The sequence below is a fragment of the Mytilus trossulus genome, chromosome 12, assembly GCF_036588685.1.
Source record: "Mytilus trossulus isolate FHL-02 chromosome 12, PNRI_Mtr1.1.1.hap1, whole genome shotgun sequence".
Classification (NCBI taxonomy): domain Eukaryota; kingdom Metazoa; phylum Mollusca; class Bivalvia; order Mytilida; family Mytilidae; genus Mytilus; species Mytilus trossulus.
Genome location: NC_086384.1, coordinates 34,565,838 through 34,637,926, shown reverse-complemented (window position 1 = coordinate 34,637,926; position 72,089 = coordinate 34,565,838). Strand labels below are relative to the sequence as shown.

The window sequence follows — 72,089 nt, the reverse complement described above, 5'->3', positions numbered from 1 at the left end:
ATTATACATTTCTGTGTTATGAATTTTTATACGACCGCAAATTTTGAAAAAAATTTCGTCGTATATTGCTATCACGTTGGCGTCGTCGTCGTCGTCGTCGTCGTCGTCGTCGTCCGAATACTTTTAGTTTTCGCACTCTAACTTTAGTAAAAGTGAATAGAAATCTATGAAATTTTAACACAAGGTTTATGACCATAAAAGGAAGGCTGGTATTGATTTTGGGAGTTTTGGTCCCAACATTTTAGGAATTAGGGGCCAAAAAGGGCCCAAATAAGCATTTTCTTGGTTTTCGCACTATAACTTTAGTTTAAGTTAATAGAAATCTATGAAATTTTGACACAAGGTTTATGACCACAAAAGAAAGGTTGGGATTGATTTTGGGAGTTTTGGTTTCAACAGTTTAGGAATTGGGGGCCAAAAAAGGGCCCAAATAAGCATTATTCTTGGTTTTCGCACAATAACTTTAGTTAAAGTAAATAGAAATCAATGAAATTTAAACACAATGTTTATGACCACAAAAGGAAGGTTGGTATTGATTTTGGGAGTTTCGGTCCCAACAGTTTAGGAATAAGGGGCCAAAAAGGGACCCAAATAAGCATTTTTCTTGGTTTTCGCACCATAGCGTTAGTATAAGTAAATAGAAATCTATGAAATTTAAACACAAGGTTTATGACTATTAAAGGAAGGTTGGTATTGATTTTGGGAGTTTTGGTCCCAACAGTTGAGGAAAAAGGGGCCCAAAGGGTCCAAAATTAAATTTTGTTTGATTTCATCAAAATTGAATAATTGGGGTTCTTTAATATGCCGAATCTAACTGTGTATGTAGATTCTTAATTTTTGGTCCCGTTTTCAAATTGGTCTACATTAAGGTCCAAAGGGTCCAAAATTAAACTTAGTTTGATTTTAACAAAAATTGAAACCTTTGGGTTCTTTGATATGCTGAATCTAAAAATGTACTTAGATTTTTGATTATTGGTCCAGTTTTCAAGTTGGCCCAAATCGAGGTCCAAAATTAAACATTGTTTGATTTCATCAAAAATTGAATAATTGGGGTTCTTTGATATGCCAAATCTAACTGTGTATGTAGATTCTTAATTTTTGGTCCAGTTTTAAAATTGGTCTAAATTAAAGTGCAAAGGGTCCAAAATTAAACTAAGTTTGATTTTAACAAAAATTAAATTCTTGGGCCTCTTTGATATGCTGAATCTAAACATGTACTTAGATTTTTGATTATGGGCCCAGTTTTCAAGTTGGTCCAAATCAGGATCTAAAATTATTATATTAAGTATTGTGCAATAGCAAGTCTTTTCAATTGCACAGTATTGTGCAATGGCAAGAAATATCTAATTTCACAATATTGTGAAATAGCAAATTTGTTTTTAATTAAGAGTTATCTTTCTTTGTCCAGTATAGTAAGCAAGAAATATCTGCAATAATTTTTTTTAATTGGAGTTATCTTTCTTTGTCCAGAATCAACTTAAATCTTTGTTATATACAATATACAATGTATATTCACTTTTTACTACCAACTGATAAATTTAAATAATCTTTACCATTCAGTGATAACAAGCAGTTTTTTACATCTTAATATTTTATGATGTATTTAAATGAGTAGTAATTGTTGCAAACTCCATTAGAATATTTTAATTGAAATTAGTTTTGGAATAAGGGAAAGGGGGATGTGATTAAAAAATTGGGTTCAATTTTTCTCATTTGAAATTTCATAAATAAAAAGAAAATTTCTTCAAACATTTTTTTGAGAGGATTTATATTCAACAGCATAGTGAATTGCTCTAAGAGAAAACAAAAATTTTAAGTTCATTTGAATACATTCATTCTGTGTCAGAAACCTATGCTGTGTCAACTATTTAATCACAATCCAAATTTAGAGCGGAATCCAGCTTGAATGTTGTGTCAATACTTGCCCCAACCGTTCAGGGTTCAATCTCTGCGGTCGTATAAAGCTACGCCCTGCGGAGCATCTGGTTATATATGCTAAAAAAAAGAAGGAATTTTATAGTTTTTGGACACCTATAAGTGCAGGAGTTTCTGGCTACATTGAAAACCCATTGGAGGCCTTCAGCTGTTGTCTACTCTATGGTTGGGTTGTTGTCACTTTGACACTTTCCTCATTTCCCATCTCAATTATTCACATAAACACTTCCACATCATTTTATAAAACTTGGGTGAATTGTCTATGTCTGTTAACTTCAGCTACATTCCAAAATTTAAAACAAGATTAACAACTACAGGTCCCCAAATAGCCTTCAACAATGACAAAAGCTCATACAGCACAGTCAGCTATAAAAGACCTTAAAATGACAAATATAAAACAAATGAAATGAGAAAACAAATAGACTAATAATTGTACAAAACAAAATAGTTCAACCTTTAAGCAAGCTTAAAAGGAATGAAGACATATCATGCGCTTACAGTGCAGCTATTTATTAACAAACTCCATATTCAAACACTCAAACAACTAATCCACAGAGAGGGGTGGAAGTTGAAGCCCCCCTTTTATCAGTCAATGCATTTGAATGAAGACATGTACACATCAACTCAATTTGTTAATACACATTTCCAGTCTAGCTTTCAATACATTTGTAACGACCTTTAACCCCACTGACAATTTGCGTCTGTGTCCATACTTGTATATTCTACAAAATAACTATAATATAGTTAATAAATTGTTATTTGAAATAGATTTCATTGTGTCGTTTTATGTCGGGATGTATAAGTACCCGGCCACGTCCACTTGTATTTTTGTCCATCTGATGAGTTAAACCTTTTTCAACTGATTTTTATAGTTCGTTCTTATGTTGTACTGGTATCCCACTGTCCCAGGTTAGGTGAGGGTTGGCATCCCGCTACCATGTTTAACCCCCGCAACATTATTTATGTATGTGCCTGTCCCAAGTCAGGAGCATGTAAATTCAGTGGTTGTCGTTTGTTTATGTGTTACATATTTGTTTTTCGTTCATTTTTTTACATAAATAAGGCCGTTAGTTTTCTCGTTTGAATTGGTTTACATTGTCTTATCGGGGCCTTTTATAGCTGACTATGCGGTATGGGCTTTGCTCATTGTTGAATGCCGTACGGTGATCTATAGTTGTTAATGTCAGTGTCATTTTGGTCTTACGAACGTTTCGTCTACAAAAGACTCATCAGTGACGCTCGAATCCAAAAAAGTTAAAAAGGCCAAATAAAGTACGAAGTTGAAGAGCATTGAGAACCAAAATTCTTAAATTTTTTGCCAAATACAGCTAAGGTAATCTAAGCCTGAAGTAGAAAAGCCTTAGTTAAAACGTCATGAAAGTCTAAAGGAATTTCAATCATTCAACACTGGTCTGATCCATATTATTCATAAGCCCTTTATTTTAATTTGGCTCTTGAAGTTTCTTTTCCACCAAGTGACTTGCCTAGACCAGCAATTTAAGTGGCCTTACATTTGAAACACCTCTTTCCCAAAGGTAACCAGCAACAACTTCACCATGCTTTTGTGAGTTATATGTCTGTTACCTGATTTTAACAAATAAATGACTGAAGGTCTAAGGTCAAATTCCATTACACTTACACCATTTTTTTCAATAAGAACTTTAATATTTTTAAGTGAGTCATATTCGTGCCATAGAATGGGACCTTCAGTTATAAATTTTGCATTTTATGTGAAATATTTATTTCAGTCTTATTTACTTTTATTTGGTCTTCCTTATCAATTCGATAAGTCAGGTATTAGGTTATCTCTGAAAATTGGAGGACGATCGGACATAATAACATGTCTTTGATTAAATTTGTTGTTATTCATGTGGGTGTTTTCCAAATATGGCTTAAATGCTGTAATTCCCTTACTACAGATAATGGAAATGATGTTATATTACGACGACTTGGTAAGTTACATGTAGTTCGTAATTCTATTCTTTAAGTTTGCAAATTTTAACACGGCTTGTACTACCAGTGATGGGCTTAGCACGAAACCCATCACTGAATAATCAATATACATTACACGCAAATAATTTATAAAGTGTTCTTTCGATGGTAATTTGTATCTTGTATCAATAAATTCTTGGATCAAAATGTTGTACATTAGACGCACGTTTCCTTTTATAAAAGACACATTATGTGATCACTGTGATGCTTGAAAAGAAAAAGGACAAAAAATTGTGTTAACACAACAGTTATGACAACAAGATTAGTGATACCCTCAGTAAGAAACCTTCACCGGCAACGTCATATTACCAGGATATCAAGTTCTAAGAACAGTCTCGAGATTGAGTTAAGTAGTGAATAAACTCATTATAGATACCAAGACTAAATTATGAATAAACGCCAGACGCGCGTTTCGTATTCAAAAGACTCATCAGTGACGCTCGAATCCAAAAAAGTTAAAAAGGCCAGATATTAAGATGACAACAAATAACATTCGTTACATTCTAACAACAATGAGTATAGATCTGAGAGTACTCACATCTACAAAGAGCTAGATCAAGGCCACTAACAACTAATAATAAAAATTATTCTTGTAAGACTTATTTGCTTTCATTTCTCGAGAGTAGAACGATTGCACAATAATCCATGCTAATTATCGTGCATAGTGTTAAATCATAAAATTCCAAAACGTTTAGTTAGTCTCCGGCAAAAACATGAAGGGAAGACAAGAATATATTTTGAAATAAGTGATGATTTATCGGTGCTTTTTTAATAGATTTTCTCGAAAGGAGGATGGAGCGTTTAGAGAAGGAAAATTATGATCTTAAAAAAGAAAACGAACACACCAGTACAGTTTTACAGATATGTTTGAGTACCGTCTGTTGTGCAGTTAACAATGTAAATCCCCAAAACAGAGGAAATCAAAATCATTCATCCAGTAATAGCACACTGGTCCAAACGCAAAACCAGAATTCAAGTATGGTCAAACCGACAGTTACCCAACAAGATATCAATGACAAATCAGGGATTGACTCAATTGGGAAAGATTTCAAAAAGAGGCTTTTGTTGGGAAGTATGTAAAACCTTTACCATGTGATTAAGATGTAATTCCAATGCCGGCTCAATTAGTTTAAATCTGTTCAAATGTAAGAGTATTGTAGATATTCGATTAAATAAAGGTAACAGTTATACTGTAGTAAACCGTTGTACGAAATTCATAAATCGATTGGAAAAAAAATCCGGGTTACAAACTAAAGCTGAGGAAACGCATCAAATATACGAGGAGAACTACGACAAACAGAAACACATTAAAATGTAACACACACAGAGACGAACTATAATATAACAATGGCCATTTTCCTGACTTGGTACAGGACATTTTAAGAAAAAAGAAATGATTGGGATGAACCTGTTTGGATGAACAATGTTAAAAAATGTAACATTAAAATGACAAAATTACACGAAAGCTTAAATGCACATAAATGGGAGAAACTTATATTATGCTTTGGAAAACAGCAATCATATTCATTACAACAGTTGAGCTAACTTTCCTCTTAACTGTGTTTTGGCTACCTAAGTTACACAGAAAAAGTCAATATCGTTTCTCGTTGTGCACGGCCGACACTCGGCTAACCGAGAGATAGGTCGGTTAATCTATATTGAGTATGCGGCTATATCGGCGGTGGGTCTGTTAATCGGGTTGGTTATACGTCTGTTAAGAGTAAAACTCACAATTTATTGTTAAACTCTATTAAATATACTGATTTTTTGGCACATTATGAGAATCACATCAAAAAAAGAAAAGTGTCTGACAAAATGATATCTATCATAGAACATTTTTCACCATTAAAATGCATAGCCTGCGCAATTTTTAGTAAAACGAAAAGGCGTCGCGCAAGTATGTGGTTGTAATGCTTGTACGCATAGCAATTATATTTTAGATAAAAGGCCAAAAAACATTTTTAGATATGATTTAAAGGAAACAAAGTAGTACTTTGGTTCTAAAAAATCAATTGTCATTGATAAATATTTCATAATTGTTATATAAGTTGAGTTATACCACATTTTAATGAATATTAGGGGTATACAGTCTGTTAATGGGTTGGACAATTTAAATCGTGTCAGTTAAGAGTTATTTAGTCACGACAATAGCCTTACTACCTTGAGTTTATATTTTCACATTGAAAAAATGAGATGTACTTATGACGAAAAAATTACAATACGGTGCAACAGTATCCTTATAGAAAGAGCACTTTTTTTTTTTTTTTTTTTTTCTCTGCATTTCATTAAAAGGGTGTGTCACTTCAAATTAGCGTTAACTGGACTGATTGGCAGCTCGAATTCGCATGAATATATTATTTACGCCAAGTTATCAATCAGCCTAATTTTTTTGTCTGTTCAAAGTATGTAACATCTATGAATCTGTCATGTGTTGCAATTCGGCTGGTTAAATTCAATGCGTTTTCTTCGCTACCTCAGGAATATATTACCTTATGCCGGCGTCACACATTGGCGGATAGACCAGCGTGCACCAAAACGTACAGAGAAAACTGACAAAGTCGGTATACGTTAGTTGCACGCCATAGGAACGCTTAACAATCGTTCAAAGCGCGTTGCATATAAAGTTTGAATTACGTCGAAATACAAAGGTAAAATTGAGAAAGGAAATGGGGAATGTGTCAAAGCGACAACAACCCGACCATAGAACAGACAACAGACAAAGGCCCCCAATGGGTCTTCAACGTAAAGAGAAACTCCCGCACCCGTAGGCGTCCTTCAGCTGGCACCTTAAAAAATATGCATATGTGTTTTTTCCATTTATTCTAGCCACTAATCTTGGACCTATCTCTTTATTCAGATAACACCCCATATAGCAATTAAATTATACTTTTAATGTCATTCATAACTCTTAACAGACCAATTAACAGACCGAGTTTTATACATCCGACCCATAAACAGACCATATTTTTTTTATCAAAAATTGATGTGTGTCACCAAAATACAGTTTTTCGTGTAGATTTTTCACTTATTGATGTTAATATGGTAAACAAACATAATACCAATCTTTTTTCGATGTTCAAAAGATTGCATGCAAGTAAACTTAACCAACTTGTCATTTTTGTGTACATTTTGTGTGTGTAAAATGTGTATAAATTTACTGATGAGCAACACGCCTTTTCATTTTATAGATCGTCTATTGAAGCTAGAAAAAAAATAATTACACCACTGGATTCAGTTCTCCAAATCATTTTGTCAGACATGAATAGTTTTTATGATATAAATATAATTAAAAAGTTATACAATGAAACATGCTGACCTTGCACTGATTTCACGATAACACCTGATTAACAGACTTTAGCCAACCCGATTAACAGACCCACCGCCGATATAGCCACATACTCAATATAGATTAACCGACCTATCTCTCGGTTAGCCGAGTGTCGGCCGTGTTGTGATACACCACTACATTGTGTAATTTGCACCCGGTCTAAAACAACATACCAGAGGGCAGTAAATATTTAATACTCACTAGTACCTAAGTTTCGGTGTAATTTTCAAATATGTCTATTGCACGATTCTTTTTCACATTTAATAGGACAATATTTCGTTTACATATATTGCTTTGTTTCAGGTCCTACTCCAGATACTGTACAACATGTGGCATTCAGAGCATACACGTCTAAATCCATTAGTAGCCTAGGAGCACATCAGATTGTTGAATATGACAATGTTCCATTAAACGAAGGCAATGCTTATGACGCCCGACATGGACATTTCATAGCACCACTTAATGGGGTGTATCTGATTTCATTCAGTGTCATTGCTGAGCCATCTAAACAGATTGCACTAGATATAGTGCTTAATGGTAACCCGATCGACGATCTTTTTGCTGACGGACATGGTATCAATATATATACATCACATACCAAAGTTTTTCCAGTTCTTCTAAAGAAAGGTGATATGGTTTGGGTTAGAACACATCCTGGATATGAAGGCGAACATGTGTATGGATATCTTAAACACCAACATAACATGTTTGCCGCTGTACTCTTGTTTTAATTATAATTCCACAAATATACTTATTAACTCGAATTAAAGATTATTAAACATTAATAATTCCGTTACATTTTGTTTAAGATCTTCCAGTTTCGCCTGGATTAAAAAAGTGAGCATACCAGTTCTCTATGTTTCATTTTAGAGACTTTAGCTTTCCTCTATATTTGTCTCGCTACTGATAATGATTGACCTTGCATGCAATCGATAACATAAAAGAAAGTTGAAGAGTATATGTTAGTAACTAGTGGGAGAATTGATTCTTTTAGAACTGAGGGGTTTTGCAGTAAGCTGTTTAACAGCTTGCTTTAAAAAGTATGATTTGAGTTCTTACATCTGAATAACATGAATAACAAGGATATAAGAAAGACCCTGTATGTATCGTATTAGGTAACTATCACATTTTATGTAACGAATTTATCTTACCGACTATCTTTTTTTTATGAATTAAGACTAGAGTTGTCACATTTGCAATCACACCACATCTTCTTATTTACATATTAAAGTGTTCAAGTTTTCAATTTTAAGAACCTACTTCCATTGGTCTGCGCACGAAATACTAATGTCAACAATAACAATTTTATATCAACAAGCTTGATACAACAATATGAAAAAGAACAATCAATACATTGCAATCAAATAGTGCCAGTCGTAATTCCTCTACTAACCGTATATTGAAATAAACCTTGCCTCCCTACTAACCTTATATGGAATATACTTGGTTTTCACGCAACCGCTTTTAACCAATCATATTCCACGAAATGTATAGGAGGTACGATTCACTTAATTACAAAAAAGGTTCTCTTTTCTAGTTTTTAATTATCCGTCCTTTGTTTTATTTTAAAATGGGTAACATCTTGTTCAAGTTATTATCCTTTGATCAGAATTTTTCTGGACTGTTTTGTGACACAAAATCAGAATTGATTGAATTTCCTTATCATAACTTTGGTATGTGTTGGTATACCTAGATATTTGAAAATTTAGCGTTATCAACACCTGACAATAAAATCTCTGAACCCGGAACAAGGAGTCGACATCGATTTGATGTGAGAGTTCAGCTTATGTCTTGTTTTAGTGACGTTGAAATAAAGATCCACATGAGTTGCTTTTTCCTAAATCAAGTGTACCAATGGATTTTTATTCCATGAAGTAGAGAAACATATTTTTATCATTGTCAACGACGTGCTATTTTCTTGGAAAAGGAAAGTTTCAATTTCTTTTTTTTTTTTACAATCTTTATATTTTTTCCTGCGGACATTGGCTTTCTTGCTATTTCAAATAATACTTATTATTAACTATTTAGATTTTAATCGACAAATGATAGGGTTTCCTACAACAGACATAAGATATCCTGTTAGCCTCGGTCACACCTTCCGGATATCACGAACAAACAACTAAAGGATGAAAACAAAAGTTGTCTGTTGACAGAATTGTTACCTGTTGGGAGTCCGTTGATATACTGACCAAATAAAACGGACGCGTAACGAATGCATAACGGACACACAAATGGATATGCAACGTACGATAAACAGAAACGGATGTCGAACGTACATCCAACGGATGAGTACTGCATAAAATGGACATCTAACGGAAGCATACCAGATAAAACGGATGGACAAGATGAATGGAACAAGTAAAGGCCACAATAATGATACATGTAAATCTTATGATTATTCAAAATGTTTCTGTGAAGCTGGTTTTGGTTTGTATTTCAAATGCCAACAAAGAACAGTGTCTGGCCTGAATAAGAGCTGCTTTATTGAGAAGACGTAAACTTATTCTAAGATCGATTATGAATAAGAAAAATTCACGAACCATAAGAAATCTGACATAACAATAATTGCCATTTCTTTGTTTTTTTAATTGTCATTTATCTGATTCAGATCCGTTCATCATTCGTTTTATCCCTTATACGTCCGGTAAAAGTTCGATTCACATTCGTTCAACGATCGTGTTATCCATTAAACGTCTGGTAGAAGTTCGTTTTCACATTTGTTCAACATCCGTGTTATCCGTTCAACGTCCGGTAGAAGTCTGTTGGTGAATTTACCTGCCAGACCTCAAACTGATGTATAACGGACACATAACGGATATAGCAGAAACGAAACGGAGGAGTACCGTACAAAACGAACTACTACTGGACTTTCAACGGACAGTTAATCCGTTGGACGTCCGTTTAAAGTTTTTAACTTGCTCAAAATTATCCAACGGACAGGACGGAAGTCGACGGATAAAATATACACTAAACGGACACAAAATAGATATGGACGGACGTCTAACGAATGCGAACGGATTGAAAAAAATATTCGTTAGGCGTCCGTTCGAGATATCCGTTGAGGTGTGGCCGAGGCTTAAGGATCAATTAAACACATAATCTTGTGAAGATACATGATAATTGGTGTTGTCGAACTTAAGTATATGTCATGGTTTTGAGTTTTGGTCATGATTGACCTTTTTAGAAAAAGAGATAAACGATACAAACTCATTTCATTTCCTAGTTTATGATTACGACTTTTTCTAAATTACGATCGTAAACACATATTTGAAACCAATATTTGTTTAGTCTGATTGGTTCATTTTCACGTAAAATAATGAGCAAAAAGCGAAATCCAAACTTGATAACACTAGGATGAAGATAGGATGCTCTTAAGACACCTTTTTGGGTGTCCTAAAGTTAGGACGAAAAATGAGATATATCATAAGTAAAAAGAGAGGTTCGAGAACACGACTTAGGACAAAGACTTGTCATAAGATAGACTTAGGACACGTCCTAATCCTAAGATAGCTTCGAGAACACCACCCCTGTATTTTACACTACTTGATTTGTACTTAAAATTTAAGTACTACATATTTATGGTTACAACGTTACATTTTAAGCATTTTGATAGTACATGTATTTCTGCTTCAAATCTCTTAATATTATGATTTTTAAACATGGAATATTGTGATCGCTTTTGGTATTACTTCTGTACCAAAATTTTAAGTACAAATCAAATACTGCAAAATACAGGTACGTATATTGTACAATAATTTTAGAGTAAAGAAATAGTACTAAATATCAAAAGTAAATTTTCAGTTCTACAGATTTTAAGTACAAAAATAGTACCTATGCAAAATTGGCTGTGTAGGCGATTCCTATACTTACCGCAAATGAATTTAATAAGGCGATATTTTTATAAAGAATTTGACTACACATTAGTTTGCAAGCTAAACGTGCAAATTAATCCTTATTTTTTTTAACTACAAATGGAAATTAACTGGGGTATACTATAAGACAGAAAACAAAAGCTAGATTTGCAAAAAGTAAGATCATAAAAATACTGCGCCCCGAGAAAAATTCAAAAAGGAAAGACACTAACTAAATAGCAAAATCAAAAGATCAAACACATCAAACGAATGGATAACAACTGTCATATTCTTGACTTGGTACAGGGATTCCACAGAGGTTTTCCTAGAATAATAATTACACTTAAGCAGAACTGAAATAAACCACTGTAAAGCGTTCTGTGTTTGGACCAACGTACGGGTATCACCAGCCCAGTTGTCAACACTTAATCGCTTAAGTGTTGACATGAATATCAATAACGTGGTCATTTATAAATTTACTGTTTAAAAAACTTTGAATTTTTCGAAATAACTATGGATTTTCTTATCCCAGGCATAGATTACCTCAGCCGTATTTAGCACAACTTTTTGGAATTTTGGATCCTCAATATATTAATGCTCTTCAACTTTGTACTTGTTTGGGTTTATAAATATTTTGATATGAGCGTCACTTATGAGCCTTATGTAAACGACACGCGCGTCTGGCGTACTAAATCATAATCCTGGTACCTTTGATAACTATTTACAAATCATAAAACGTTGTTTTGTTTACGTAAATAAATATTAACACTTTAGTATTTTAAACTAAAATGACTAATTTGAATATGTTTATAGCAACAATGTATAAGCAGTATACCGCTGTTCGAAAGTCATAAACGGATTGAGAGAAAATAAATCCGGGTTACAAACTAAAACTGAGTTAAACACATCAACTATAAGAGTAAAACAACGAGACAACAGAAACACTGAAGTGTAACAAAAAACCAAAACGACATTGCAACACACACACACAGAATCATGGCCGTTTGTGTCATTTGTGTTACAGATTGCGGAATAATTCAATGCACGCATAATTAACGATCCGAAATGGAACAAAATTAAACTTTATACTTTATAATTTGATTAAAACGCTATTCTGGATTCACATGCATTAAGAACACTCAAACATAAAATATTGAAAGTTTTTATACATCTGAAGGGCGATATGATCATAAGATGTCATGGAAATAACAATCTAACATAAAGGACATGTTTGGTTAAAAATGACGGAACCTTACTTTTTTTTTTTTTTTTTTAAAGATTTACAAAATGCAGCAACGAAAAACTTGTTTGAATTAATATAGAAGATAAGCAAAAGATACCAAAGGGGAACTCATTTTGATAAACCAATCAAATAAATAAAATGGCAACGCCAACTAATAAATGAAAAGGACCAAAAAACAATCAACAGGTCACTTAACACAGAAAACAAATGACTGAGCAACACGAACTCCATAAAATAAACAACCGGTGGTGATCACGTAGATCGTGTTCCACATATGGCACCCGTAGTGTAGCTCACGTTAGTAAACATTCGGTGATAAGGCTTTTTCAATAGATTACACTAGAGGGCAGGCGGGATGGTGTTTTCGATCATTTGAACATATCCGTCGTCATCTATGAAAAACAGATATTAGATAACTGTAATTCTAACATGACATCCTTCCTTTTTGGACTAGTTTTAATATCGGTCTATTTCTGTAATTTATTCTCACATACCTTTGATTTTTTTAACCCTGTATGCTTACATTGCCTATGTAAATTTTAAAATTGTTTGTATGCACATTGAATAAATTTTCTGACGTCAGACACTCAAATCAATTAATGTGTTCGTAGGTAATAGATGTTTTTGTGTTCGGTTAAATTGTCCCCTTTTAAAATTGTTATACGATGATGACTGATGTACCCATATTTGACTATTTTATTAATTGTGACTGTTTATTTAACGCACCATGTAAATATTACGGAATTTGATGAGACTGTTATTAAAGTGAGAGGGTTAGCGCTATAGAACCAGGTTTAATCCACCATTTTCTACATTTGAAAATGCCTGTACCTAGACAGGAATATGACAGTTCTTGTCCATTCGTTTTTGATGCGTTTTGTTATTTGATTTTGTCATGTGATTATGGACTTTCCTAATTGATTTTCCTCTGAGTTCAGTATTTTTGTGATTTTACTTTTTTCAAACACTTTGAGAACACACCCGTGGTAAAATATAAATATATTGCATTGGCTGTTCCGATCGTACTCCCACGTCATATGTTTTTTATGAATGAAGTACCCGACGTCATAGAATGATGACGTAATAATTTTAGCATTTAACGGGAAAATACACGCTTCTTATACCAAAAATCATCACAAGAAAGCGCAAACAAACGATGATAAAATGTGGTATAAGCCCATTTTGTTTTATACATAGAAGACATATAAGTAAATCATCATTAAAATTCATCCAAATCTATCTAAATAAGTTTTGTAAATAGTTTGAGCATGTCACTTATTCTTTTTGCTCCGTTCTTTTACGCCAATCTACAGGTGCGTTAAATTATGCGAACGACAAATATTTGCCTCCACCTAGAGCTCTTCGATTCAAAAGAATTGCCGTATTTGTCCTATTAGAATTGAAATAATTCATGGCGGCTTGAATATATCAAGATTTTACCACGGGTTGTCCCTTTAGGCTAACATTTTACCCCTCGCTATCGCTCATGGTAAAATATTTGTCATAAAGGGCCAACCGTGGTAAAATCACGATATATTCAATCCCCATGAATAATTTCTAAACTAGTGATATCGCCATTAAATGTTTCAGAAAGAATGACTTCAACTTATACCTGGAAGACGAATGTTGTTACTTTGGTGCAGATTGGAAATCCAATGTCCCTGCATCAGCAATCTAACATTTCACCGCTATATGTGTTTACATAACACCAGAGGCAATTAATTAAGGAAATCCGGATTTACCCGGACACCAAAACCTAATGTAGAGGTAACATGTGTATGGGTTCGACTTTTGTTAAAAATTGTATATACCCAAAATTACTAGTGTAAAAACATACAAACGGGTATGTTTACATGATACCTGTAACTTGGCATTGTACGAGAGCATGTTTTTTCTCTGCCTGTTTATGACACCTTTACACTTAATCCATTTAATGATGGATGTGTACGGGTTGATAGTTAAGTTTTAAATGAATGATTTGCTATTAGTTGTTAATGGCTTTGAACTAGTTGTCAGATAACTGCAAGTACTCTTAGATCCGTTCCTAGTGTATTTTTGTTGTCGGGATGTACAAGTAACCGGCCACGTCCACTTGTATTTTTGTCCATCTGATGAGTTAAGCCTTTTTCAGCTGATTTTTATAGTTCGTTCTTATGTTGTACTTTTATACCACTGCTTACATGTTTAACCCCGCAACATTATTTATGTATGTGCTTGTCCCAAATCAGGAGCCTGTAATTCAGTAGTTGTCATTTGTTTATCTGTAACATATTTGTTTTTCGTTCATGTTTTTATGTAAATAAGGCCGTTAGTTTTTTCGTTTGAATTGTTTTACATTGTCATATCGGGGCCTTATATAGCTGACTATGCGGTTTGGGCTTTGCTCATTGTTGAAGGCCGTACGGTGACCTATAGTAGTTAATGTCTGTGACATTTTGGTCTCTTGTGGACAGTTGTCTCATTGGCAATCATACCGCATCTTCTTTTTTATAACTACATGGTACAATTTTCCATCCGATTTTTTCCGATTTTTTTTTCTTGTGATGTCCTGAAGTCAAAAGTCGCATCGTGTGAACGCTTAAATCGGATGTCGTTAGATTAAATAAAATGTCGTTTAAATATTGGTTTTAAAATGTCATCCTACAAAATGGTTATAAATCTCGCCGTGTTAACAGAGAAACGATACAAGTGTGTGAGGTTTTCCTAGTTGGTACTATAAAATTAATATTAAAAGAAAGAACAAAATTGCCGAACCTTCCACTTTTCCTCAACATGTCAAACGTCTCATCTCACAGGAGCACTTTACTGTTGAAAGATAGAGTCGTAGTAATCTTTCGTGGAAGATATAGAAAATGAAAAAATAAATAAAAAAAAGATTAACAAGTTCGGATCAAGTTTGAGTTAAAGTTGCATAATGAACACCAATATTACATGTATATGCAACACCTCATATTACGAACGTTTAAGTCTGTATGGATAATAATTATTGATTTGACAAATCGTCTTTTCAGAAAACAGAAGATTGTTTAATATTCGAAAGAATGTTGTTTTAGAACGACATTCATATGTTATACATAGCTACTTATTGCTTATATTATGTAAGTAAGTTGTCTGGAAAAAAATATCTTGAAAATATAAGAATACCGACACTAATGGCAAACCAAATTATATTTCCAATTTCCAATGAATTGTTTTAATATAAAATCTTTTTCAAAATGTTTTAAGACTATCTACGACAAAATATATATAGATATGACAAAAACCAGGCTTAAAAAGACATGCAAGCTGGAGGTTTCGATAATGTGTTACTTGGCTACCAGGCTTATAATTTAACATGTCAGACGTGCATTTTGTCTTCATTAGATTCATAAGGTATGCTCATTTCAAAATAGTTATTATCCAAACAAGTACAAAGTTAGAGATCAATGAGGACTCAAAATTCCAAAAAGTTGTTTCCAGTACGACTAAGGTAATTTACGCCTTTGATAAGAAAATCCTTATTATTTAGAAAAAATACTTTTGTAAATAGGGAATTAAACATAAAAAAACAACATATAATTGATATTTATGTCAACACAGAATTACGTCATATACGTGCCCTAATCATTCGACAGAATTCATAGGATGTTGCATTTAGCACGTTTGTTTCTAAACACGATCGTTGTAGTTCTAAATAACAAGGGTGAGAAGTATAACATTAACTTTTTATTTTAACTTTCCCATTTACATTTCATACAATAGAACACCTGAAAATGAGTTATATAAAGAACCACCATGACCAGGTAGTTCGTGACCTTCATAACCTGGATATGTACGCATCCATACCATATCTCCTTTCTCCAAAACTAAAGGTAATGTTTTACTTTCGGAATCATTATGATCTCCTCGTCCGTCGGGGTAAAAAGTTGCAACCGAGTGGCCGTTTTTTACTAATTGAAGTGCGACATATTTGTTTGGGTGAACAAATACACATGCTGACACAAGGTATAAACCTTTTACAGGGGCCACCATATGACCATGGAGAGAATCATATGCTTGTCCTTCATTGGTTAAAACTAAGTCGTAATCTATAGCTTGATGCGACCCCAAACTGGTTATAGTTTTAGAAAGTCCTGCCAAAAAAGCCATACGTGTAGTTGTTGCAATGGTAGTCGATGGTGCATAAAAGACAAAAGTTGAATTGTGTTACTCAATTTTAATGTGTAAATATTGACACGTAATATGAAGTACATTAATTTTTGATATACTAAAGTGTTTTCAAATTTTTGCATCGAATTAGTTGTTACTTGCACATTACAATTTTTATTGTGTAGGTGATAAAGTTTTAGGAAGCTGGTTTGTCATGTTTTGGATTTTTTTGTCAGATTTTGGGAATCCTCTGGTTTTATCCAATTGAATGCCTTGAAAAAAATTGTCCGGTGAACCCCATTTTTCTTTTTGTAAATCTTTAACATGTAGAACGATAGGCCATCTGTAAAAGTTTTATAAAATTTAATTATTTTTAATAGTTCAAGAGAACTTCAACTTGTCTATGACAAAGCTATGAAAAGTCAAGAGAGAATATTTTCCCGTCAAAATTTCAATGGCTTATATCTCGAAAACAAGCACGGTGACCTTTATATTTTGTTTGCTCTTTTGATTCCTTTTTTAATCCCCTATTAATATAAACTAATGTTTTGAAAAGTTGATTACTTTGAAACTGAGAAGCGAACTTCCTTAATAAAAAAAATCGTATTTTCGGTTAAAATATATATTTGTTTTCATGTATTTGATATACTCAAGAATGAGGAATTGCAAATGTACTCAACGTACTTTGGTCTTAAATTGTGCTGCTACACCATTGTGTAAGATTGCAGGTGAGTATTATGCGCATAATATCATTTTAATGTCCGCAACATTATGTGTGTGTGTGTGTCTGTCATGTTACGTTTATTTTAGTACATGGTTGTCGTCTATCATATAAGTTTTTAATTAATTGATTTTAAAGTAAATCAGGTCGTAGGATTTTGTTTTAATAGTTTCAAAATTCGTCATTTTGGGGACCTGAATAGCTTTATCTATAACGCGAGTTTCACTAATTGTGTGCACTATTTCTTCCATATAATTAAGCATATATATATAAAAAAAAAAGCAGATGTGGTATGATTGCCAATGAGACATCTGTCCATCTGTCCACAAAAGATCAAAATAACACAAACATAAACAACTATTGTTCACCGTACGGCCTTCAACATTGACGAAAGCCCATACCGTATAGTCAGCTATAAAAGGCACCGATGAAACAATGTAAAACAATTCAAATGAGAAAACCAACGGCCTTATTAATATAAAAAAAGGTTTATTTTATTTACGTCATCTGGTTTCCGATGGATAGTTGTCTCATTTGCAATCATACCACATCTTGTTCTTTTTTAAATAGTTTAATACGTCGAGGTATTTGATAAATATGAGTAAAATGGCAAGATTTAGGGAAATATCGTTTGAGAATTTGAACAATTTTCGAATGTCCGTAAAAGTCTCACCTTTGTAAACTTTCAAATAATATAAGCAGGCATGCTTAAATCGTTTTTTAAGCAAATCAAAACCATAATTATATGATTCATTTAAAATTCAAGGAGGAATCAGGGAGTCAATATGTGATATGGGCCAAAATCAAAGAAACGATTCCTATGTGTTAACATAAAAATTTGCGAAAAACAACAAAGCAAAGTATTTACAGGCAAGTTGAAACGTTTTGATTTTTTGAAATAATCAACGTTGCTTCTATCCTACTTACTTCCAAGTAATAACCGCTTTCTAATATTCCTCCGTTGGTCATGGAAAGTCAACGTCTTCATGTGTTGAATAAGTACTGGTGGTGGACTACTTGTTAGATTCAATTTATTTTGATTGGTATATTTGACTTCCTCTAGATCTGCTCCAACAACTTTGTCAATGTCGATATCCGTTTGGGAGTTTGTACACTGACAAGTTTCCAGCTTCTCGTTTATTCTTTTGTTTTCTTTTTTAAGTGCCTCATTTTCTTTTTCAACTTGTTCAACCTTCTTCTCTACAACTACTACAAACAAACAAAATTATGCAGTTAGAAGATAATGTCCATTTTTTTCAAATCAGCGCCTGGTCTTTATATTATGTTTACCCTTGAGAATAATCTTATTACATCGGGAAAAGAACAGCTGCAAAACAATTATAAAGTGCGTTAGTCCTTCTAAGAAGTTCACGACCGTTATAACCAGAAGTGTTTGTTAACAAATCATATCACCTTAATTAAGATTGTATGGGAATGTTCTGTTTTGTGACGAAAAGTGACAATCTGATCGAGAACCAGTAAACATGACAGCAATTATCTGTCCTTTGGAAACTAACTCTAGGCTTTCATTTAAACTGAACCGATAAAACTTTGAATTATCATTATCATTTACAAATTTAGCGATAGTGTATTTTGTTTAAAACAACAATGCATATGCGAAAGAGGTAATAAAAGTCAAAACTCAGAGAGAGAAAAAACCACCCTGGTGAAAATAGAAAAAGACAAAACAAACAAAATTGTTGGCCGAACAAACCTTATCAAAACCCTGCGAGGAATTTAGCCACTGTGGAGGACGTTCAATCTGATGTTGCATAAAGTAGAAAGAGTGTAACATTCTCTTGACCATCTTTGCAAAATCTACATTTGAGTAGCATGTTGTAAAGTAAAAAGTGTGTATCTTCCAAACTTCTTTAACTGTCCTGTAGTGGTTCAACTTCCTCCCGATCAACCAACCGAGCTTTAAGAAAATATATTTTAGCTTGATTTTTCCTTTAAATGATTTTTTATGTCAATTAATATTTAGAAAGGAGAATATTACAGTTTTGAATTATGTTTTAGTTTTGTTATTTCAAAACGTAAATAACTTATTTGTTTTTTGTTCATTTTTTTACATCAATAAGGCCGTTAGTTTTCTCGTTTGAATTGTTTTACATTGTCTTATCGGGGCCTTTTATAGCTGACTATGCGGTATGGGCTTTGCTCATTTTTGAAGGCCGTACAGTGACCTGTAGTTGTAAATGTTTGTGTCATGTTGGTCTTTTGTGGGTAGTTGTTGCATTGGCAATCATACCACATCTTCTTTTTTATATTATGTCTTTATTTATTATAATTTATATATTACTTGGTATATACAGGAAATTATTGATAAAAAGACAGAAAATATTCTTCTATGTTCTGACTATATTTCTCGCGCTTAAGTTGACAACGACAAAGCTTCCTTTCGAATTTCTTTATTTATATTTAAACATTGATATGTAGATCAGTCTATGAAATGATTCAACAGAAAGTATTTTTTTAATAACATGAAACTAGAAAAAGTACATTGAATTAAACATGACCTGTATTTCATGCTTCATAACATTGTTTTACAATATAAAATGATTTGTCAAAAATTACCTAATTATCACATAGATTAAAAAAAAAGTTATTTCCATAGTATTCAAGAAACTGTCGTTTATAAGGTATGTTCATGTATGGATACAACCTTTTTAAATGTTTTCCTCGACTATTAAAAATACACATGTCTATTTGTATATAGTTGTTGTCACTATCATGGCATACTTTTTCCAAAGGTGAAAATAAACAAGAAGATTAATTAAGCAACTGTATATATCACATTATATTCATTGTACAAAATCTTACCCAGTCGGTTTAACATGGCAGCTATTTTGTCTTCATTAGTCTCTGCTTTGCAATGAGGAATCAGGATTAGCAATCCTTGTACCAGAACTGGTAGCGCGACAAACATAATGTCGTTCAGTAACACATTAAATCTAAATCCTATTTCTTGAGATAAACCTGTGGTTGATTACAGAACATTTAGATAAGAGCACACTTATTATATCGAATGCATATAGCTTTGGGGTTTTGTCTTTATGTTAGTTTTGGTCTGTGACAATTTAACAATCTGTTGAGTGAGGCCATACCAAACTTTTTTTACACTATGTTCTTTTGTTGGGCTATTAAACCACTATTCCAGGGAGATTTATTCCTGTCAATGAATTTTATGTTTTTCGTCACGATACATTAATTGTATGCTTGCAGTCAGTCATATTTGGTTCGCATTTTTTCGAAAATCAGTTTATAGGTTTTGCATTGTCAATTAAACGGTGTGCATTATAAGCATTGGTAAAAAAGGGTGTCATCTAATTAACTGTTTAATTTTCAAAAACAAAATTATTTTAACGTCTTGTGTTTTTACAGGTTTGTTTATTTTTAATTTGTTTGTGTGTTGATATATTTGAGCGTTTGGGTTAGCCAGTTTTATTGACTATCCATTGTGGATATAGGACAATATTACGGATTACAGATGTGTCAAGGTTTGTGATTGGATAACAACACAGAGATGTCAGTATATATTCAAGAAACTGCCGGGGTATATACGACGTTTTTATCCCCAATCGGAACCTCTAAAACGTCATCATAACACCGGTTACTATGTGACGTAGTCAAAAGCTATCAGACTGTCAGAGGCTCACAGAGGGAAAATAATGACGTGCTTCAGGCTCAGGGGATATAAACTCTAAGCCGGGAATGTCACAGTATATATCCTGTCTGAGACCTGAATAACATATAAAGTATAGGATTTTTCCCTCTCTTCAAAATTTCTGTCTGAAATATTTACATTGTTGCATGGTCCATTTTGAATATTACAAATTTACATATTCAAGTTCTAAATATGAAATTGGCACCGTAGGACATGATGTAATTCCAGCTGTTCATTAATAAAGGCAACAGTATTATACTGCTGTTCGAAAAGTCATAAATCGATTGAGAGAAAACAAATCCGGGGTACAAACTAAAACTGAGGTAAACACATCAACCAAAAGAGGAAAACAATAAAATAACAGAATCACTAAATTGCAATAAAAGACGATAATGCAACACACGAAAAACATGTAATTTCCCTGGCTTGGTAAGAAAAAGGGTGGTTTGAACCTCGTTTTGTGTTTAACATAGTTTTATGTAGACGAAACGCGCATTTGGCGTATTAATTAATAATTTTGACCTTTTGATAACTATTGACACCACTGAGTCGATGCCACTGATGGTGGACGTTTCGTCCCCGAGGGTATCACCAGCCCAGTAGTCAGCACTTTAGACTTGACATGAATATCAAATATATGATAATTTTTATAAATTTCCTGTTAAAAAACTTTGATTTTTTTTTCAAAACAAAGGATTTTCAAGAAAGAAATTACCGCAGCCGTATTTACCACTATTTTTGGAATTTAAGGTCTTCAATGCTCTTCCACTTTGTACTTGTTTGGCTTTATAACTATTTTGATCTGAGCGTTACTGGTGAGTCTTATGTAGACAAAACGCGTATGATCAGGTTCAGAAGAGTTTTCATAGGTTAGTACGTTTGGCGTATTAAATTATAAGCCTTATAATTTGATAACTATTTGTTTATGAGCAGAAAGTGGGTGGCTAATTGTAGACTGAAACATTCACCGACGGAGCATACGTAATTGGAATGCGAGTGCAATACACATTCTGAGGTCACGAATGTTGATACAAGACTCATAATCAGTAAAACAAAAACAGGCCATCATTGATCTGATCATTAAAGCAATATCTATTTAGTATGCAAATGCAGGCTAGCATATATATTTGGCTGTTAATGTATGACAAGACACCTAATTGCAAGGTAAAGTATAATAAAACATATATTCTTTTTTTCGTCAAATCTACATCATGGATCCACGTTTTCTTATTTTTGCCATTTCATTTGATGAGTACCATACCATTATTCCTTCTATACATGTTGTAAACAATATCTGATTGGAAAGTGTGTTTTCCAAATCCTATGGATTTAACCAAGAGTTTCGTTTTTGAACTTTTGGACATAGGAGCGACAAGAAAAAAATATTCCCAATGAGAAAAAATTGAAACATACACATATGTTATGCAACACATATTTTTTAACCCTTTGAAAATAAATGATGTTTTTTTTTGTTTTTCCCTGCAGAATAGCATTTGCTTTTATTGGTCTGTATCATATTGCCAGCTACCTGGGTTAATATTGCATCATGTTAACAAAAAAAAGATTAGTTAAACACACATGTGTCGAACCTGTCACATTTTCTCTGCTCTACTAAAGAAACTTCTCCCCTCAGTATACTGTTTAAAGATAGAAATGCCGGTTTTTTTTCGTGGGTGATAAAGAACCTAAAAAAATATTGACAGGTAATGATCAAACTGGATGAAAACCAATACTATATGTTACATTTCATATTACAAAAGCCAAATCAGTGCATGGGTTAATCATAACTTTTGTAGTGGCAAACTTTCATTTGCAGAAAATTTTAACAAAAGATGGACAAATATTCGATTTTTTTTTTTATTTAGAACGACATTCAAATGTTATACATAGCTACTTATTGCTTATATTATGTGGAAAGTTATTTGTCGAGAACACTAATATGAAAATTGAAGAATAACAACACTATTGGCAACCCAAAATCAGTTCCCAATTTACTATGCATTGCTTTAATTTTAAATCATTTTCGAAGTGATTTAAGATTAAGATATGACAAAACCTGCAAGACGGTTTCAGTGAATTATTGTTACTTGTTTAATGTGACGGATCAGAATTAAGTCATATACGTGCCATAATTATTCGTCAGAATTTATAGGATGTTGCATTTAGAACGTTTATTTCTAAACTCGGTCGTTTTAGATCAAAATAGCAAGTGTTTGAAGTATAAAATTGACTTTTTATTTTAACTTTCCAATTTACATTTCATACAATAGAACTCCTGAAAATGAGTTGTATAAGGAACCACCATGCGCAGGTAGTGCATGACCTTCAGAACCGGGATGAGTACGCATCCATACAATATCTCCTTTCTCCAGAACTAAAGGTAATGTTTTACTTTCCGAATCATAATGACCACCTCGTCCGTCGGGAAAAAAGTTTGAAATTAACTGACCATTTTTAAACAAATCAAGTGCAAGATAATTATTAGGATCAACAAATACACATGCTGAAACGAGGTATAAACCTCTTACAGGGGCAACCATATGGCCACGGAGAGAATCGTATGCTTGTCCTTCATTGGTTAAAACTAAGTCGTAATTAATAGCTTGGTGCGACCCCAAACTGGTTATAGGTTTAGAAAGTCCTGCCAAAAAAGCCATACGTGTAGTAGTTGTAATGGTAGTCGAGGATGCTGAAAAGACAAAAGTTAAATTTTGCTTCTCGTTTGTTATATGTGTTATTTTGACACGTAATATGAAGTGCATTAATTTTCTAAAGTGTTTATCGACATCATAATTTTCAAATCATTGCATTGGTCCAGGAATAATTGTTACTTGCACATTACAATTTTTATTTTGTAGGTGATTAAGTTTATTAAGGATTTCTGCTTGTCATGTTTTGGGATTTTTTTCAGATTTTCGGAATCTTCTGGTTTTATCCATTTGAATGCCTGAAACAAAATCCACATAAACCCCCATTTATCTTTTTATAAGTCTTTTACATGTATAAATATAAGTCATTTGTAAAAGTCTTATAAAATTTTATTTATTTTTTAATAGTATTTGAGAAGTATTTGAGAACTTTAACTAGTCAAGGATGAAGCTATGAAAAAATCAAAAGAAAACGTTTTCCCGCCAAAATCCCAATGGCTTATATCTCGAAAACAAGCACATTGACCCCTATATTTTTTTTGCTTTTTTGATTTCTCAAATTATTCTCTATCCATGCATACTAGTTTTATGAAAAGTTATTTATTTTGAAACTAAGCTGCGAACATCCTTAAATACTTTTCGTATTTCCGGTTACAAAATATATTTGTTTTCATGTATTTGATATATTCAAGAGTGAGTAATGATAAACGTACTGAACATACATTTAGTTGTGCTGTCACATCATTGTGTGAGATTGAGGTTGGGTATTGTGCGCACACTATCATTTTTTTTTCTCCGAAACATTATGTGTGCGTATCTGTCATGTCACATTTATGTTAGGACATGGTTGTCGTCCATCATATTATTTTTCTATTAATTGATATTAAAGTAAATCAGGTCGTAGGTTGGTTATTTTGTCTTAACAGTTTCAAAATTCGTCATTTCGGGTCATGAATAGTTTTATCTATAGTGCGAGCTTATTTTGCGCACTTTCTATTCCATAGTTCTTAAATTTTAAGCATAGTTTATTTAATTTACGACATCTGGTTTCCGGTGGATAATTGTCTCAATAGCAATCATACAACATCTTGTTCTTTTTCTAATTTTATAATGCGACGAGGTATTTACTAAATATGAGTAAAATGACAAGGTCTATGGAAATCTCATTTAACGAATTTGAACAGTTTTCGAATTACCATCAAAGTCTCACCTTTTTACAAAAACTTTCAAATAAAAAAGCAAGCATGATGAAACCTTTTTTAAAGCACATCAAAATCCATAATTTTCAGTTCGAATTTAAGGAGGAATCAGGGAGTCAATATGTGCTATGGAACCAAAACAAAGAAACGAGTAATATGTGTTACCATTAAAATTTTCGGAAAACAACAAAGCTAAATATTTACAGGCAAGTTAAAAGTTTAGATTTTTTGTATTAATTAACATTGTTCAGATCTTACTTACTTCCAAGTGATAAACTTTTTCTATAATTCCTTTTATGGTCTTCAAAATTCAACGTCTTCACGTTTTGGATAGGAGATAATGGTGGTCTCAGACTAGTTGTTCCATTTAATTTAATTTCGTTAGTGTATTGGACATCCTCTGCTCTAACAGGTTCTTCAAAGCCAATGTCCTTTTGGGAGTTTGCACACCCACAAGTTTCAAGCTTCTCGTTTATTCTTTTGTTTTCTTTCTTAAGTACTTTATTTTCCTTTTCAACTTGTTCAACCTTCTTCTCTACAACTTCTACAAACATAGCAAATTATGCAATACGATGACATTGCTTAAATTCCTTTAAATCAGCGTCTGTTCTTTATTTTATTTTTACCCTTAAGAATAAACATAGTTTGTAAAGTTTGTTAAAACGCTAAATCATCATTATATATTTTTGTTTTAAACAACATGAATATGCGAAAAAAGTAATAAAAGCCAAATCTCAGAGAGGAAAAAACCTCCTGGTGAAATAAAAAAAGGCCAAACAAACAAAACTTTAGCATTACAAACACAATCAAAACCCTTTGATTAACTCAGCCGTTGTGCAGGACGTTCAATCTAATTTGCAGAAAGGAGGAAGAGTGCAACGTTCTCTTGACGATCTTTGCAAAATCCATATTTAAGTAGTCTGTTTGAAGGTCAAGTTGACGCATCTTGCAAAATACCCCAACTGTTCTGTAGTATTTACCACTCTTCCTCCGATTGACCGACCGACTTTTCAGAAAACATTTTTTAATGCTCGATTTGTCCTTTAAGTTCATATCTTAGGTCAATTAAGTTTATAAAGGTGAATGAATATAACAGTTTTGAACATGTGTTATAATTTAGTTATTCCAATATGCTTATATACAATGTTTCATAACAGCTATCTTTATTGTTATTTAATAATGCTTTAGCAGTATGTTGATTTTCTTCAATTCCCATATTTTTTATAGATTTTCGCGCGAAAATTAACACGATGAAACTTCCTTTTGAACCGCCTTCATTTATATATATTTTTGAGAGCGATTCAAAAGTAAGGATTTTTTTTCACGATATAACTAATAAAAAGTTTAAAATGTTAAAAAAAGAAAAATAAGGAATATATATTTTTAGAAGTAATTAGAATTAGTTATATTTCTAAGTTTCTTGATAAGACGATATATTCTTATATTGCAGCTTATATCTTTTCCCCATCAAGTTATAAAGTAGTCGGAATATTGAAACAGACTGAACATAATTATCGAAAGAAGGGATGAAATAAAAATTGACCGATTTATAATAAAGGCTATTGCATTTATAATCGGGATCAACACTTTTGATGGCAAATTTTTTTTGAAAGTTGCGTGTCTCTCATTTGGAAAAAGGTGGTTGTATCTTTGCAATGCCATGATGAACAAGTGAAATAACTCATGAACTGTAAATGTTAAAACCATCAAAAAATGAAATGGAACTGTAGAATCTATGACATTGTATTCGGATAGCATAATATTTTATCAAGTACTTCTTTTTTAACGCCCGAATAAAGGTAACTAAGGGACATGAATCTTTAACAGTAAATATCAAAATCATAAGAACAGATCTTCGACTGTATTTCATGAACTATGAAGTAATGGTACATGTATATTAATTGTCACTTAGAAACCGAGCCTGTGACGGACAGACAGTGTGATAGACAGAGTCATAACTTATCACCTCATCCCATTTTCTACCGGCAGCGGAAATATAATTTATCAAAAGTTTGCATATATCATCTCTTATTTAAATTTAGACCGAGGGTACAACACGGTCGTAATTTTGGGGTTAAATTTCAATCATATAATAGGTCATTTATAAAGTATGGTTAATGTTGGTACAACCTACTATTCGTTTTCCACGAGCATTAGCAACACGTGTCTATTTTAACATATTCATCGTAGCCGCTATTATGGCATAATATATCTTATTTTACATTGTAGAAAGCTTACCGAGTCGGCGAAACATGGCTGCTATTTTGTCGTCAGTAGTTTCTGCTTTGCAATGAGCAATAAGAATGAGCAACCATTGTACCAGAATTGGTAGAGCGACAAACATAATGTCGTTCAGTAACACATTAAATCTAAATCCTATTCATTGAGATAAACTGTAGCGTGTATATGTATACACATGTGTGGTTGATTACAGAACCTATAGATAAGAGTACACTTGTTGTATCGACTGTATAGCTTTGGTTCTGGTCTTTCTGTTCATTTAAGTCGGTGACAATTAAACAATCAGGCTTTGAAGTCATAAAACTGTTGATTCTGACGTCAGCTATGATAAATTACCCGGCCACGTCCACTTGTAATTTTTGTCTATCTGATGAGTTAAGCCTTTTTAACTGATTTCTATAGTTCGTTCTTATGTTGTACTGGTATACCACTGTCCCAGGTTAGGGGAGGGTTGGGATCCCTAACATGTTTAACCCCGCCACATTATTTATGTATGTGCCTGTCCCAAGTCAAGAGCCTGTAATTCAGTGGTTGTCGTTTGTTTATGTGTTACATATTTGTTTTTCGTTCATTTTTTTACATAAATAAGGCCGTTAGTTTCTCGTTTGAATTGTTTTACATTGTCTTATCGGGGCCTTTTATAGCTGACTATGCGGTATGGGCTTTGTTCATTGTTGCAGGCCGTAGGGTTACCTATAGGTGTTAATGTTTGTGTATTTTGGTCTTTTGTGGATAGTTGTCTCATTGGCAATAATACCACATCTTCTTTTTTATATATAGATACCAGAATTTACATTTTGTACGCCATACGCGCATTTCATCTTCCAATAGTAAATTGAAGGCATTTATATTACTTATTATTGCAACGTTTGCGATTTTTCTATTTAAGTCATTGTGTATCCATGATTGTTCCGTAATCATACTAATTATATAATGAATAATTTATTATTATTTCTTTTCAAATCACATTAAGAAAAGAAGAACAGCTGCAAAACAATTATAAAATGAGTGTGTTGATCCTTCAAGTTCATGGCTACTATAACCAGGGTACGTACGTAACCAAACCATATCACCCTGCTCTAGAACGTATGGCAATGTTCTACTTTGTGACGAATAATGACTAGCTGATCGAGAATCAGCAAACATGACAGCAGTTCTCTGTCCATTCTTTACTAACTCAAGTGCAACGTACTTTCCTGTTGCTGCTGTAATAGTAGCTGATATTAAATACATCCCTTTCATTGGAGCGATGAAGTGTCCATGGCGGGCGTCATATGCGTTTCCTTCATTCGTAATAACTTCATCATATTCGATAGCTTGGTGTGATCCTAGACTGTTAATAGTCGTTGAGAGGCCAGCTGCAAAGGCGACTTTCATCGGTGGTGTTGTCGATGTGGGTGCTGAGGAAATAAAAAATAATAATCTTTAAATGCAAGTATTGTAATGATTTTCAAAATAAACTTAATTATCATAAAGTTACGTAAGATGAATGTTTAATTGTTATACGTTATTTTGATTGGCTTACAGCAATCTCGCGTCGTTGTGAAATTGACCTTTACTAATGTTTTATTTCCACACTAAAGTGCACAGGTAAATAAACTCATCATAGATACCAGGACTAAAATTTGTATATAGGCCAGACGCGCGTTTCGTCTACAAAAGACTCATTAGTGACGCTCGTTAAATAAAAGTAACACTTGATAGTAATTGTGTTGTCATTATCATACCGAAAAATGTAATTGAATGCTTCTTTTAGTAATAACCTTTCCTACAACCTTTTTGAAAGTAAACACTGTTTGTAAGAAAGTCATATCGTCGCTGGGCTTCTAAAATGTTATAAATTACAAATTTTTCAAGAATTGTTTTCCTCACAAACAATTTTTTAATATGTCTTTTTTCACACATTTTGATTGGTCTAACTGTATGCTATTTTTTTAATATCAAAGATTTCCTCCCGCCCAGACCATTGGTGTCAAGAAGTATTTTTAGCCAAAAAAATGCATATACAACATTTTAGAAGCCCAGCGACGATATGTTTCTATCGACTTTTGAACTATTTTACAAGATACTTTTTCTCTCTATATTTATCATTTTACTGATTGAAAATATGATTTTGTGAACATAGTTTATTCAATGACTTTAATTGACGTTCCTATGAATTTGTTTACTTTATTTGAATAAATTTCTCATTAAAACTTACTATCTAATAGCAATCGCTTGATGATTGAAGCTCTCTTGGTCTCCTTGAAGGCGAATTGTGTTCTAAAATAAGTACTGGTCTCCTCTTTTGTAGCATTTTCCTTACTAAATATGGTATGATTTGAATGGTCATTTGAAGAAAGGAAATTAACATTATTATCTCTAACTCCATCTGTCCGGTCATGTAACAGAATATATTCCTTTAAAATGCGCTTGATGTGTACATTTTCATTTCTCAGATGTTCATTTTCTGCTTCAAGGGTATTTACCTTGCTTTCAACATGTTCTACAAGAAGAAAAAAAACATTTGACTTAACTTTGTCGTTTTTTTACAAAAGATTTGACTATTCGTCCAGGAAGTCTATCCAATACATGTGACAGCAACTTGCATCGTTATTAGCAGGGTAAAATGTTGACAGTACATTGATATGTCCCCGTCCTGAAAATGCATTTATTATACCACTTGACGCCAGGTGGCATTTATCATCAAATTATTAGATTTTATATTTCGAAAGTCAAATATTAAGAGTTTAATATCCACTAAACAGATTAAGTTTACTCACCAAGACGGCGAAAAATTTCAGAAATTTCTTTTGCAGTATTTTCTGCATGGCATAAGGTTATAATTGAAATTAGAACAAGGAAAACCAAAAACTTAGACATAGTTGTGTCTAATATTGTCCTTATCAACAAAGGAACAGATAAATGTAAGTAGTTAGTGTGATACGATAAAGTCAACTCTATTTCAAAATTACCTTATCTTTAATATAAACCATACTTCCCACATTATTTTTCCTTCTTTAAAACCATGCATGCATATTGTAATTATCTATTGTGCTGGGTTTTTTTTTTATTTTGGAAACAAAATATGATCTTTGAATTGAAATCAGATAATTTTAGAAAAAGTAAATGCGATCATTTGAATAAGGCATGCAAGATATAAAATTGGTTATTTGATTATCATGCTAAATATTAGCACGATTTATTTTACGAATTGATTCTAGTCTAAATAAAAGAATGATAACAAGTAAAATGACAACAACACTAACAAAAGTAAAAACGAGTATTGAGATGCCTTCAATCATAGCACACTATTTACTCATCAGACAAACAATAAGAAATTGAAAGACAACAGTTCAGAGATCCCATGAGAACAATAGAAACCATAGGTTGAATAGTTATCAAATACCCTCGGGGACGAAACGTCCACCAGCAGTAGCATGGACCCAGTGGTGTAAATAGTTATCAAAGGTACCAGGATTATAGTTTAGTACGCCTAACGCGCGTTTCGTCTACATAAGACTCATCAATGATGCTCATATCAAAATATGTTTAAAGCCAAACAAGTACAAAGTTGAAGAGCATTGAGGATCCAAAATTCCAAAAAGTTGTGCCAAATACGGCTAAGGTCATCTATGCCTGGGATAAAAAAATCCTGAGTTTTTCGAAAAATTCAAAGTTTTGTAAAAAGGAACTTTATAAAAATGACTACATTATTGATATTCAGGTTAGGACCGAAGTGTTGACTACTGGGCTGGTGATACCATCAGGAACGAAACGTCCACCAGCAAGAAAGACAGAAAAAATAATAGATATAGAATTTATGAACTAGAGCTATTTAGACAAAACGTACATCAAACGAAGATCTCGGTTGTTTCGTGATTTAAACATTGCAGGCTGATCTTAAACCACAACTTCTCATTAGTTCAGGTTTGTAGAATTGGATTACAATCGAATTGAATTATTAATTCACAAAAACACGAAGATGTGATATGACTGTCGATGACACAGCGCAGTAACAAAAACCAAAAGATAGTAATGCTTATATTAAGCTGTCAAATATGTGAATCAATTTAAATGATAAAACGAATGACTTAATAATTACTCCAATATTGAACAAAAAACAGTCATGACAGAAGAATACCACATGATTACAGGTCCCTTGGGACAGGTATCTCCAAATATGACTCGGGTGGCTTTAACTTGTTCAAGAGCCCCGATAGTCGTAGATCAATATAAGAACAAACTGAGAATCGTTTTTCATGGCTGGGCTCACAAAATGACTAATACATGTAAAATAAACAGCATAAGAAAAGAAAAAAAACACAAAATTGTATGACTATGAACATATTATCTTTAACCATTATACATAAAAATTGAATATATTAAAATTGAATATTTTCATGAAAATTAAATTGTGAAATTCTCAAATTATTGTTGATATTTCCAACATTCACTTCATATCTTAACTGTATCTTTCTTTGCAGTTTGAAGATGATAAAACATAGCATCAATCAAGTGTTATTTATGGAATAAGAAAAATTTCAATATAAATAAAATTGAGAATGGAAATGGGGAATGTGTCAAAGAGACAACAACCCGACCAAATAAAAAAACAACAGCAGAAGGTCACCAACAGGTCTTCAATGTAGCGAGAAATTCCCGCACCCGGAGGCGTCCTTCATCTGGCCATATTCAAAAAATATTCAACGAGTAACATAATAACACATTAATTCCAGAATGCTCGTACATGTTTGAGGTAGAGCATGAGTCAATTATCAGTGTTGTGCGGTCACGAGTAATTTTCTTTTCGATATTTTAATCCTTTGATTACTTCTTTTTATTACATTGACAATGGGCCTTTCAATAATATTAAAATAGAAAAAGAGTGCCACATGTGGAGCAGGATCTACCTATCCTTCCAGGAGCACCTGAGATCACTTCAATTTTTTGTTGCTCAGTCTTTAGTTTTCTTATGTTGTTTCTTGTGTACTATTATTTGTCATTTTAAGCCATAGCGTTGTCAGTTTGTTTTCGATTTATGACGTTGACTGTTTCTCTTGTATCTTTCGCCCCTCTTTAAGGAACTATATCTCTTACTACGCATTCGATATTTGCTTAAATGCGATGTCGACACGGTTTTATTTCCCTGAGTAATTCATCCCAACCGATGTGACTATTTCATTTATTGATAAACCATTTGGCGTATGAATATTCACAAATAAGTGTTAATAATGGTCATTAAATAAAGTGTACGATACGAGTTCAGTGAACTTTTAATTCAAATAAAGTACTTGTCCTGCTTAATTATCAAGTTAAGTCTAATAATGATAACAATGTCATGACACAGAAGGTGCTTTAATGACATGACACAAAAATCATGTCAATACAGCTGTCATCAATCACCAACTAATTAAAACTTTATTCGAACAGGTGACTGATAAAGATAAGAACCATAAGATAATATTAACTTGACCTTCAACTAGTAATTTTGTGATCATTTATGCATAGTTATAGTGGGAGGGGATTGCAATTTATCTAAACCATAAGACATAACTAGCAAAACAATAATGACCTGACTTTAATCAAATCTGGGTTTCACGAACAGGTATTGAATGGAATTCACATCCGATGAATACATAACTATGGAGGAAGAGTATATGGTCACCATTCAAAATATCAAAATGCATCAGGTATGATTTATTCAATGTATTCTTTATAAATGTGCATGGTATTATACATTTTAAGTTGAGATTTCAGTGCAGCAAGAGGGGCTGATCTAGATTATCTTTCATAATGATGACGATGTAAAACTAAGACATCAGTATATAGTCTGTTAACAATATATTTTATTCAGCTTTCATTGATGTATGTAGAAGATGATTTAATAAAAAATATCTAGGCCAAATCCCCAAAATGTAACCAAAAATGGACTTTTAGACCGTTGGTTTTCCCGTTTGAATGGTTTAACACTAGTATTTTTTGGGTCCTTTATAGCTTTTTGTTCGGTGTGAGCCAAGGCTCCGTGTTGAAGGCCGTACATTGACATATAATGGTTTACTTTTATAAATTGTTATTTGGATAGAGAGTTGTCTCATTGGCACTCACACCATATCTTCCTATATCTATTTGATACAATTCTTCGCAAATTTTCCTATAATGTATCTATTGATATGCAAAGTTTCCATAGACTTTTGTAATTTTGTTAAAAATTTCAAAAAATATAAAACACAAGTATGAATTCAGAAATTCTAAAAAAAATAAGATATTTAAATAAGCACCTTGTAAAGATCAATAATAGTATAATCGTTTATTTTTTTTTACTGAAATTTTGGACAAAGGGACCATTTGACAGTTTTTCTGCATGCATGAGTTCATGTCTTTTTTATGTTGATATCAAACCTAAAGTTAATTTAAAATCATATTCGTTAGAGTTACTGGATGATAAGTCATCATTTGTTTTTCGGGCATAATGTGGAAAACAATTGATATTTATATGTGAAAAAAGTATTTCATACTGGTTCTAACAAAAAATATTTAATACCAACTTCACCATGTTTTATATCTGCTTTTATCTTTTCAGGAACAACTGATATACAATAATTATAGTTCGATTAAAGCGGCAGACATGAATCAACAAATACCAACAGTTATCTACATACTTGTTCTTATTATTACCGGTGTTATAGGTAATTCCACTGCTTTGTTTATATTTACAAAGTTCTACAAAGAATCAACGTATAGAGTATTTGTTCGCAGCTTGTCCTTTGTGGATTTGATGGTTTGCATAACACACATGCCTCTTGAGATCATGTACCTTTTAAAACTCACATGGTTTTACAACGAAGCTGCTTGCAAGACTTATCGTTATTTCGATTATTGTTTGAATTATTTATCAATTGTATTAATAGTTTTAATTGCAATTGAACGTTATTTGAAAATTTGTAAACCTTTGTCGAAGTGGCAGATATCAGCAAAACTTTCCGATAAACTGTCAGTTTTGGGTATTTTGATTTCAGCTGTAGCCGCTTTACCTCGAATCTTTACAAATGGAAATCACGTGATAGTAGTTGAAAACGTCACATTGATAGCTTGTGGTGTTGATCACGAGGACCAATATGAAACTGTCAGCTTTGTGATATATTTTTCTATTGTTGGATTAATGTATGTTTCAGTCACCGTTTTTCTAACGTTTGCATATAGTTCGATCATTAAAACGATTTTTCAGAGACAAAATAATTTGTTTCGAGGACAGCCTTCCATACATTTATCTACAATCGTGACCAATATTAGACGGTCATCAGACCAAAACAATGAACAAGAGACTTCTTTTGATCAAGAAATCATTCAAGCCAAAAGAGCTTCCGTGCGAACAACTAAAACTCTATTTATCATAACAGTTACGTTCGTATTAGCACATGCGCCATTTGTGATATTGTCTTTCGTCGTTGGCCTGGACTCGTCAATTTCAGCGAACTTGAAGAACCCTAAACTTTCATTCTATCAAATAGGAATGAGATTATACATGGTAAACAACGTAGTTAATCCAATAGTTTATGGGTTGACAGACACTAGATTTCAACGTGCTGGTCGTTATATTTATCAGAATTGCAATTGTAAAAAGGGAATTGTTCACGCCAATTCTTCAATATCATAATTCATCTATTAAAGTTTTTAAAAAAATACAATAAATTATATATTTTCAGAATTCTCTTTCGGAATTTCAGTAAAACAGTAAAAAATAGAAAATAACGAACAAACAATACAAATGACAAAATCAAAAGCTCAAACACATCAAACGAATGGATAATAACTGTCATATTCCTGACTAGTTCAAGGCATTTTTCTGGATTGAAAATGGTAGATTAAATCTGGTTGTATAGCTAGCTAAACCTCTCAATTGTATGTTAGTCGCATTAAATTTAATTATACTGACAACAATGTGTGTACAAAACAAGCAGATATAAGCAAAAAAGTGTCGGTAATAGGGACACAACAGTAAAAATAGTGTAAAAATGTTTATCACTATAAAACGTTTTTTTATAAAAGCACACCAGCCAAAACTAGAGATAAGAACACAAAAACATACCATAGCTAAATAACACAATGACGAGATGTATAAGTACCGACAGAGTCACGTCAAATTAACATCACCAAAAATAGACATAACAGTAAGAGTAATATTATATTCAGACAAATAAAAGAACACTAGAATATGCTAGTAAGATGATAAACAACATCAGTACCAAGAAGGTATACTTCAAGACCATCGTGTATTATTTGTGACGTTGATACGGAATGTTTATCAACAAGGTCTTAGTATCTCCCTAAGATATACTTTTTTTTAGAAATGTTATAACCCTGGTTCATCAACTTTTGCCTCAGAGACTGTTAACGTTATGAGTAGCAGTTGCAAGCTCTTGAATACCAAAGAATTGTGAAATGAATGTCCCATATGCAGGTGAAATCAATATTTTACTACTGGTGAGAGGAAAACTAATTATTTCAAAATTAAAATCGTTTTGTTTGTCAATTCCAATACTGAAAAGATAGCTTATGTCAATTCGAGTCTAACAAGAGGCTGTCACAACGACAGCAAACCGGATTTATTAACATTTATTTGTGTCCTGGCAATATCACAAGAACCATTACTGATGAATGGTGAAAGTGAAAATCGTCAATATCAAATTTGACCTCCATTTTGTCGTCAATATCAACATATTAAAATTTGAAAAGCTTAGATTGAACGGTTCATGAGTAATAATGCAACAACTTGAATGGAAACGCCATTTTACAATCTTTCAAGAACCATAACTCCTGAACGGTAAAAGTCAAAATCGTCATTATTGAACTTGACCTCTATTTTGTCATCAGTAACAACATATTAAAATTTGGGAAGCTTTGGTAGAACAGTTCATGCAAAAATGCACTGACACGACTAGCAACTCCATTTTTCATTCTTTCAAGAACCATAACTCCTGAACGGTAAAAACTTGACCTTCAATTAGTTGTCAGTAACAACATATTAAAATTTAAAAAGCTTTGGTTGAACGGTTCATGAGTTAATGCACGGACAACATTTGATTGCCGCCTGTCCGCCCGAACACCCTCCCGCCCGCCGTACATCTCCAAATCAATAACCGAGATTTTTGTCACAAAAATCCGGTGAAAAATGAGATAGAGGAAGCCGTGTATGTTGTTTCTTTTACTTCTAGTTCTAGCGTATATTAATGGAACCCAAACTGGAAAAGGTTGGATTGTTAATAGAAAGAACATTATTAATATATCTGAATGTGGAATGAAATAATATGCCTTCTTTGGTCTTCTTATTTTTGACAAGTGTCTGCAGGAGCTCTAACTCATATGAAATTAAGAAGAGGTAGATGATTTTTCAACTTCACATGTGGAACGCTTATATTCAGGATTAAAAATTATAAATTTTGATGAAACTAATTTCAGAGGAATATTGAGATTTAGAAATATCCTAAAGTTCCTCAAGTTTTATTTTAACTTACATGTAATTATTATCAATAGGCGATTAATAAACAGTTTTACGGTCTTTCTGAAGACTCTCTTGTAGAAGCGTGCGATGGATGAAATATTGATTAAAACAACACTGACGAAAGTATTTCACTGATCAAAATAAAAATAAGAGAAACCGTCTATCTTGTTTTTATTTGTGCATTACATGGAATTCTAAAAATCAAAACGATGGCCAGATTTTGACACATTTGATTTTTTGTTTGTTTATATTGTGGGCAGTTTTTGTGTAGCACATTGTATTATTTCTTTAATTTAACATAGGACCAAAAAACCGGTCGGATTGACAGAAAAAAATGTGAAACACTAGGATGAATATGTGTCTGATAATTGTCTATATATTCTTAAGGGAGTTCGTTTCTCAGTTTCAAAATAATTAACTTTTCAAAACACTAGTTTGTATTGATAAGGGATAAATAAAGAAATCGAAAGAGCAAAAAAAATATATAGGTCACCTTGCTTGTTTTCGAGATATTAGCCATTGAAATTTTGGCGGAAAATTTTCTCTCTTCACTTTTCATAGCTTTGACAAGTTGAAGGAATCAAAAACTGTTAAAATAAATTAAATTCTACAAGACTCTTACAGATGGCTTATCAATATACGTAAACAAGATTAACAAAAAGAAAAATAGGGGTCGCTGTGCAAATTTGTTTAAGGCATTCAAATCGATAAAACCAGAGGATTCCGAAAATATGACAAAAAAATCCAAAACATGACAAGCCAGCTTCCTTAACAAATGGGTTTTGAATACTTGCATCATACGTACAAATGAAAAATTATTAGGACAAGAAAGCTATCGTTGGTAAATCGTGTGAGTATTTAGTGTCAATACACAGTTTACCTTAATTTATGATAAAAACTGGTGTTCATACAGCTCGTAAATATCTGGAAGCAGAAACATAAATTAGAGCACAAAAATACTGCATTAATCTATCAAACTTTTAAAAAAAAGTTAATTCAGAAAAATACTGACATTCGAGGAAAGCCCCTAATCGAACGGTAAAATCAAAAGCACAACACATCAATCGAATGGATAACAACTGTAATATTCCTGAATTGGTTCTTATGAAGAAAATGGAAGATTGAACCTGATTTTAAATGTTTAATTTTATTGTGTCAAAATCTTGTTAAGATAAAACTTTGGAAGATATTCAATGATACCAAACTCCCCACGAAGGATGTCATCACAATTTCTGAGTTCGGGCTCATTTATCAAGCTTCGTTCACACAAACAGCTATTTGTTTTGAAAAAAAAAAATAAAGTATTTCTTTAATATCCGATGGACGAAGTCACATTTTTTTTTAAATATGAAAATTCTATTTCCGAATGATCAAATCTTTATATTTAAGCGTTCTTGGTGTCAGCTAAATCAGGAAAACCCTTCGGACGCACGAAATGTATTAAGTGATCACTTCATTCAATACAAATTTACAATTGACCAAAATTTAGGATTTCAAAATGATTGAATTTGTGCGGGTTTTTTTTCTTTGAAATTGGCTTCGTCATCAGAATTCGGGAGCATTTACATTTAACATGTCTTACAAAAGAGGGGCGAAAGATACCAGAGAGATAGTCAAACTCATAGATCGAGAATAAACTGACAACACAATGGTTGAAAATAAAAAGACAAACAGACAAATAAAATTACACAAGACACACAATTGAAAAATAAAAACTAAGCAACACGAATCCCACCAAAATATGGAGGTGTCAGGTGCTCCTGAAGGATATACAGATCCTGCTCCACATCTGGCACCCATCGTGTTGCTAATGTTATTACAAAAACACCGGTAAATATTCTAATTCGGTAGGTCACATTCGTGGGGGAAAGGTGAAGTGGATTATAGCTACGATATAAGAAACATATCCAATATCATCTGTAAAACGGTTATTCCATAACGGTCTACCAACTCTGGTTGTATTGTTTTGTTTTACGTAAACATTGAGCTACAATGTCTCATAACGGTATGCGAGCGTTAGCGCATGAACGATCTGAAGGTTTAAAAGAAGTAGCGTACACCCTCCAACATTTTGGAAACATAAACTTTATTCAAGTATTAAAATTGCAAACATAGATTGCTAGTGGTTGAATTATTTAACAACTATTGGCAGTTTCGTTTTTCAAATCTATAGTATAACATAATGCAATAACAGAGGAAACTGGAAAAGCATTGCTATTAATATAGAGACAACAGAACTCGTATCAATAAATGTAAGTATGAAAATAAATAAAAAGTCTGTGATATTGCATAGTAAATTACTTATGTGCAAGTATGTTAATTATATGAGAACTTTAAGATTGGATATTATTGAAAATCGAATAATTCTTTTCACAACAGCAAGGATGTAAGTATTGGTTTCTTGCTTATATGTTTTATAAGCAATTTTTGGAGAAAAACAAATGTTTCTCTTATATTTGTTTTATTCATCGATTTATTTATTTTTTTCACATTTCAACCGGAAATCTTTTTTTTCTTAATTGAATAACCAGCCCAGGAGTCAGCATTTCGGTGTTGACATAATTATCAATTATATGGTCATTTCTATAAATTTACTGTTTGCAAAAGTATGAATTACTCGAAATAATAAGGATTTTCTTATCCCAGGCATATATAACCTTAGCCATATCTGGCATAAACTTTTGGAATTTTTGGGTCATCAATGCTCTTCAACTTGTATATTTGTTTGGCTTTTTATCTATTTAGATCTGGGCATCACTTGTGAGTATTATCAAGACAAAACGCGCGTCTGATGTTTGTAATTAAAAAAAAAAGCCTGGTATCTATTGATAAATACCCTTTATGTTTCAAAAAGTTTCCCCACATTTGTTGTTCTCAAATCGTGCATGTACATAAAATAGTAGTACTCCCCTGGGAGGACTGTTATAAAAAAACCATGAGTTTGTTATTCAAAAGCAAAATAAGAAGATTTCCCCATTCTTTTATAATTGTTTTGCTGCAAGCACTACTGAACAAACATGCATTGTCGAAATGCACATCTGGTGCAGTATAAAGTGTACCGTTTTTATCATTAACCGAGAAATCTCAAGATAAATTAACCAATAAGTTTTGATTAAGTTGACAGTTTACCAGATAAGAAGTGTGTTTTAATAATGTAGCCCCATCTGAGTAAACTATTCGATGACAGATAATTAGTGACTTGGATTTGGAAACAGTTGTCCAAACAAGCCAGTATAAAACTGTTCCCATTCTCATCTTAAGTACTACTGAAGTTGAATAAGTCATGTATTATTGTATAGTTACCTCTTGTTGTCTTTTATTAGAATTACTAGGTTTATTGGTCAATTCGTATTTTATCTGTTCTGAACGTTTTTTTTTAATCCATTTTGACCAAGTAAGCGTACAATAACAAAGCGACAACAATGTGTTAAAAATACAAAAGGTTCGCAGAAAGAAGATGGAATCTGTTTTTACCAAGGTATGTTTAAAATAAATAAGCTAAAAATTAATATTTTGGCAATATTCAATTCAACTATTATCTTAAATTGCATAAAAAGTAAAAACAATTGTATAAAGACTTTGTTTCGTATTATATTTGGGTTTATTTATTGTTTTATTTCTTTTCTGTTTTGTTTCATGTTTTTTCGGGGAATAATATTCCTTTTCAGGAGGGTGGTGTTTGAAAGGTTTTTACTGATTTGTATATATCGGCGCGGGTTATATTCTATTTTGCATTCAGGGTATAGAACATGTATTCTAAATGGTTTAATATTTGTTTTAGAAGAAATCAGATGAAAACACAGTAGAAAATGAAATATCAGAAATTATTACCCAGCGGATGCCATCTGTAGTCTACATTGCCATTCTAATTGCAATCGGAGTGTTTGGGAATGCTAATGTCTTGTTTATCTTCACCAAATTCTTCAGACAGTCAACGTACAGGGTCTTCGTAAGAACATTGGCGTGTGTGGATTTGTTGGTTTGTGTGACGCATATGCCGTTAGAAATTTTATATTTATTGAAGCCATTCGGATTTTATTCTGAAGGTGTATGTAAAACATATCGATATTTCGTTTACTTTCTCAATTATTTGTCCATTCTTTTACTCGTAATAATAGCCGTAGAACGTTATATACGGATTTGCACATCCCTGTCAGGATGGCGGATGTCAACCAAAATTTCAAATATTTGTTCATTAATTGCAGCCGCGATAGCATTAGTTTTAGCCATTCCAGGGGTTTTTACAAATGGCAATCATATTGTTAGAATAGGTAATCATACTTTGATTGCTTGTGAGATGGACGACGAAAACTATGAAACAGGACTTGTTATTATTTATTTTGCTGCTGTAGGTATAGCCTACATGGTTTCAACTTTTGTTCTTGTTTTCGCTTATACGTCAATTGTCAGAACAATTCGAAACAGACAAAAGAATTGTGTTTTGGAACAACCGGCTATATCGTCTCTAGCAAACAATCTTACCCGAATGTCGGAATCCACGAACGATGTTCATTTACATGTTCATCATAATAATCCAGAGAGTCAGATACATTTGGAAAGAACTACAAGGACGTTGATAATTATCGCAGCCATCTTTGTTATTGTGCATGCACCATACTTTTGCTTGTGTATAACTGTCAGTTTAGATACAAGTCTCAAAGACAATTTAGAGGGAGTGAAATTGGCAATGTATGAAATTGGTCTCAGACTTTATCTTATAAACAACGTTGTTAATCCAATGGTTTATGGGTTTACAGACTTCCGGTTCCAACGAGCGTGTCGTTCCCTTTACCGTAAAGGGCAGTGTAAAAGACAGATTGGACATGGTCACTAAAGTGAAAGTGTTTATATATAGCGAGAGATAACTTTAAATTAGATTTATATTCGATGGTTATGTTGTTAAATTGCTATGTTATTTATATAAAGCATATTTTTTACGAATAAACGTATTTAATTCAGTAAATCGGTAGGGCGTGACTATATATAATATGTAACATTGATGGGCTATGACACATGGGAGGGTGGGATTGGAGATGAAAAATTGTACTCCATGACTATCACTATTTAATCTTGGAAGGAGGTAGAGTCAGACTGCTCATAACAACTTCTGATGTGGAAGCTAGAGCACCAGTTTACGCTACTCCCATTATTTGCTATTCCAACGAGATGCGGTTAACAGCGGTTTTAGAGAAAGCAATAACTGAATAAAGGCAACAGTAGTATACCGCTGTTCAAACTCATATATCCATGAACAAAAAAACTAAATCGGGGTAACAAACTAAAACCGAGGGCAACGCATTAAATATAAGAGGTGAACAACGACACAACACTAAAATGTAACACACACAGAAACGGACCAAGCATCAGACAAAATCCCACGAGAATAACAAATATAACATCAAAACCAAATACATGTTTTTTGGATAGACAAGTACCGTGACACGTCTTATTGCAATGTGAATTTACACTAAAAAAAAGAGAAAACAAACGACGCAACGTTAAAATGTAACACAAAGAGAAACGAACAATAATATAACAATGGCCATATTCCTGACTTGGTACAGGACATTTTTAAAGGAAAAAATGGTGGGTTGAACCTGGTTTTGTGTCATGCAAAACCTCGCACTTAAATTGCAATGTTACATATAACATTGAAATGACAACATAATATTACAGGACTACAATACAAATAAATTGGAGATCGTATTAGACAAAGAAAAACATGATTAATAGATAACAAAAAGCATCAGGTTTAAACACACTCCTCTAAAAATAACCAACCATAACTTGAAGATTAAAGGAAAATTTACCATTCATGTTAAAATTTTCAATTGTCGTAACCGCAAACACGTCCTCTAGATCTTTTCTCCTATCAAAGTGACCTACGCAAAGATTTATAAACGCGTTTACATGAGCATCATGACGGGTGCTAGGATATGCTTATACTTCCAGAGAACCTTTGTGTTAGGATTGGTTTTGCCAAGTCTTCTGTCTTCTAAGTTGTGTTTGGTATAAACTGTTGTTTATCTTTTTAGTAGTTTACCTTTTTTCACAATGGCGTGGTCGGTTTGTTTTCAACTTATGAGTTTGAATGACCATTTGGTATATTTGCCTCTCTTTAACACGTGATATATAAAGTTGCGAACCAATTTTTTTTCGTGTTACGCTCAGATATAAAACTGAAACGATGTTTATAAAAATTGCTAGCCTAGTGACAATTAAAATCATGAGCAACAAACATTATACATATAATTGTAATGGGACTTTTATAAAAAAAAATATAAAAAGGTCATAAAGCTGTACATTTTTATAATTTTATTTCAAAGGCGTTTTCATACAAAATATAAAAAATATATCAATGACAATATTACTGTACATACAATTTGAATAAATAAATATTGATTTGCCTGAAATGTTTAATTTTTTTAATAAGTGAGATTCGCTAAAAAAATACTTACAATGATAATAGTTTTGTTTTTTATTTATGCAATGAAGTGAAACAGTATTTTAAACATTAAACACAAGACAGCACCATTGGTTTAATAGCATTCTCTGAACTAAAAACCTACTCTTGATCTATATACAATTTACAATGTATGCTAATTGGAAGATATAATGGCAGAGCTCGTATAAATAATTTGAAATCCATGAAATGTCTATGATATAAAGTTATTTAAATCGATATGTGAAAGTTGCCATTAAAAGTTTCCTTCTGATCTGTCTTTATGACGTCATTAATTTTTTTTCGGTGATATTGTTGATACCTAAAATGGAATAAAAAGATGCAATCTCAATTAGACAGAACTCTGGAATGCTATTTACTATTGAATATTTGCATTCAATTGTCTCGAATGATATATTTAGTTTAGAAATATGGATTTAATTAGAAAATAATCATTAAATAACATAAGATTCTAATTGCATTTGTACATATAATATAAATACACTTTCCTTAAGATCATTTTCCAATATCGATAAATCGATCGTTTCACTGTAAAGAAATATCGATTTGTTATTCTCTCTTATGATATTGGTATATCTGCTGTGCTGTATCAAAATCGGCCTGTTTGTGGTATCCTGTGGTTATCTATTTTCAAATCTTACCAGGCCAAGATATTTAAAAATCCTCCTGGACCATATAACCTCTTGGAGATTAAATGGGGAATACCATTTTTTTCTTTATTCTGCAAACAAGCGGTTTTTTTTTTTGTCTCGATCTCGTGCTTGAAGTCTTTTTCAACTGCGTTTATTTGTTGTTATGTTAACTTGTTAACTCATGTTTTAGGGGAGTGTTGGCGCACCCACAAACATGTTTAAGCCTGCCACATTTGTATGTGCATGTCCCAAGTCAGGAGACTGTAATTGAATATCGTTTGTTGCTGTCACCATATTGGTTTTTCATTTATTGTTTTGTACAGACATCATGCCATTCGTGTTATCGTATGAATTGTTTCACATTTGCCGCATTTTATAGCTTGCTATGCGGCATCGAATTTGCTCATTTTTGAATACCGTACGGTGACCCGTAATGCTGATGTCCACTTATTATTGGTCACTGGTGAAGATATGTTTCATTGGCAATACTACAGCTTTTTCTTATTCTTTTATATTTATAAATTTAGTATATTGTTTAATACATAAACTTAACATTGACACACGAAATCTTTAAAATATGAATCCACAACAAAATCTACAATCTTGATTATTTATATATTTCCAATTATTATAGATTAGGAGTTTATATGGCCTTCTTAAGTAGACAAACACTAATCATTGAGTCACCATATTCAAAGTGTAAGTACTACCTTGTATATGACTCTTAAAAGGTCATTAGGTACGCAACACTAATAAACTCTCCTTGTATCTGTTAAAGTAGTTATTACAATGACTATTTACATCCCATATATAGACTGGAAGGTTAAACACTGTCACTTCTTCATTTCTGTTTATTTACATCTTATAGCGTGAAATGATCACAGGGATATTGAGTCATCTGTTTTGGTTTTCTATGGGTGTTTTTTGTGATAATTGACTATTCGGATCAATTCTGTCCCAAATAGTATTAGCAATTGATTTGCTTGCTGACCATTATCAATTTCAATAAAACATTAAATTAGGAAAACATGTACATGTATATATTTGAATATATAACTGGTCATTTTTTGGACTTGGTCAATCAATTTTAAGGGATTTTCGCTTGTAAGGTTGTCAACGTCTCCGTAGAATATTTAAAGCATATAGCTTTCTATATTTTGCAGTAAAAATAGTTTGCCCTGCAAAATAATATTTCTAAATTTATAGATTGATTGATACAAGTTTTGATATTCTTGTTATTTCTAATAACGATAAAAAATGCCTGGACATAAAACATTTCCGAAGATTTGGTGATAAACAGTCATCACATTTTGCGCGCAAGGAGAAAAACATTTGCGCGACTTAAACCCATAGATCTGCCAGCATTTTAATATTTTCAGTATAATTTATGCAACCTACTGTTAATTCGTATAATATATTTTATACTGAACGGATTCAATTTAATTTGTTGGTGTCATTTGGACAATAAGTCATGTTCATGATAGAACTAGACCATCGCTAACAAAAAAAGGAGAAACAGTAATACAAGGACCAATGAACATTCTTCCCGAGTAATGTCTGGAATTACTGCTATATAAATCCATCTTACGAATACCCTTGGCAATTACGTATCCGTTAGTTAATGTCATAGATTTTATTTACTTGTATATTACTATGTTTATATCCGCAAAAGTTTAATACACATCCGCGCATAAGCAATGCGCCATATGCCTATGATACAACACTTCCACGACGCAAGACAAATGATCTCTCAAGTAAGTAACCAAAAGACATCGAAAGATCAGCATACAGACTTTGACAATAGACAGTTGAATAAAATGTCAAGTGGGTCCTTAGTGGCCGAGTGGTCTAAGTATTTACTACTGTAATCAGTAGCCAGTCAACATACAATGTTGTAAGTTCGAACCCCGCTCGTGCGGGTGCACTCGACTTCAGTCTTAATTGACTTGGATTGTCAGTTTTACTGTTGAAGGTCGGTGTTTGTCTCTGGGCACTCCGGCTTCCCTCGCCAATAAAAACTGGTCGTCACGAAAAAGCCCAAAAGCGGTTCTTAAAAGTGGCGTAAAAACACAGAAAATCACTTGATTGAGATTATGTCAAGTTATCAATCGTGTCAAACTAAACAGGAAGTGATTGAATAAAAAAGGAAACCCAATTTTCTAAAAGAACCCCCTAAAAAAGATGGAAACCAATTTTTTTAAAATAACCCCCTAAAAAGATCTTGCCTATAGATACCTCGATTTTAAGACCACTAAACGAACAGGTAAATAGCCTACAATTCAACCCTTTCAACATATCTTTATTAAAGCTTACCGACTGTCTCTATCATTGTAAAATCAGGAAAACAGTTAGTATTGAGATGATGAATCCGGGTCCAGCTTCTACAAGATAACAAAACTTTTTAATAAACTATAAAGGATACATCTTTACAAAAATATCATATCGTTCTTTTTATTAACTTAAATGGGGTATAAAGGACACACTTTAACATAAAGATCGTATCGGTCTTGTTATAAACAAAAAGGCTTTGCGAAAAGATTTTATTGTTCTTTTTATAAAATAAAATGGGGAAACCCTGACAGACAATAGGAAGGAAGTATTTGATATATATGAATAAAACAATAACACGATATGATGCTGAACAAATTATTGCTGTCAAGTATATACATGTACGGCAATTGAAATATTGTCGTTAAAGTTACAAGCCTTGAACTGTTCATAGAAGAACGCTAATTATTTTACATGTACATTTTACATCCTATATGCTATTATCATTTATACTAAATAACACTTACTGATATATGCTGCAGAACCTGAAAAAATCAATGAAAGAATGTTTTAATTTATATGAAAGACGGTTTAGTAGCTATTTCACAAGCACAAGACAGTTTTTCTACACTTTTAAATGACAGCGGGCATATACATGTATATTGAGACTTTTTGTATAGTAAAATTGGGCAGAATCAATTTGCGCCAATTGCAGTTTTGAAAAGGTATTAATTGCGCCACTCTCTTTTATTTTGATGGTATTAATTGCGCCAACAAATGAAATGAAATTGCGCCACATTTACCTGTTAATATTTTTCACCTATATCATACCTGTACATGCTTAACCTATATCATACATGTTCATATACAATATATGTATGTTGTCGAAAAATATAAAATTTATTTATATGAGTTTTAGGGTTAGACTTTCATTGATAATTTATGAAACAGGAGCCGAATTGTACGGGCGATTTCTTTTTGCGCCAGAAAGTAACTCATTTGCGCCACAACTTAATTGCGCCAATGTGCCCGTGTAAATTCGGTAGTTTTAGTTTATGTGACTGAAGTTTAGAACAACAACAAAAGCAATGTGCTTATTTTGCACTTTTTTTGTCTTGTTCGTGTAGATATAATGATTCTTTATCTCGAGACGAAATATGTTTCAGAATGGAATTGAAAAAGATTGGTTGTTTCCTTAAAAATTATGGGACCGAGGTAATGTGGAAAAAGGGGAGGGGTGTATCCTTTAAATCCTCGTTGATAAAGAGTCTCGATTGCATAATATGAGATCACTAAAAGAAAAAAGACGGTGAAATAAACAAATCAAACTATTTTAAAACAAGTTGATAACAGGAAAACGGGGACAGCCTTAGATCACATTGGCCTATTTTATGTGATTAGATTCTTCCATAATGACAAATATGTGAATTTCTAAGAAGATTAGTCTTTTTATGCGTCAATCTGTATGATTTCTCATCAGAAGTTTGGACGGTTGTCACTTGTGGAGCAGGATCTACTTGGTAGATCATCCCCGGTCTTCAGTGGGGTTCGTGTTGCTCAGTATTTAGTTCTTTGTGTTGTGTTTTGTATACCTTTTGCGTATAGTTCTAGTGGTTTTTTTTTCTTTTTTCACAAGAGTTGTTACTTCATTTTCATCTTATGAGATTGAATGTACGTTTGGTATTTTTTTTTTTTTTTTTTTTTTTCAATTCTTTTCTACAGACTGTATTTCAAGTATCAGACTTTGACCTATTTAAACTTACTTGTTCCAGTATATTGACAAACATGCCCGATATCCCAGAAAACTCTAGCACAATCATCAGCAATCCATTTAGAATCTTCTGTTAAATCTAACCTTGCACATCCTCTTTGACCAGTTTGAACAGGCGAAAGAGAATTTGAATCAAAATTTAAGAATTCTGCTGAATTACCTATAATAAAAACAATTCAAAATTACCTATCCTAGAATACTGTTTTCCCCTATGTTCTATTTTTAGCCATGGCGGCCATCTTGGTTGGTTGGCTGGGTCACCGCACACTTTTTTTAAACTAGATACCCCACAAAAGGTATCCCGATTATATATTATTAAGAGCAATGGACTAATATGCATAAAACCACAATCGTAGTACTAAGTTATCGTAGATTATGCAGGAAAATCCCTCCGTTCCAAACAAATCTTAACTCAAGTAGCTTCATAGATATAGGAAGATGTTGTATGAGTACCAATGAGACAACTCTCCATCCAAGTCACAATTTATAAAAGTAAATCATTATATGTCAAGGTCATGCATACCGACCCTTATACCTTATACATACCTAAAGAAGTTGTAGTATACGTTGAGTTTTCTCTTTTAATTCCAATCCAATAACTAGAGCTTTCTGCGATATCTGAAACTAGGTTTGCATGCTTGGAAATTGCAATTTGAGTAGCATTGTCTCGTATAACAGCTAAAAAGCCTTCCTTCTGAGCACAGCTATTGTTAGCTTGACTATAACTTAAAGCAGTGTTTGAAAAGAAATAGCAGTTTCCGTCGTAATTTAAAATTAATTCCTGTTCAGTCGTTAAGCCCGCAGGGCAACCGTCTGAAAAAAAAGAGAATATTGTTTTCAATAAACGCATATCAAATTAGCAAATACATGAGAAATAATTTTTCTTGTGCACTTTCGGCATACTTACTAAAACGGTGTCATTTCCACTTATTTTTTTCTGAACCGGGCTCACACGAAGGCCTGTGCACAAAATAAGTTATCTAGAATCGATGACTTTGTATGAAAACTATGAATTAGGTCTATTGATAAATATCTGGAAAAAGGAAAAAAGATGTTCTAAGGTTTTTATTAATATTTATATATAAAGTTGTGAGTCAAATGGGACTTCAAATACAAGTTGTGACCATAGCGAGTACAAGTTCTAATCCTAGCGAATAAAAGTTCTGAACTTAATTAGTACAAGTTCTTACCATGCATAGAGAGTTCTGTGTTTACCATAGCAAAAACAAGTTATGACCATAGATAGAACACCTTATGACCTTTCCACGTACAAGTAATGACCTTAACGGGTATCAGCTATGACCATATCGAGAACGCGAAATGACCGTAACGAGTACAAGTAACGACTATACATTTTCGTGTTGTTTATTCTTTGGTTTTCTATGTTGTGTCATGTGTACTATTGTTTGTCTGTTTATCTTTTTCATTTGTAGTCATGGCGTTGTCAGTTTGTTTTAGATTTTCGTGTTTGACTGTCCCTTTGGTATCTTTCGTCCCTCTTTTGTAGCAAAGACATGTTATGACCATAGGGATAACAAGTTATGGCCATATCGAGTATATATATTTTACCGTAGTGAGTACAAGGTATGACCATAGCCAGTACCAGTGCGATTTCAAGTTGCGGCCATAACGAGTACAGATTATGACTATAACGAGTAAAAGAGGGACGAAAGACACCAGAGGGAATAGTCAAACTCATAGATTGAAAATTAGTTGACAACGCCATAGTTAAATATAAAAAGACAAACAAAAGTTATGAATGTAGCGAGAACTAGGTATGACCATAGTGAGAACAAGGATGACAATTTATTAGTCATAACCTATCGTACTTAATTAACATCAATCGGAAGTCTTTCAAGATAGATTAAAACAAAACTAGAAGGAGATATTAAGAGATTAATACTTTAAACGTCCTTTGTGGTCATAAAACTTTGTAATCATTTAAAGGGCATCTTAATAGTTACAGTTATGAAGATTCAAATGTATGATTGCGTTGTTTTTGATCAAACATAAATAAAGCAGAATTTGAATCTAACAATTCGAATAGTAGCCATTTATTTTCTTCTTTTAAATAAAACCATAGCTGATATAGTATTGTAATTCACAATCATTTGGGTCCATAAAATTGCAACTTTTGGCCCTTAGTTAGAGTTGGGTGGCTCAGGTGAGTAACATGTTCATTTATTAATCGTGAAAAGTTTAACACAATAAAATTCACCGAAAAGCAACATTTTGCCCATACATTCATTCTTAAACAGGTGAAACAATGTTAAACATAAACATTATCTTAAAATCTAATATTTAATCAAATTAACCTAGAAAAATCGTTATTAAACCGTTACGTGTGCTAGTCGTTCTATTTATATGTATATCGGGTCAAATGACTATCGACAGTCTTCGTAGGTCATCTAGATTGTTCATTAGATGATGGCATCTAGGCTTAACATATTCCCTGAATGCTGATGCGATTTCAAGGATTGTTTTTATCATATTTCCTATGAAACTTTTGTAATTCTGCTCGATATTTTAGTAGGTTTAATATATGAGTCAATTCGGGGATAATGAATGTGACATTACATTGTACCTCCTTTGGTATATTATATATTTTTTAACACTTGAATATAAATTAATTGCATTAAAGCTGTTAACAATGACCTTACCACTACAGCTTTAACTGTAAGGTACCCTGAAATTGTTAGTATCTATAAAACAGGGTTTGATATAGATAAATAATTACATTAGATGTATGTTTCATTATAATACGTTATTCTGATTGGCTAACAGCACATCACATGTTATTCCGTAAACAATTGCATGAGACAATTACATTTATCATGCATGATGACACGAGGTCCCACAATAAAGTGCACAGGTGAATTAAATAAAACTGGATAAAAATCGTGTTTTCATGATCCTAGCAAAAAAATGTAATTATAAGTATTGAATGCTTCTTTTTGTAACTTTATATGGTTGTAAAAGCGTTGACCGTGCGTACATTTTTAGAATGAAGCGCAAATTGTACTTCGGTCAACGCTTTTAAACCCCAACAAATTTACAAAAAGAAGCATTCAATTCTTAAGTATATTTTTTTTATACATACTAGAATTGTATAATTCAATACAATGTTCAATGATAATAATTATAATACACTGATCTGAAATTAATTATTATATACTTTTTTTACAATTAAATACAATGTTCAATAATAATATAACTCACTTATTATATTATTTTGTATCATATAACCTTATTACTTGATATTTACTGTGCACAAAATTCTCAGTTTCTAACAACCAAACATGATGTTGGAAAGGAAAATACTCATTAACCTTGGATCGATGGCTTTTTTCTATGAACACGGAATCATTATCGTGTTATATAAATGATAAAGTAAAAAGTAAGTGAAATGTTAAGAAATAAGATCACAAGCCTTTGTTAAAGTTTCCTTCCCCAACATCACATAACAAAGACTTTATTTGGCCTTTTTAACTTTTTTTGGATTCGAGCGTCACTGATGAGTCTTTTGTATACGAAACGCGCGTCTGGCATATATAAAATGTACAAAATTTAGTCCTGATATCTATGATGAGTTTATTTGACATACAAGAATTATATTTTGTTAATCTTCTCCACCTTTTATGCCCCACCTACGATGGTCAGTGCGTCCGTTCGTTCGTTTGTACGTCTATTCGTTCGTCCATCTGTCCCGCTTTATGTTAAAGTTTTTGGTCAAAGTAGTTTTTGATGAAGTTGAAGTTCGAACAACTTGAAACTTAGTACACCTGTTTACTTTGATATGATCTTTCTAATTTTAATGCCAAATAAGTTTTTTTTGTATCCTAATTTCACGGTCCATTGAACATAGAAAAAGATAGTGCGAGTAGTGCATCCGTGTACTATGGACACATCCTTGTTTTTATTATTATTTTAATAAACAAACTTTTCTTTCGGTCAGGAGACACTTTATGAATAACATGAGTCAAAGTCGGAAGTATGATAAAAGTAATTTTCATCTCACTTAAAATTACAAATTGTGTTAATATGTTCAAGGTTAGTTATTGTACTTTATTGATAAAAAAAAAAGATGGGATAAAACAATCTGATCAACTTTTAAACAGGAATGTCTATGCCTTTGTTGTCGTTATCGTGTCATTGACATACTTGACAACATTTCTATTTTATATAAAGGATAAAGGAGAGGAGAGAGAAAAAACCTGATGCACCCCGGATGCTTGATAAGTTCATACATTTCCCAACAATTTTCCTCGAAATACAGGGGCAGAATATGTAATATAGGAAACAGAAACAACAGGTGCAGGTTACAAATGACAATATATCCAGCGACTGATCGATAATATAAGACAAATGTGCGTCCCTCCTCCTATAGGTATGAAAGGTATTCATATGTGCATCAATTTAGGTACTTTTGCAGTATTTCTTTAAAATGAATGTTTTATAAGCCGTCAATTAATTTTTGTCATAATTTATTCCGAACAGAAACATTATATGCTCTGTCAAATTTTAGCTAAAAATATTTTTTTAAGTAAGTTATTCAAATTTAGATCATTCATTAAAGTGAAATGGGCAGCATAACTATTATTACATAGTGCGAGTGCACTTGACTCCAATCTTAGTTGACTATGATTGTCAGTTTTCTTATTTAAGGTCGGTGGTATTCTTCGGGCACTCCGTCTTTTTCTGTAGTCACTTTAAACTCAATGTTTACATTTTCATGTTGTAAAGAGCAAATAATCCTTTCCGCAAACAAACAATGATTTTACATGTTTTATCAAACAGTGCAATGGTTCTAGCTTATTTTTAAGAAAACTTAAATCACAACATACAAATAATGATGCTACATAGGTTGTTTCAATTTTAATTTTAATGTTCTTGTTTGTTACTAGAATCCCCGGATTCACTCCGAGCAAGAAAAAAGTTCCATGTTTTTTCAAGGTTAATTTGGATCATCCGATTTCCTCCAAACAAACTATAGGAAAGATGTTACATATGCTGTGTCCAATCTTATTAGCTGTTGTTTAAGTCTATTATTCTCTTCTTTGTAAACTTAGACCGTTGGTTTTACCGTTTGAATGGTTTTACACTAGTAATTTTGGGGCCCTTTATAGCTTGTTGTTCGGTGTGAGTCAAGGCTCCGTGTTGAAGACCGTACTTTAACCTATAATGGTTTAATTTTTAAATTGTTATTTGGATGGAGAGTTGTCTCATTGGCACTCACACCACATCTTCCTATATCTACCTAAACATGCCATCATGTGTTATTTCTTCGCGTATTCAAAGGATCATTTTTTCCATGAGAAAAAGAAAGTCGAGTTGCTTTACTCTTATCGTACAAATAAAGTAGTAAGCATCGTGCGACAATCACTGAATAATATGCTCCTGACTTGATACAGGCATATAAAGAATATGGCGGGTTGGTGAGTGTTTACGCGCTAAACACTCCCCCTAAATGGGGAAGTGGTTACACCCTTTAAAATATATTTATATTTGTTCGCTGGTTAATCACGAGCAAATAAGTCCACAAAACAAAACACTGAAAACCAAAACTAAAGTAATCCTTAACAAAACATAGTTGTTTAAGCATGGTTAGTAATTGCATGAACTTTTTCTTCTAATCTTTTGCGCTTTTTTAGTTTTTAACTGTACGTTTAGTTTTCCTTTTATCTCACACTATTGTTTTTTTATTTTAATGAAAAATCTTTACAAAGTAAGACATTTTTGTACAACCCGTAGTTTGAACAAAGCCTCGCGACCCATCACTTATATTTTTCAGTTTCAATTACATTTTGGCAATTTTTTTTAAATATAGTGATTTACATTTATACCCCTTTAAACATTTAAACACATCATACTTACTTTGTGAAAATACTATCTGAACAGCAAGAAATAGAACGTATCCTGACAAATATTTACTAGCGCAATGCATTTTACTTTCGTAGTGTTCGATCGTTGTATAGTGAATGATCCCGGTATTAAATTGTCACACTTACTGTATGATAGGCCATGTCCGGTTGTCTCATTATTTATTCATCATTTTCATGTGTAATAACGTCATTCGAAGTGGGAAGAGTATAATTATTATTATATACAAATATGCACATTTGAACATATTGATAATCTGCACAAGGATTATAAAAAGGATTTGGTCAAAAAACACAGAGGATGATGACCAGCTTATAGTTTATTTGTTATTTTGAAGTAATTATTAACATTAATCTAGCTATGTTGTTAGATTTTTTTCTACTTAACACTTCTGGATTGTCAAAAATTGCATAACTAACTGAAATAATTTATTTAACTTGGACAATGCGTATTGCTAGCAATGAAACTAGTTGGTGAAAGCTGTTTCCATCATATGAATAAAATACCCGAGACCCGGGTAACAAACGATCGCACAATTAAACAGCTTTGTTTATTTAATTTATCATATTGAATATTCTGTTACCATTGTCATGCAAAATTATTGATCATCTTTATGTTGCTAGTCTGAGTTACATCTCAAAATGTGTTCCTCGCTGAGCTATGTATTTTGTCAACCAATAGAAAACTGTACATGAAGAATAGTAAATCGGATATCCTCATAACAATGGCGGTAAATATGGCAACTCTTAGAAGTGAGTGTTACGCAGCTATTTTTGCATAGGTACTACTTTCTGTACTAAAAAATTGTAGTACTGGAAATTTACTTTTAATATTCAGTACCATTTTGTTACTTTAAAATTATTGTTATATTTAGTTACCTGTATTTTACAGTACTTAATTTGTACATGAAATTTAGGTACTACAGATTTTTGGTTACTACCGTTACATTTTCAGCATTTTGAAAGTTTTTTTCAAACATGGAATATTGTATTATTTCTGTGCCAAAATATTTAGTACAAATCAAGTACTGTAAAATACAAGTACCTAAATATTACAATAAATACAGAAATAGTACTAAATATTAAAAGTAAATTTCCAGTACTACATATTTTTAGTACAGAAATAGTACCTATGCAAAAGTAGCTGTGTATATTTAAAACAGTAGAGGCATGTATGGAATTTCCATTTGTACTTACCATTTTTGTACAATATTTCAATCACTCTTTCCTAGTCAATATGAAGGGTGTCATGTGCTGACCAGAATATACTACCACTACTAGAAGTGTCTGAGTGTGTAAATTAATATCGACTTAAAAGTTAGGCGAAAATGCGAAATTGATATTAAAACTTTAAATTCAGACGGAACAATGACATGGCAAACCAAGTCCAAACACGACCAAACGTCAAACTATAAAACAGAAAACTATAGAACGGAGCAACATGAACCTAGAAAACAAGAATAATCGCGGTGACCCCGGAAGGGTAACTGGTCTATTGATGCCATTACACATCAAAACATGACTGTCCTGAGCATGTAGTTTTAAACTATAGCTTCGTTGGTTTTCTGCATTCAAAACAAACAATGATTTTACATGCACACCACTTTAGTTTGTTGCGTACACCACCGTTTACAGAAAATTGTATTCTTTTTTAATATAAAATTTATCTGTGTGACCAACATACTGAATGTAATGCGGTTCCTTACATCTACAATCGGTTCATGTTATGCTAGGAAATGTACGTTTTACTGTAATCTCACGTTAATGTAACCAAATAGAAAAAGAAGAACTTCATTCTGTAACTTGGTGGGTCCCTGCGAGGCCATTAAACTAAAAAAGAATGTGGTATTAATACGTTGAACTTATTTTTACTTGTACTTATGTTTTTTTCACCTATATAAAAGACAATTCTTAATATTGATCTATGAATGAAAACAAAATTTTTAAGATATTGATGTAAAAAGAAATCTGTATAAATGTGGTTATAAAAGAAATTGTTCTGGAGATTTTCAAATGTATTGGTGCTTTCGGGTACTACTTTAGTCTGCAAACCATTCCGAAATGAACTTCCGAAGAAAAAATTGCACGAACTCCTGTTAATTGTGTGATTGGCTTATAATAGACTTGTGATAGAATATATACTGCAAAGATACTGAACTTAGAGGAAAATCAATTCGGAAAGTCCATAATCACATGGCAAAATCAGATAACAAAACGTATCAAAAACGAATGGACAAGAACTGTCATATTCCTGACTGGCTAGGAAATGTATACTGCAAAAAGCAATATTTTGTTTTTTGTGTACATTCTTAACGATGTTTTTTTTTAATTTTCATTATTTTTTTTATGTTTTATCCGTTAACATTCCGCTTATTTATCTAATATGCGTGGATACGTTTTTCAAATTGACCAACCTCTATCGATTAAAACATTTATAATCACGTTTAATAAATTATCCAGGGCTGCGTTCAATATCATAGCCGATACATAGGGCTACGTAGATTTATGACTATTGAACGAGTAGCTAGCCTAGCTGCTATCAATATCCATGCAGCAGCTGCTAGGCTAGTTATACTTTCAAGAAAGATAAATCTGCGTTGCCCTATTTAGTCGCGTTGATATTGAACGCAATCCTTACCAATATACTTAGCTAATTCAGTACCAATAAGAAGTGATTGGGACATTCAAAAACAAGGATTGCTTTGTTGATACATAGACTGATATAGACAGTATTCTAGTACGTATTTGTATTTAGATATTACCTGGCATATCTCTATCATTTTCATTGCTCGTGATATTAGTTCCATTGCATATAACCGCAATAAGTCCAATAATAATTATAACTATAGAAATAGTTGTAATCAAAATACATCGAAATTTTGTTCCTTTCGTGGGATTTCTGAAAGTATGGTTCTTTTTCTGTAGCTGTGCATACAAATTTCCTTGATCTGGTTGCTGAGAGCTTTCATAAATTTCTTCGCTGAAAATTGGGTTCTTCACATTGTTCCCATTGCAGAGGTTCTTAAACAATGTAAACAGCACCAGTTAATGACATGCTAGTTCCGACATTACAGAAATCCCTAGGACGTAATATAGGACATACTATATTAATCGACAAACGAAATAAGATACCAGTCCAAGGGTTCATTCCACCTATGCCAATAATTAGAAATTAACTTATAAAATTGTATGAAAAAATGTGTCATAGGTTGAATAATTTGTTACAGATTAAGTGTTCTTAAACATAAATTTATTAGGGGCTAATCAATTTACAACAAGTTTAAAACTAGCGTTTAACTTTAAGTATACTCAATATACAATTCTTATACAATTACAGTGGCAGATCCAGGAATTTTCATAGCGGGGGCCCACTGACTGATCTAAGAGGGGGCCCGCTCAAGTCACGCTTCAGTGATTCCCGATATAAGCAACCATTTTTTTCCAAAAAAGGGGGGGTGGTCCCCCTGCCCCCTAAATCCGCCTCTGAATTAAGTACTAGCAAAAATTTAGGTAATATTGTGAGTTATGATCTCTATTTCATAATGGAATTAGTATAAATTTAATAAATTGAAATAATGAGAAAAAAAGAAATTTTATAATTTTATTAAAGAAACATTATCTATTCATATTACATATCTAATACATCTATTAGTGTCATTCTCAGGAATAATATCAAAATATATGATAACAAGAATGTGTCGATAGTACTCGGATGCCCCAATTGCGCTATCATTTTCTATACTCAGTGAACCGGATCAGAACTCTTAGACTAATTTGGCTATAAAATAAGAAAGATCATGAATCATTATAAGGAACATATATACTATTTTTTGTTTATCTGATGAGTTAAGCCGTTTTCAACTGATTTTTATAGTTCGTTCTTATGTTGTACTGTTATACCACTGTCCCAGTTTAGGGGAGGGTTGGAATCCCGCTAACATGTTTAACACCGCCACATTATTTATGTATGTGCCTGTTCCAAGTCAGGAGCCTGTAATTCAGTGGTTGTCGTTTGTTTATGTGTTACATATTTGTTTTTCGTTCATTTTTTTTACATAAATCAGGCCGTTAGTTTTCTCGTTTGAATTGATTTACATTGTCTTATCGGGGCCTTTTATAGATGACTATGCGGTATGGGGTTCGCTCATTGTTGAAGGCTGTACGGTGACCTATAGTTGTTAATGTCTGTGTCATTTTGGTCTTTTGTGGAAAGTTGTCTCATTGGCAATCATACCACATCTTCTTTTTTATAAGTCATTGGACTTCAACTTCATCAAAAACTACATCGATCAACAAAACTTTTACCTATAGCGGGATAGACTGACGAACGGATGGATGAATGAACGATCGATAATAAACGCGGCCCTACCAATCAAAAACAATTTTTTTTACGACCAGATTATTAAAAAGAACAAATCTTAAAAGTGCATAATTGAGCTGCGTCGGATAGAAATCGATCTCATGTCAGTGCACGTATACATGTATATTGATTGATTGTACATTCAATTATGAAATAAAAAATATAATGTTGGTCTGTTTTAAGGGGTTCTGATAGGGCCATGGTCAATCCTATGTAATTTGATCTGAGATTAAGCGTCAATCTGTATGTTTTTCTATTTGCAGTTTGGAAATTTGTCACTTGTGGAGCAGGATGTACTTCCTCTTTTGGATCACCTAAGATCACCCCATTTTTAAATGGTGTTGTTGTTGCGCGCGCAGTCTTTCTAAAGTTGTGTTTTGTATACTGTTTGTGTTTTGGTCTTTTTCAGTATTGCATTAGCGTTGTTACTTTATTTTCATCTTACAAAATCGAATGTCCTTTAATACAGACTGTATCTTAATAAATTATCGTATGCTTTCTTTTCTGAAATATTGTTCTGTATAGATATTTTTTTTTTTAAACATTTGCAAAGAATAACAAATTTGCGCCTAAAAAGCAAAACTTTATTTTAATTACTCCTATTTTCAAGTATTAGGCTTTGGCCTATTTAAACTTACTTGTTCCAGTATATTGACAAATATGCCCGATATCCCAGAAAACTCTAGCACAATCATCAGCAATCCATTTAGAATCTTCTGTTAAATCTAACCTTGCACATCCTCTTTGACCAGTTTGAACAGGCGAAAGAGAATTTGAATCAAAATTTAAGAATTTTGCTGAGTCACCTACAATAAAAACAATTCAAAATAATCTAACCTACAATAATGGGTTGAGTTCAATATCATAGCAGCTATCAATATTTATCAAACAACTAGTATATACATTTGTAGCTACACGTGCAATAGTCAAAATCTACGTAGCCGCTACGATATTGAACGCAGCCCTGGTATCATCATAAAAAGGTATCCCGATTATATATTTTATTATTATGAAGAGCACTGGGCTGCGTTCAATATCATAGCGGCTACGTGGTGCTATGTAGATTTGTGTCTACTGAACGAGTAGCTATTAGAGCAGCTATCAATATCTATATAGCAGCTAAGCTAGCTATATGTTTAATAGTCATAAATATACGTATCCCTATGTAGCCGCTACGGTATTGCATGCAGCCCAGGTTGAGTTCAACATCGTAGCAGCCACGTATCGGCTAATTAGCTGCTATCAATATATATGTAGCAGCTAGTTTATAGCTACACGTTTAATAGTCAAAATCTACGTATCCCTATGTAGCGGCTACGATATTGAACGCAGTCCAGGACTGATATGCAGAAAACTACAATCGTAGTACTAAGTTATCGTAAAATATGTAGGGAAATCCATCCGTTCGAAACAAATCCACAATCATACCTAGAGAAGTTGTAGTATACGTTGAGTTTTCCCTTTTAATTCCAATCCAATAATTGGAGGTTTCTGCTATATCTGAAACTAGGTCTGCATGTTTGGAAAGTGCAATTTGAGTTGCATTGTCTCGTATAACAGCTAGAAATCCTTCTTTCTGAGCACAGCTATTATTAGCTTGACTATAACTTAAGGCAGTGTTTGAAAAGAAATAGCAGTTTCCATCGTAATTCAAAATTAATTCCTGTTCAGTCGTTAATCCCGCAGGGCAACCGTCTGAAAAAAATAAGAATATTGTTTTCCATAAACGCTTATCAAATTAGCAAATACATGAAAACAAATACACTTCTGGTGCACTTTCGGCATACTTACTAAAATGGTATCATTTCCCCTTTTAAAAAAATGGAATACGGCTCATAAGGGAGATAGTACACAAAATAGATTATTTTGATTTCGATCAATGTGTATGAACACTATAAGTTAGCCTGACCTATTGATAGATTTCCGGAAATAGTAAAAAAAGAGTGTGTTATTGTTTTTATTTCAGAAGTTTTGCATTAAAAGGTGCTTCAAATACAAGTTATCATGATCATAGCGAATACAAGTTTTGACCATAGCGAGTACAATTTTTGAAAATAGCGATTACAAATTATGACCATTGCGAGTTCAACTTTTTACCATAGCGAAAATAGGTCATGACCACAAGACATAACCGTAGCTAGTACAATTAATGACCATAGCGAGTACAAGTTATGGCCATAGTTAGAACAGATATTACTATGGTGAGAATGAGTTACAGTATGGCTATATCGAGTACAAGTAACGCCCATGGTGAGTGCATGTTATAGCCTAGGGAAAACAAGTCATGGCCATAACGAGTATATTACCGTAGTGAGTACAAGTTATGACCATAGTGAGTACATGTTATGACCATAGGGAAAACAACTTATGGCTATAGCGAGTATAGTTATTACTGTAGTGAGTACAAGTTATGACCATACCAAGTACCAGTGCAATTTCAAGTTGCGGCCATAACTATGATTGCTTTGTTGATTGCTTTGTTGATACATAGACTGATATAGACAGTATTCTAGTACGTATTTATATTAAGATATAACCTGTCATATCTCTAACATTTGTATTGCTCGTGATATGAGTTCCATAGTATATAACCGCAATAAGTCCAATAATAATTCATTGGTGAATTGTTACGATAGAAAATAGGGGTTCCGATGGGAATTCCTCTCTCGCCTTCTCGCACAGATATCAGGATGTTTGAAATTATCAATGAGATTTTAAACAAGTTTACGATGAGAGACAAAATCATGCACTTATCAGTGTACCATGATGATGCGTTTTTGATTTTCAAAGGAACTAAAGCAGAATTAACTGAATTCTTTGACATATCGAATAGCATACATTCTCTCCTTAATTTTACTTTTGACATTAACGAGAGTCACATTACATTTTTAGATGTGACCGTTTTTAAAGAAGAGAAATTTAAGAAAGAGAGGACTTTAGATTTTCAAATATACAGAAAACCCACAGAAAATTATCAATATTTGCATCGAAGTTCATCGAACCCCAAATCAGTTTTCAAGGGCTTGGTTATTGGCGAAACTGTTAGAATAATTAGATGCACCAGTGATGAGTCAAAAATTAAGGCCGAAATTAATTTCTTAAAACAGAAATTAATAGAAAGAGGTTATGAAAGCAAAGAATTGAATAACTGGATAGCGAAGACAACAACAATTAAAAGATCAGAAGCTTTAAAATATAAACAACGCTCCAATAGCAAAACTGCTCTCTTGGTATTTTGTACAAAATCGAACCGAATGTTCAAATAATTGAAGAGTAATTATAAAGCATTGGAATATAATCGAAAGACATGCAACCGCTAAGAGTCTTTGTGAGAGACCCATCATGACTGCATACAAAAAACACAAAAATTTAGAAGAATACCTGACATCTGCTCAACTGAAAGAAGAGAAATAACTCTTTATAATAACTCTTTATAATAACTCTTTATAATAATAAAGTTATAACAAATGTACTAGTATAACATCATTTCAGATATGTATATAAGACCACCTAGTTTCCGACTACTTATACCTCACTGTGTAATAACAATTGATTACTTTATTTCTACATATAGGAAGAACAATAAAACCTATTATTATGACATAAAATAAAAATAATGTTGCTCTATTTTGTGGGGTTCTGATATCGCCTCAAATAGTTACAGACTTTGCAAAGAGACTTTTTTTCAAAAACAATAAGTTAACACGTGTATTGATATTCATTTACAAAAGGTCGATTTCTATTCGACGAAGCCCAAATTTTCATTTTTTATTTTTATGTTGATCACAAATTGTTTTTTAGTCGCAAGTTATTATTTCAATTATTATACATTTAATTACTGATTAGAGGTACCTGGTTGTTTTTATTTATTTTTGAATAAAGTTGAACGAGTTATCCTTTGTGTCTGATAGACTTAAGGCAATTCTTTCTTCCGTCAACATCATATTGGACTCTGGTGAACAGCTTTGAGAAAAACAAAATTTGAGACGAAACGTGTGTATTTAGAAGAAAATATATGCCATTTATATCTTTGAATTTTAGAATACTGTTAATGAATGGCAATAATTTATTTTGATTTTATTGAACCATAAAACTAATTTTTGACTCTTCAGATTGAATAATCCGCGAAGTGGATTATGTAAAATGTGAAGAGTCAAAAATTAGTTTTATGGTTCAATAAGATCAAAATAAATTATTGCCATTCATTATAAATAAATTTCTATAAAAAATAAGGCAAAAAGAACTTTTTATATTATTTACATTAACAATAACAACGTACACACATGTTGGCGTATGAATACACAACGTCAGAGTAGGCGTGTCGCCATCAAAATTGACAACATTGAAAATAAAACTAATAATTTTAACCAATCAGAAGACAGTAAATACACCAAATTTATTTATTTTGAATTATAACACACCTGTTGTCTACAAATGCGGATAATTTAGAAACAAAAATCTCGAAGTACCACAGGGTCAAATATTTAGGACAGTAAGGATTCCTTGTGCACTGTTGTAAAGATTACAATAACACAATCTTGTTTTTATCATATAGCTACGATCCATACTTAACTCACAATCCTTTAATTAATAAAATTCAATGATCTAATAATTAAATTGATTTATTGCTTTAAAAATACATTTACTTGTTTATTGTGTTTCAAATGAACGTGAGTCCATTATTTACGTTTTGCCATTTAAATAATTACAACCATATATTTAAACATACGAAAGAATATGCTTTGAAGCGCCTCGTGGACTTGTGTCATATATAAGCACGTGCTCCCGCTAAATTTTCATTCAACAAGATTGCACAACCCGCCATCCCTCCCTTTAACAAACAAAATTGCTGATGTTTTTAGTTTATTTTTCAGATTACATGGTGAACAAGTCCAAATGTCTTGAATGTTCCTATTAGATTGTCATGTATCATCAAAAGTGTCAGACGTTTCAATATTCATCGGCAGATCCAATGAAACCTGAATATTCAAGGAATTTGCAGGAATAATAAAAAAGTGTCTATCGTCATGGCATTCCGTTCAATATTGAAAATGCGTTTGATGTCATCATCAACATGATTCAACTGGCAGTGATTTATTCAAATATCGTTCATTTAGCTGTTATGGATCTGTCCAGCAGGTCAAAATTGTTATGCATTTACTGTTGGTTTCCTTTCAGTGACCAATTGTCATCAAGTTTTAACTTGTTGGCCAGTTTGTTGATGTTGGTTATTTGTTGGTTTATATAGTTGAATATTGTTGAATAAATGCCATGACAAATAAGCAGCCAAATTTAAAATTTCTATTTTTTGTTTGTCGTTTATATTACTCTTGCGAAAGAATGAAACAAAACAAATCTGCAGTTGTATATTCATGGCGCACATTGAATATGCAATAAACTTGTCGATATTACAACGAGTAAGAACTTTGAATATTTTTTTGTCGGTAATAGCATTGATTTTATTTTGGCTATCAAATTACGAAAACTTATTGTCCTTCATCTTCTCGACAATGGAGTGAGTTCATACTTGTATCAGACTGGTTACACTAAAACTTGTTGATATATAAACCAGGAAGAGCACGATTTATCTAGTGTTGTAGATTCCCTTAAACTAGTTACTAGCTTTCAGTAACTGCGAGTACTTTTCACGAATTTGACTACACTTTTTGGACCTTTATGATAATAGCTCTTCATCTTTTATATAAGCTTTGGATTTCAAATATTTTGGCCACGAGCATCACTGAAGAGACATGTTTTGTCGAAATGCGCATCTGGTGCAACAAAATTGGTACCGTTGATTTTATTACTACCACTGGGTCGATGCCTCTGCTGGTGGACTATTAGTCCCCGAGGGTATCACCAGCCCAGTAGCCAGTACTTCGGTACTGGCATGAAAATACGGGTTTTTTGTGTTATTTAAATTTGCTGTTACAAAATATTATAAATTATTATAAATTAAGGAATGTATCTCCCTCATGCAAAGCTCTGATTCCTTTCACGAATTTGACTATACTTTTTGGACCTTTAGGATTATAGCTCTTCATCTTTTATATAAGCTTTGGATTTCAAATATTTTGGCCACGAGCATCACTGAAGAGACATGTTTTGTCGAAATGCGCATCTGGTGCAACAAAATTGGTACTGTTGATTTTATTACATCGTTTCTTTAATTGTGTATTTGCTTTCAAGTAAGTTTTTTATTCGCATCGTACAAATCTAGTGAATCAAGACATGTCTAACTGGTTTATTTTACAGTTTGTACTAAAAGATGTTGTATAACACCAAAGTGCCTTATTTGTTTATTTCATTTTAAAAATTTCCAGGTTTCCTGTTGTCGCAGATTGCATGATACAATCCGTCACCCCCCTCAAAATCTAGATATTGAGATCATGATTTAATTAGTATTTTAAACTATTTTCCCATACGCAATAACAGGGAAGATAATCTAAATGATTTGATGATCGTCTTTTTGATTTAATCAGTATTTTATACTATTTTCCCATACTCAATAACAGGGAAGCTAATCTAAATGATTTGTTGATCGTCTTTTTGATTTAATCAGTATTTTATACTATTTTCCCATACTCAATAACAGGGAAGCTAATCTAAATGATTTGTTGATCGTCTTTTTGATTTAATCAGTATTTTATACTATTTTCCCATACGCAATAACAGGGAAGATAATCTAAATGATTTGATGATCGTCTTTTTGATTTAATCAGTATTTTATACTATTTTCCCATACTCAATAACAGGGAAGATAATCTAAATGATTTGATGATCGTCTTTTTGATTTAATCAGTATTTTATACTATTTTCCCATACGTAATAACAGGGAAGATAATCTAAATGATTTGATGATCGTCTTTTTGATTTAATCAGTATTTTATACTATTTTCCCATACTCAATAACAGGGAAGCTAATCTAAATGATTTGTTGATCGTCTTTTTGATTTAATCCGTATTTTATACTATTTTCCCATACTCAATAACAAGGAAGCTAATCTAAATGATTTGTTGATCGTCTTTTTGATTTAATCCGTATTTTATACTATTTTCCCATACTCAATAACAGGGTTGCTAATCTAAATGATTTGTTGATCGTCTTTTTGATTTAAGGTGGTACATAACACTACAGGGAGATAACTCTACAAAATCAGCTTAACGTTTTAATTACGTTGTGTTTGTAAATGGAATATTAAGCTTCTCAAAGATCAAAATTCGTGGTTGTCAAATTGCTATATAACCAGTATAATTTTTCTGACAAAACGGTTGGTTAAAAATTTTTAAATTTTTTATATTTTTGTTAAAGTGTCAAAATAAATACTTAGTTAAAAATTTTATGAAATTAAACGAGCCAAATTAATTTTAGTCCAGGTGTTGGTTACGACCTTAATCCGTATTTTATACTATTTTCCCATACTCAATAACAGGGAAGATAATCTAAATGATTTGTTGATCGTCTTTTTGATTTAATCCGTATTTTATACTATTTTCCCATACTCAATAACAGGGAAGATAATCTAAATGATTTGGTGATCGTCTTCTTCACCGAAGAATCTGCCATATATAAGACAATTATCAAAACTCCGAAACCTACGGCATAATTTAATAAAGATGATACAATGGATAAGTGTTGGTTAAAAGGTAAAAACGCACATATCCATTGTGTCTTTTATTTATTAAAAATATTGTTATGATGTCAGTTCATAATTAAAATTAAAATCTAATATTGCAAAACGCTAATACCTCTAATTAAGTGTACACATGTTGATGATTAAATCATTAAATTTGCTGTTATTGTGAATACAAAATGTAAATATACATCTGGAAAAAAGTATTTCAACACTTCCATTGAAAACTATGTAAAATGACATTATGTAGAATAGTATAATTTGGGTTCTGCTTAATACTATTGATCAGTTTATGGTTTAAAATTGAATTTATGGTATGTACTTACTTTTCATCTAATATTAATGATGCATGGTTATGACATATCAACTGTAATGAAATAAATTTTCCCGCTTTTCAGGACATATTTTTCCAAAACATTGGTTCTGCAACAAATATAGATTTTATGGAGTATAAAACTCATTCAGAACTTTTGTAATGTAATTTTTTAACACAAATTCAACAGGTCAAAAGTATTTGGTAAATCCAAATTATACGCATTCTACAATCATGTCATTTTACACCTTTTTTCCAGGTGTATATAATAAACAAACCAATATATTCGTTCAATTCATTAAGTATACAATACAACTGCTCGAGTTATTAGTTCCATAGTACACAGCTATAACTAATCCAATGAAAACAACGGAAGTAGTTGTAATCAAAATAAATCGAAATTTCCATCCTTCTATGGCATTTTTGAAAGTATTTCGGTGAAATTCAGCGTATAAATGTTCTTGATCTGGTTTTTGAGTGCTTTCATAAATCCCTTCGCTGAAAACTGGGTTAACATTTGTTCCCATTGCAGATGTTATAAAATAATGTTAATTAATCAGCCCTCGGAACCCGTGATTACATGCTAGTTGTGACACTGCAGAAATAGTACCACGTTAATATTACATATTTATATAAATGAAAACGTGATGCGGAAGGAAGAATATAATTAAAAATTACAATTCACATATGATTGTGTAGTTGTTGATTTTTCATCCAATATTTGAAGTTCAGAGGGAAAATAAAAAATCAAAAAGTAGCTTGTTATACATTCCACCTAATTTTATCTGCTAGATACTGCTAGATAAATATTAAACAAAATCATCAATTTAGGAACACATTGTCATATTAATTATAGATAAAGGCCCAAACTAATATATAACTGCTTCTTTTTTAATATATATATCGGAAGGAAAGTCACAAAAGAGAGACGAAAGATACCAGAGGGGCAGTCAAACTCGAGCTCATAAATCGAAAATGGCTAAAAATGGAAAAGACAAACACAAACACAAACAACATGACACAACAAAAAAATAAGCAACACGAAACCCACCGAACAATAGGGGTGATATCAGGTACTCTGGAAGCGTAAGCAGATCCTGCTCACCATTTTGTACCCGTCGTGTTGCTCATATTGCACAAATCGTCCGGGACAAAGTCTTTAGTGACATAACTATACAAACAATTCTTTTGTTATCTTCCTTAACTAAAACCCTTCAGATTGCTTCCTATACAGTAATTGATACATTAAAAAGTAAAAATAACAAAACCACCGCACTCCTAGGAAAATCCAAAAAGAAAGTCCGTATTCAAAGGGCAAAATCAAAAGTTCAAACACATCAAACGTATGGATAACGTACCTATCCAAAGTGATTAGGACACTTACTATAAACAGTTTGATTTTGTTGATACATAGACAGATAAGGTGATTTTTCAATACGTTCTTACCTTTAGTAGTAACTTTAGTAGTACCTTTAGTAGTACCTTTAGTAGTACCTTTAGTAGTACCTTCAGTAGAACCTTTAGTAGTACCTTTAGTAGTACCTTCAGTAGTACCTTTAGTAGTACCTTTAGTAGTACCTTTAGTAGTACCTTTAGTAGTACCTTCAGTAGTACCTTTAGTAGTACCTTTAGTAGTACCCTTAGTAGTACTTTCAGTAGTACCTTTAGTAGTACCTTTAGAAGTACCTTTAGTAGTATCTTTAGTAGTACCTTTAGTAGTACCTTCAGTAGTATCTTTAGTATTACCTTTAGTAGTATCTTTAGTAGTACCTTTAGTAGTACCTTCAGTAGTATCTTTAGTATTACCTTTAATAGTATCTTTAGTAGTACCTTTAGTAGTATCTTTAGTAGTACCTTCAGTAGTACCTTTAGTAGTACCTTTAGTAGTACCTTTAGAAGTACCTTTAGTAGTACCTTTAGTAGTACCTTTAGTAGTACCTTCAGTAGTATCTTTAGTATTACCTTTAGTAGTATCTTTAGTAGTACCTTTAGTAGTACCTTCAGTAGTATCTTTAGTATTACCTTTAGTAGTATCTTTAGTAGTACCTTTAGTAGAATCTTTAGTAGTACCTTCAGTAGTACCTTTAGTAGTACCTTTAGTAGTACCTTTAGAAGTACCTTTAGTAGTACCTTTAGTAGTACCTTTAGTAGTGCCTTCAGTAGTATCTTTAGTATTACCTTTAGTAGTATCTTTAGTAGTACCTTTAGTAGTACCTTCAGTAGTATCTTTAGTATTACCTTTAGTAGTACCTTTAGTAGTACCTTCAGTAGTATCTGTCGTCTGCACAACCTTTCCACTGCTAAGGTTTTTAGTTCCATAGTACACACCCACTACTAATCCAATACTAACTACAGACGTAATCAAAATACATCGAAATTTCCATCCTTCAATGACATTTTTGAAAGTATTTCGGTGATTTTGAGGATACAAATGTTCTTGGTCTGGTCGTTGAGAGATTTCAAATTTTAAAATACCTCCGCCAAAAACTGGGTTGATATGCGTTCCCATTTCATAGATTTAGAACGAATTTAAATTAAACAGCACCAATTGATGACATGCTAGCTCTGACACTACAGAAATAGCGTTGTTCCACGATAATATATATATACATATAAAAACGCAATACGGAAGGAAGGAGACAATTAGAAATCATAATTCAAATATGATTGTGTAGTTATTGATTTGTCATTAATTTTTTTAAATAAAGGGGGGAAATAAAAAATCGAAAAGAAACTTATTTTACTTTCTGCCTAAGTCTATTTTATCCCATTCTGTAAGATAAGTATTAAACAAAATCCTCAATTTAGGAACATATTGTCATATCCAAATACTCCAGAGAATATAAGATTAAGGTATAATTCATGAAGCCATTTTGTCACAGGAATCCTTCACGATATGCCAAAACTAAAAAGTTATGCATTTTAAAGGAGACCCGAAATAAGGTGTAATTTTTATCTAGAATATAAATTGAAGGGAAAGTTAACATTCATTTTCTCTTACTATAGATGTGTGTGCAAAGCTGTTTAGAGGTCAAGTATGGCCTTCAACACAAAACCTAGGCTCACACTAAACAGCAAGCTATAAATGGATAAAAAATGCTAGTGAAAAACAAGTCAATCAGACAAAACGACTCATCTTTAAATAAAAAAGCGAGAAACAGTTATGATTAAAGGCAACAGTAGTATACCTTTGTTTAAAAGTCATGAATAGTTATCAAAGGTACCAGGATTATAATTAATACGCCAAACGCGCATTTCTTCTACATATGACTCATCAGTAACGCCCAGATAAGAATAGGTATAAATCTAACAATAACAAAGTTAAAGAACATTGAGTACCCAAAACTCCAAAAAGTTGTTCAAAATACGTCTAAGATAATCTCTGCCTTGAATAATAAAATCCTTATTTTGTTTAAAAATACAAAGTTTTGTAAACAGGAAATTTATAAAAATGCCAATATATAATATAATAAATCGATGATAGAAACCAAATCCGGTTTTAAACTTACACTGAGGGAAACACATCAACTGTATGAGGAAGTTAACAAAACAGAAACACCGAAGTGCTATAAAAACAAACTTATGAACAACACGAACAACAGACAATCAATGAAAAACAGGCATCTGAGTTTAGATAAGAGCATACAAATTGTATGTGTTTTCCCTTGAAAATAGAAATTCAGGCACATTATCAATTTAAAATTTACTTTCAAAGTTTCCTAATTTTAGTGGTATATTTTTCGTTAACAAATCCGGGAATATATGTATATGTATAGCAGCAGACACTGGCTCTTTTGATGCGCTTTTTCGCTTAAATTTTCAACTTTTTTGAATTCGAGCGTCACTGATGAGTCTTTTGTAGACGAAACGCGTGTCTGGCGTATATACTAAATTTAGTCCTGATATCCGAGTTTATCTACAGGAACTCTGACTCATATGAAATTAAGAATTTTCAATTTCAGATGTACAAATGTAAAACGGTTATATACAGGTTTGAAAAATTAAAGATTTAAAATTATCTTAAAGTTCTTCAGAGTATTTTTTTTAGAACCTACATTTTTTCAATGTTTCTACGATTTTCGATAATATCAGATTATAACATGTCATTTTTCATATCGCATGTATTATCAGCCCTGGGTTCAATATCAGCCCAAAATCCGCATGGCTCAAGGGCTGATATTGACAGAGGGCTGATAATACATGCGATATGAAAATTGACATGCTATGATCTTTTTATCATATGCTTCAACAATGAAGAAAAAACAGATTCATTTATTGCTCCTTTTAAGTGGTTCCCAAAAAGAAGTTCAAAGAGCGAAAAGTTGACGTGGTATCCCAAATTTAGTACATTCAATGTGAAATCTTTCTATCATATGAATCAACATAGACGAAGAATATTTTGATATGGACGGATCGACAAAAAAAATGTTTGTTGTCTGTTGTTGTTTTTTTTTTATTTTTTTATTTTTTTATTTTACACAACATACTTTACAGTATTAAAGTAATTGTTTTGTACACTACTTTGTAATGTTTTTTCACTGAAAACATAGCATTAATATGCATTTTCCGGATGATTTGCCGAGTAACACCGTAATGTCATGCGATAACGTTACGGAAAGGATTTGGTCAAGAAACACAAAGGGTGATGACCAGCTTATAGTAAATATATTTTTTATGTTGAAGTAATTATAACATTAATCGTGATATGTTGTTTGAATTAAACAAATTTATAGCTTTACACTTCTTGATTGTCAGAAATTGAATAACTAACTGACATAATTTGTTAACCTTTACAAGGTGTATGGCATATATGAAACTATTTGGTAAAAGCTGTTTCCATCATATGAATAAAATACCCGAGGGTAACAATTGAAATGATTAAAAATGCACTCAGCTTTGTGTCCTGGACAAAATTTTCTATGAAAATATGTCCTCGTGTATGAAAATGTGTCCATGAACATGGACATTATTTAATACTATAATTTTGTTCAGACATTTTTTCACAGGACATTTTTTGATAAATCATTAAATTATTAAATAATATCCATTGCCTTGTTTTTACTGAACGTAATTTAACCTATAATTGTGAACTTTAATACATTGTTACTTTGACAGAGAGTTGTCTTCTTGGCACACATGCAATCCTTTTGTTCTTATTAGACCTTTTCAACATCTCTCGACACCTACAGTTGAGAACGACTACGACAGGTAAAATGTGAAGGGTCGTCTCAAAAATAAAAAATAAAATGTGATCATTATTGATTTGATTCCGTTTAATCATTGACAATGATAAAACTTTCCTACAGAGTCCAAATGACATGGTTTTTTTTTAATTTATTATGAAGAAAATGATAGACTTTAAGTCACATTTCATCTTTTAGACGTTTAGCTTCTACCTGTCCTGGTTGAATTTGGAAAACGAAAAGAACAAATCATGTTTTATTGCAGTTGATATTTAATTAAACAATGATTATGTCGGTTGACAAGGTCTGTAAGTTTTGGCCTTGGATGCCTCTATAATGTACACAATACTTTGTATCATTTCAATTCACCAATTTCGTTATGTTTTACTTCGACCTAAAAAATCAATATGTAATTATACCTCCAGAAATTGAATATGTACATCAACTAAGGTGAAGTTCGGTGGAAAAACACCAAGTTGGTCGTGTTCACAAGTGTGATACGGACGGACGGTCCATTATTCCTTTTCATTTTTGAAAAAATCATAAAAGCTTTTACACCAACAAATTAAATCGTTATTGGCATGCGGCAAATATTTGGCGAAAGACTCACATAATCAAAAAACGGTGAAGAGGAAATGGGTTAGGATTCAGAATGATTGGAATATTTGTTTAATCAATTCAAAATGAAATGTCGTGCAAATACATACGAAATAAGTATATTATACGACAGAGACATATATATGGTGGACGATGCGGACGTTTGGAAATCAAGAAATTGAGAAATCGGGAAATCGAGAAATCAAGAAATTGGCAAATCGAGAAATACAGAAAGCAAATACGCAAAATCGAGAATTCATTTTGCGTTTTCGCATTTTCGTGTTTTTTCTTTCGTGTTATTGCGTTTTTGCTTTCTTTGATTTCTCAATTTCTCGATTTCCCGATCTTATCTATTTCCAAATTTCTCAATTTCCCTATTTCTCGATTTCCCGATTTCTCAATTTCTCGATTTAGCTTTCTCGAATTCCCATTTTCGCGTTTGCAAAAATGAAAGGAGTAGTCACGAAAACGCGAAAAGGCGAAATAAATGGCCGATTCCGACCAACATACATATATTTATTTATTTATTTGGTTGATATATATTCTTAAAATATA

At 32.4% G+C, this 72,089-nt stretch overlaps 5 protein-coding genes across 11 annotated transcripts; 1 reads left to right on the top strand and 4 right to left on the bottom strand.

Annotated features, from left to right (window-relative positions):
* The first annotated feature begins 3,771 nt into the window (after positions 1 to 3,771).
* On the top strand, positions 3,772 to 7,986 carry LOC134692395 (uncharacterized). Its single transcript, XM_063552844.1, has 3 exons — positions 3,772 to 3,887; positions 4,703 to 4,999; positions 7,559 to 7,986. The coding sequence occupies exons 1-3, from the start codon at positions 3,776 to 3,778 to the stop codon at positions 7,984 to 7,986; spliced, it is 837 nt and encodes a 278-aa protein (XP_063408914.1). The 5' UTR covers positions 3,772 to 3,775.
* A 10,131-nt stretch (positions 7,987 to 18,117) lies between these two features.
* Positions 18,118 to 20,131, bottom strand: LOC134692394 (uncharacterized). The gene is made up of 2 exons (XM_063552842.1): positions 20,022 to 20,131; positions 18,118 to 18,407 (listed from the first exon to the last, which is right to left on the bottom strand). The coding sequence occupies exons 1-2, from the start codon at positions 20,125 to 20,127 to the stop codon at positions 18,118 to 18,120; spliced, it is 396 nt and encodes a 131-aa protein (XP_063408912.1). The 5' UTR covers positions 20,128 to 20,131.
* A 2,986-nt stretch (positions 20,132 to 23,117) lies between these two features.
* On the bottom strand, positions 23,118 to 27,099 carry LOC134692393 (uncharacterized). Its single transcript, XM_063552841.1, has 3 exons — positions 26,951 to 27,099; positions 24,975 to 25,256; positions 23,118 to 23,554 (listed from the first exon to the last, which is right to left on the bottom strand). The coding sequence occupies exons 1-3, from the start codon at positions 27,054 to 27,056 to the stop codon at positions 23,118 to 23,120; spliced, it is 825 nt and encodes a 274-aa protein (XP_063408911.1). The 5' UTR covers positions 27,057 to 27,099.
* An 817-nt stretch (positions 27,100 to 27,916) lies between these two features.
* Positions 27,917 to 29,873, bottom strand: LOC134692392 (complement C1q tumor necrosis factor-related protein 6-like). The gene is made up of 3 exons (XM_063552840.1): positions 29,716 to 29,873; positions 29,154 to 29,438; positions 27,917 to 28,353 (listed from the first exon to the last, which is right to left on the bottom strand). The coding sequence occupies exons 1-3, from the start codon at positions 29,813 to 29,815 to the stop codon at positions 27,917 to 27,919; spliced, it is 822 nt and encodes a 273-aa protein (XP_063408910.1). The 5' UTR covers positions 29,816 to 29,873.
* Positions 29,874 to 42,734: 12,861 nt separating this feature from the next.
* LOC134693876 (killer cell lectin-like receptor subfamily F member 1) lies at positions 42,735 to 68,324 on the bottom strand. 7 transcript variants are annotated; one of them, XM_063554813.1, is made up of 7 exons: positions 68,017 to 68,322; positions 67,933 to 67,968; positions 59,236 to 59,502; positions 58,446 to 58,613; positions 46,325 to 46,342; positions 45,843 to 45,910; positions 42,735 to 43,198 (listed from the first exon to the last, which is right to left on the bottom strand). In XM_063554813.1, exons 1-6 carry the CDS (start codon positions 68,261 to 68,263, stop codon positions 45,855 to 45,857), a joined length of 792 nt encoding a protein of 263 aa, XP_063410883.1. In that variant the 5' UTR covers positions 68,264 to 68,322; the 3' UTR covers positions 42,735 to 43,198; positions 45,843 to 45,854. The 7 variants fall into 7 exon arrangements, with proteins under 7 accessions (XP_063410883.1, XP_063410884.1, XP_063410882.1 ...); XM_063554814.1 differs by lacking the exon at positions 67,933 to 67,968 and adding an exon at positions 67,585 to 67,608; XM_063554812.1 differs by lacking the exon at positions 67,933 to 67,968 and adding an exon at positions 67,501 to 67,536.
* Between the last annotated feature and the right edge of the window lie 3,765 nt (positions 68,325 to 72,089).

Excerpts from the sequence above, each read along its gene's own strand:
- LOC134692395 (XM_063552844.1), top strand. The coding sequence starts at position 3,776 with ATGTCTTTGATTAAATTTGTTGTTATTCATGTGGGTGTTTTCCAAATA. Across the intron at positions 3,888-4,702 it reads TGTTATATTACGACGACTTG|ATTTTCTCGAAAGGAGGATG; the intron begins GTAAGTTACATG and ends CTTTTTTAATAG. Across the intron at positions 5,000-7,558 it reads AAAGAGGCTTTTGTTGGGAA|GTCCTACTCCAGATACTGTA; the intron begins GTATGTAAAACC and ends GCTTTGTTTCAG.
- LOC134692394 (XM_063552842.1), bottom strand. The coding sequence starts at position 20,127 with ATGTTTGTCGCGCTACCAGTTCTGGTACAAGGATTGCTAATCCTGATT. Across the intron at positions 18,408-20,021 it reads TGCCATGTTAAACCGACTGG|TAGTTGTAGAGAAGAAGGTT; the intron begins GTAAGATTTTGT and ends GTTTGTTTGTAG.
- LOC134692393 (XM_063552841.1), bottom strand. The coding sequence starts at position 27,056 with ATGTTTGTCGCTCTACCAATTCTGGTACAATGGTTGCTCATTCTTATT. Across the intron at positions 25,257-26,950 it reads AGCCATGTTTCGCCGACTCG|AAGTTGTAGAGAAGAAGGTT; the intron begins GTAAGCTTTCTA and ends CTATGTTTGTAG. Across the intron at positions 23,555-24,974 it reads AAAAAGTTTATCACTTGGAA|CATCCTCGACTACCATTACA; the intron begins GTAAGTAAGATC and ends TTGTCTTTTCAG.
- LOC134692392 (XM_063552840.1), bottom strand. The coding sequence starts at position 29,815 with ATGTCTAAGTTTTTGGTTTTCCTTGTTCTAATTTCAATTATAACCTTA. Across the intron at positions 29,439-29,715 it reads TGAAATTTTTCGCCGTCTTG|AACATGTTGAAAGCAAGGTA; the intron begins GTGAGTAAACTT and ends TTCTTCTTGTAG. Across the intron at positions 28,354-29,153 it reads CAAGCGATTGCTATTAGATA|CACCCACATCGACAACACCA; the intron begins GTAAGTTTTAAT and ends TTATTTCCTCAG.
- LOC134693876 (XM_063554813.1), bottom strand. The coding sequence starts at position 68,263 with ATGGGAACGCATATCAACCCAGTTTTTGGCGGAGGTATTTTAAAATTT. Across the intron at positions 67,969-68,016 it reads GACGACAGATACTACTGAAG|GTACTACTAAAGGTACTACT; the intron begins GTACTACTAAAG and ends ATACTACTGAAG. Across the intron at positions 59,503-67,932 it reads TACTAAAGATACTACTAAAG|ACGGTTGCCCTGCGGGATTA; the intron begins GTAATACTAAAG and ends TATTTTTTTCAG.